Below are 69615 nucleotides of genomic sequence, written 5' to 3'. Positions count from 1 at the left end.
GTGAGATGGGATGGGATTTATGGGATGGATGAGATGGATTGGGATGGGATGGGATGGGATGGGATGGGATGGGATGGGATGGGATGGGATGGATGGATGGGATAGGATGGGATGGGATGGGATTTATGGGATGGATGGGATGGATGAGATGGCTTGGGATGGGATGGGATGGCTTGGGATGGCTTGGGATGGGATGGGATGGGATGGGATGGGATGGGATGGGATGGGATGGGATAGGGTGGGATTTATGGGATGGATGGGATGGATGAGATGGGTTGGGATGGGATGGGATTTACAGGATGGATTTTAAGGTCCGTTCCCACCCAAACCATTCCCATGAAAACACAGAAGTGCCGATGCAGGGAGCTGGAGAGTTTCACCTGCATTTGTGAGCTCCAGGCGCCCTCTGCTCCTCACGCTGTGCTTGAAACCAGCAGCAAGTGAAACCCAGCCCGCTGCGCCAGCTTAACCGTGAAAAACGCCAATCGCTTGTTTTTAAAACGTTAAAAGTTTAATAGTAATAAAATGGTTATAAAAATAGTAATATAATTAGAGTAATAATAATTTGAACAATTGAGATTTAGGACAATATGAGACAATAGAAACAAAGAGTTACAGACAGTCCGGGTACCTTTTCTGGGCAAAATAAGCCCGAAAAAGGACCCACGTTAGCACAGGATTAACCCTTAAAAGCAACAGCCTGTTCCATATTCATACACCTCATCCATGATGCATAAATTCCATTCAAACACAGGATTCTGTCTGGGCAGTGCCAGCTTCTTCCTCTGAATACTGATGGCATCTTCGAGCCTGAGCAAGGCAGGAAGAAGTTAATTTCTTCTGATAATGGAGCAATAAATTCTCTTTCTCTGAAAGATTTAGGTGTCCTGTGGCTGCTGTCTCAGTGCGAGTACCTCATGCCTCTCTCAAAAAAAGTATCTTACATAGCACAGCTTCTATTTTAACATTATGTTATAACCTAAAACTATGTTTAACACACTACTTAAGAGAATTAATACAGCACACTTTTCTAACACAACACATATTCAATTTAATATTTGCAAAAAGCCAATCGTAAAATATGCATTTTTCACATTAACCCTAAACCTGCACCAGGGCCCTTAACCTGGACCTCCCCTCCTCTTAAACCCCCCTTTAACTGGGAACTTTCATTTTCTTCTGTTTTAAAACTTCTCTCAGCTGCAGCCTGTGGGGTCCTGGCCACCCCCAGCTCAATCATGTGTTTAATTGTGATTTAAATAACTTGAATTTGTTATTGATGTGTACAAGGTATATTATTATATTACTATATTATTATATTATTGTTTTCTATTTTAAAATTCTATTTCTTGTTTTTATTTATAATAATCTTTATTTCTTTTAAAATTTAGTTATTATTTAATATTTTCATCTTATTATTTTCTTATTTTTATTTTATTTGTTTATTATTAAGTTTTATTTATTTTTATTTTTCATTTATTATTTTTATTTATTATTTTTTATTTATCATTATTTAATTTATTATTATATTACTATATTATTATTTTATTACTGTATTGTTATATTACTCCATCACTATATTACTATATTATATGGTATATTATATTATATTATATTATATTATATTATATTATATCAATTATTATATATAGTATATCTATACAGTATTTATTTTATAACATCAGTTTATATTATTCAATTATGCTTTCAATAATGCTGCTATAAGTAGCATTTACAGGCTATTTATTTGAAAAAAATTCATATGTTTTATCTGATAAAATATTATTTTTATATTAATTATTTAACATGTACGTGTCATTTAAACCCCAAACTCCGCCAAGGCCTGATACCATCACCATGGCAATGCAGGGTGAGGTTCACAGGGGACACAGGGTGGCTGTCGCTGTCCCCCTGCAGCCTGGCAGGGCCAGACAAGGCTGTGAAAAACAGAAGTCACTGCTTAGAGTTTATAAAAGTTTAAAAATAAAATAAAATAAAATAAAATAAAACAAAATAATTAAAATAACCTTAAAATTTAAGAAAAATAATAAAAAGAAAAATAATAAAATAATAGTGAAAATAAAATAAAATAAAATAAAAAAATTAAAATTAATAAAATAATTAAATAATAAAAATATAAAACTATAAAAATATAAAGATATAAAAATATAATATAATATAATATAAATTTAAAAATTAATAAAAATAAAAAATAAATTAAAAAAAAATAAAATAAAATAAGTAAATAGCAACAACAATTAGAAAGGACAAAATTTCCAGTGCTGGGGTGCTCCAGGCCAACAGCCAAAGAACACCCCGGTGTACACAGACAGTGTTATCTTTATACGGTCACATTGCTGAGGTAAATGCATATTCATGTGTTTCATGCATTATTCAAACATTCTTTTGAACTTTCTGGTGTTTTGGGAACTCCTTTGTTTGACTTCTTCACACTCTGGTTTTTCTGCATGACATCCTGGGTGCCAGGTCGATATATTTTATTTCTTTTATGTCTCCATCCTGCTGTTTCACATCCTCTGATAAAGATTAAGTATTTTCTCCTTAATTTTAGCATGTTATTCTCGAATTGTCCTCCAGTGCTCTAGTTCGTGTCATGGTTATCTTATCACTTGGACAGGTTGGTCAGTGGATGATCTTACACTGGTTTAGTTACACAAAAGCCTTTTTCACATTGTGAAAAACGCCAATCACCTGGTTTTAAAATTTTAAAATAGTAATAAATTTTCATAGTAAAATAGTAACAAATTTTAATAGTAGTACAATGGTTATAAAAAATAGTAATACAATTAGAGTAATAATAATTTGGACTATTTGAATTAGGAAAATATGAGACAATAAAAACAAAGAGTTATGGATGTCTGGGTACCTTTTCTGGACAAAATAAATCCGAAAAAGGACCCACGTTAACAGAGGATTAACCCTTAAAAGCAACAGCCTGTTGCATATTCATACACCTCTTGCATGATGCATAAATTCCATCCAAACACAGGATTCGGTCTGGGCAGTGTCAGCTGCTTCCTCTGGATCCTGACAGCGCCTTCAGGGCTGAGCGAGGCGGGAAGAAGTTCATTTCTCCTGATAATGGAGCAATAAATTCTCTTTCTCTGAAAGATTCAGGTGTCCTGTGGCTGCTATCTCAGTGCGAGTCCTTTCTTGAAAAAAAATATCTTACATAGCACAGTTTCTATTTTAACATTTTGTTATAACCTAAAACAATATTTAACACACTACTTAACAGAATTAATACAGCATTACTTTCTAACACAACACATATAATATTCATTTGAATGTTTGCATAAAGCCAATTATAAAATATGCATTTTTCACAACATCTTATGTTTTGCTAGGGCCTGTAACACAGCACATTCATCACACTGTTATTTCCATAAGTGATATATAAATGTTATATATCTATTATAGATATTATTAATTACACTGCTATTTCTATGAGCAATACAGAGCACAATTAAGCAGATAGATTATATTATACTAACTGAAAGGAGTTAAAATTGATTCTATTTCTAAATAGTTACAATCACTAACAACATGCATAGGCTAATATGTAAATGTGAAAGCCAATATTATCTGGTCGTTTTTCACAGGGTTGTGAAAAATGAGTATTTTATGATTGGCTTTTTGCAAGTATTAAATTGAATATTATATGTGTTGTGTTAGAAAGTGATGCTGTATTAATTCTCTTAAGTAGCGTGTTAAATAGAGTTTTAGGTTATAACAAAATGTTAAGATAGAAACTGTGCTATGTAAGATACTTTTTTTCTAAAGAGAGGACTCGCAGCAAGATAGCAACCACAGCACACTAAAATCTTTCAGAGAAAGAGAATTTATTGCTCCATTATCAGGAGAAATGAACTTCTTCCCGCCTTGCTCAGACTCGAAGGTGCTGTCAGGACTCAGAGGAAGAAGCTGACACTGCCCAGACAGAATCCTGTGTTTGGATGGAATTTATGCATCATGCAAGAGGTGTATGAATATGCAACAGGCTGTTGCTTTAAGGGTTAATCCTCTGTTAACGTGGGTCCTTTTTCGGGCTTATTTTGCCCAGAAAAGGTACCCAGACTGTCCTTAGCTCTTTGTTTTTATTGTCTCGTATTGTCCTAATCTCAATTGTCCAAACTATTACTACTCTAATTATATTGCTATTTTAATAACCATTTTATTCCTATTAAACTTTAAAAATTTTAAAAACAAGCGATTGGCGTTTTTCACAGGGTTCTTTACACAAAATGTCTAAAGTCTGTTCTTTTTCCCCCCAAGGGTCTGTGGCTGCTCTGGTGGCCCTGACCCCTGTCTCTGTTCTTGTCCCTGTCCCCTGCCCCTATCCCTGTCCCTATCCCTGTCCGCCCCTGTCCCCTGTCCCTGTCCCCATCCCCATCCCCATCCTCTGTCCCTGTCCTTATCCCTGTCCCTTGTCCCTGTCCCCTGTCCCTGGTCCCTGTCCCCTGTTCCTATCCCTGTCCCTGTCCCTGTCCCTTGTCCCTTTCCATGTCTCGGAACGTTTCTGCCCCGGAACGTTTCTCTCCGGTTGCGGTTCCCGCCGGGCGCGGGGAGCGGTGCCAAGATGGCGGCGCCCATCAGCCGGGGCGGCCCCGAGCCCGGCGCGGCTCCGTACGGGAACTTCCCGAACTATTCCCGGTTCCACCCGCCCGAGGGCCGCATCAGCCTCCTGCCCCAAGGGCTCCTGCGCAGCCTCTTCCCCGCGGCCACCCGCCCGCTGCTCGGGCTCGATGTGGGCTGCAACTCCGGGGTGAGGGCGCCACACGCAGCCGGGTTTGGGGCACATCGCGGGGAGCGGGGTGGGGGCAGCAGCCCAGTTTGGGGTGTTGGGGACACTGGGACGGACTGGGAAATCATGGCGTGGGGTCCTGGGCTGGTACAGACTGGTGTGGGGTGCTGGGAGGCACTGGTAGGGGCACTGGGGCAGACTGGCAGTTCTCTGGTACTGGAGGCACTGGGATGGCACTGCTGGGGGGCACGAGTTGGCACTGGGACACACTGGGAGGCATTAGAGGCACTGGGACACACTGGGGGGCACTGGGGGCACTGGGACACACTGGGGAGGCACGAGTTGGCACTGGGACAGACGGGGGGTTGTACTGGGGGCACTGGGATGCACTGGGGAGGCACTGCTGGGGGACACAAATTGGCACTGGGACAGGCTGGGGGGCACTGGGGGACAACCCAGTTGATGTGCCAACCCTGAACCTGCACCAGGGTCCTTACCCTGAACCTGCTCTAAACCCCCCTTTCACTGGGAACTTTCATTTTCTTCTGCGTTAAAACCTCTCTGGGCTGCAGCCTGAGGGGTCCTGGGCACCTCCAGGGTAACCATGGGAAAGGCTGGGATGAGGCACTGGTCTGGGGTGGGGCAGACTGGGAACACTGGTGGGGAACGAGGGAGGGCAATGGGACAAACTGGGAATGCAGGGAGAGGCAGGGGGAGATGGGAACGGTGGGGAGGCACTGGTGGGGAGTACTGGGAGCACTGGGAAGGATGGGGAGCACTGGGAGGGATGGGGAGCACTGGTGGGGAATGCTGGGAGCACTGGGAGGGATGGGGAGTACTGGTGGGGAGTGCTGGGAGCACTGGGAGGGATGGGGAGCACTGGTGAGGAGTACTGGGAGGACTGGGAGCACTGGGACACCTCCATGGGATGCTGGGAGGAGTGGGGCAGACTGGGGAGAAACCTCGTCCTGGGTTTGTAGTTCCCTCTGGGAATGGGGGCTCCTCCCCTGCCCAGCCCTTTCCATGAGGAATTTCCCCTAAAATCGAGCCCAAACCTCCCCCGGGCTCTGCCTCCTCTCATTCTCTCCTGGGAGCAGCGGTGACCCCTCCTGCTCCACCTCCTGTCCAGGCTGGAGGGTGAGGAGGTCCCACACGAGACCCCAGCTCCCCTCAGGGATCTCCAACTCTGGTGCTCCTGCCCTTTCCCAGCTCCATTCCCAGCTCCACACACATTCCAGGCCTGCCCTGGATCCAGGTGTGGCCTCACCTGGCCCAGCCAAGGTGAATTATTGATCCCACCCTGCTGGGACAGCCCTGCTGCTCCTGGGGGTTGGAACTCCCTGAGGCATTGCCAAGGGACAATTCCAGATCCCATTCAGGGTGAGCAGGTGGAGCAGGTCAGTGAGAGGCACCTGCCACCAGCAGAGGACATTCCCAGTCCTGTGCCTGCAGCTCCAGGAGCTCCATGGGATCTCCTTTAATTAAGGATTAATTAATTTTCCATCAGTGTACACTATGCAAAGAGATTCCAGGCTGGGGACCTGGACATTCCAGGGGCTTGGAGCCTCCTGCTCTTGTGGAAGATGTCCCATGGCAGGGCTGGAGGGGATGAGCTGGGTTCCTCCAGCCCAGAGCATTCCAGGATTCCCTGGTTTCTGGAGCAGGCCTGTCTCCTGTAATAATAACTGTGATAAGTTACACAGACTCCATGCACTCACAGAAGGTTAAAGATCCATTTCTTTATATATTCATTTCTTTATATATACATTTATTTATATATACATTTATTTATACATTCATTTATTTATATATTCATTTCTTTACCAAGAAACCCATTGCTTCTTTATACCCTACTTCACTACAGGTGGACCTAACTGATCCTCTAATTAAAACACCATCACCATTGGTTAATTAAGAAGCCACCCTTTGGTAAACAAATCTCCACCACAAATTCCACATATTTACAACAGATAAGAATTGTTTCTCATTCTGTTCTCTCAACTTCTCAGACTTTTGTGCCTCTCTCTGTGGCCAGAGCTGATGCCCCATGGGGGATCCACTCTTGATGCTCAGGGCTCCCAGGACAGATCTTGGTCCGATTTTCCTTTGGACACCCACGAGAGGCAGCTCTGGGGAGCTCCCTGAATCCCTGTTTTCCTCCTGCAGGAGCTCAGCGTGGCTCTGTACCAGCACCTGCTGGGGCTCCAGGACAGCAGTTCCAGCCCGGAGCCACCAGGAGCCGACAAGGAGCTGAAGCTGCTGTGCTGTGACATCGACCCCGAGCTGATCCGGAGGGCCCAGCAGAGCAGCCCCTTCCCTGCCTCCATCTCCTTTGCCAGCCTGGACATCATGGACCCGGGGGCCAGGGAGCCCTTCCTGAGCTCCTTCCTGCAGCGCTTCGGCCGCTCCTCCTTCGACATCGGCTTCTGCATGTCCGTGACCATGTGGATCCACCTGAACCACGGCGACCGGGGCCTGCTGGACTTCCTGGCCCTGCTGGCCTCGCTCTGCACCTTCCTGCTGGTGGAGCCCCAGCCCTGGAGGTGCTACCGGGCGGCCGCGCGCCGGCTGCGCAGGCTGGGCCGCGACGACTTCGAGCATTTCAGATCCCTGCAGATCAACGGGGACATGGCCGAGAGCATCACCCGCATCCTGACCCAGGAGTGCGCCATGGAGCTCGTCTGCTCCTTCGGCAGCACCTCCTGGGACAGGAGCCTGCTGCTCTTCAGGTCCACCACTGCCCGTGCCCAGGGCTCTGACTGAGGGACTGTGGGGCAGAGCTGGGAATTCCCAAATCCCTGCTGGGACTGCACCTTGGCTTCCTGTGGGAACCCGGGCCAAGGAATGTCTGGGAAGGATTTTTTGGGACAGTTAATTAAGAAAGCACCCTTTGATAAACAGATCTCCACAACACATTCCACATGGAGCAGCCTGGGAGAGTGGAAGGTGTCCCTGGGGATGGGATGGATTTTAAGGTCCCTTCCCATCCAAACCATTCCACATGTTCACAACAGCAGGTGCAGCGAGTGGAGATAAGAGTTGTTTCTCATTCCTATCTCCTCACAGCCTCTCCCAGAGCCATGCCTGGCAAGGTTGTGCCTCTCTCTGTGGCCACAGAGCTGCTGCCACAGGGGGGATCCACTCCAGGTGCTCAGGGAACACCAATTTTGTGGGGTGGGAGGTTGTTCAAGGAAGTGTTCCTGGAATCCAAGTTCCTACTTGTGCTTTCCAGAATATTCCCTGGAATTCCAGTCCCTCAGAGGCCTGCCCTGGATCCAGGTGTGGCCTCACCTGGCCCAGCCAAGGTGAATTATTGATCCCACCTGAAACCCACCCTGCCAGACAGTGCTGCTGTTCCTGGAATACCAGGGAACATGGCCAAGGAAATGTAAAATGTCCTGACTGGAGCAGCCTCACAAGGATCCTCCAGTCCAGCTCCTGGCCCTGCAGAACACATCCCAAAAAAAATCCCAAAATCCCAATGCCCAAGTTGTCCAGACATTGCCAGACCTCCAGAATCATGGAATATCCAGAGCTGAAGGGGACCTGTGAGGGTAACAAAGTCATGAAACATCCAGAGTTGGAAGGGACCCACCTGGATCATCAACTCAAACTCCTGGCCCCGCACAGGACATCCCAAAATCTCACCCAGTGCCTGAGAGTGTTGTCCAAGCACTCCCTGACCTCCAGAATTATGGAATAATCAGAGTTGAAAGGGACCCACAAGGATCACAGAGTCATGGAGTACCCTGAGTTGGAAGGGACCAACCCAAAAATCCCCCTGATCCCAAAATCCCAGCACCCTGAGCTCTGGTTTCCTGGGGCTGTCACCATCCCCTGGGGGAGCTGTTTCCCTCTGGATGAGGAACCTTTTCCCAAAATGCACCCAAAGCTCCCCCAGGGCTGGGCTGAGGCTCCTGCAGGACAATCCCCAATCCCCTCCCTGGCCCCAGCAGCCCTGGCTGAACTCTCCAGGACAGGGGTTCATCCCTAACAGTGAGTGCTCCTGGGAATGATATCCTGGAATAAAAATCACTGAATTTTGTCCCAAATTCTGTGTTGGGAATGATATCCTGGAATAAAAATCACTGAAATTTATCCCAAATTCTGTGTTGGCGTTTTTAATCCCGTTTTTATTCCCATCCCTTTCAGCACCTGAGGGGTGCCAGGGACCTGAGCTGGTAATTCTGTTGTTATTCCACTTTTCCTTGCTGCAGTGGGAGCGAGGGAAGGCCAGGGCTGTCCTAAGCCTTGTTCCAGGTGAGCTCCATTCCCGAGGGAAGGAGGTGGCACCTCCAGGAGGTGGTGCTCGAGTGTCGCTGCTGCTGCCCAGGTGAGCAGGGGAACACCTGGGTGGATTTGGCCTTGTCCTTACTGGGAATTCCTTGGTTCCTCTGTGGGGAGAGGGAAGGGAAGGGAAGGGAAGGGAAGGGAAGGGAAGGGAAGGGAAGGGAAATGGAAGGGAAATGGAAGGGAAAAGGAAAGGGAAAAGGAAAGGGAAAAGGAAGCCTTGAAGCCCCTGCTGGTGCCTAAAGGGGCCCCAGGAGAGCTGGAGATGAATTGGGGACAAGGGATGGAGGAATAAGACACTGGGAATGGCTTCTCACTGCCAGAGGGCAGGGATGGATGGGAGATTGGGAAGGAATTCCTCTCTGTGAGGGTGAGGAGGCTCTGGGATGGGTTTCCCAGAGCAGCTGGGGCTGCCCCTGGATCCCTGGCAGTGCCCAAGACCAGGCTGGACAGGGCTTGGAGTGGCTTGGGACAGTGGGAGGTGTCCCTGGGATGGGATGGGATTTATGGGATGGGATTGATGGGATGGGATGGGATGGGATTTATGGGATGGATTTTAAGGTCCCTTCCCACCCAAACCATTCCATGATCCTGGGTGTTTTGGGATGCTGAGCAGAGTTGCAGGAAAACTTTGAGGCCCTTCCCATAAATGCAACTTCCCCAGGGATCCTGCAGCTCCTCCAGTGCGTGAATCCCTTTGGGAACTGAGCAGCTCCTGAACTGAGCTCATTCCAGGAGCTGTGGGGAAGCTCTGCTGACTCCAGGCTGTCACTCATGCCCTGTTTTCCTCCCTTTGCTCCTGCTCAGCTGCTCTTTCCCAGCTGGGGGCACTGGAGGATCGTGCATCCCACACCCTTCCCCCCTGGAATGTTTCCCTTCCCTTGTGTCAATATTTGGTGCTGTTTTTCTTTCACCTTTGAAACGTTTCTGAGCTAAGCCCAGCTCTGTCCCTGCTCTTAAAGGGGGAAGAATTTCTGCCTTTCTTTTTCCTTTGGGGATTTTCGTGCTTCCCTGTGAAAAATTCTAGGAAGAGTTGCTCGAAATGTGCCTCCCAACTTGTCCCTACACCTGGCTGGAAGGACCTTCTCCTTCAGAGAGACCCTGGTTCATGTTCCTTATTTCCTTATTTCCTGGGAATCCCCCCAGGATGTGCCCGGGGAATCCTCCTGGGCTGCTCTTTGAGGGAGCAGTGTGGGTTGGAGTGGATAATTCCTATTCCATTTTTATGGAGTTGCTAATTCCTATTTTATTTTTATGGAGTTTGCATTTCCTCTTTTTCCAGCTTTTCCATGCTGTCCATGCCTGGTGTGTCTGTAACTGCAGAGTGGTTCCTTATCTCTCATTCCTGGACTTTGGAATTGCTGATAAGGCTCAGGAGTGGCCCAGCTCCAGAATTTGCTCTGCTTGGCTTTGGCACAGCCAAATCCTTTGGGTTTTCCACAAATACAGCTCAGAATGGTCAAAACAAGAATGATCAAAACGAGTCCCTGTGCTCAGCCTAGAGAAAAGGAGCCTTAGGGGGGACCCTCTCCTTCTCCCCAGAGCCCTGGTGGAGCCAGGGGGAATTTGGGATCTGCTACCAAGAAACAAGGGAAAAACAGCCTCAGGTTGCACCAGGGGATATTTGGGTTGGATATTGAGAAAATTCCTTCCTGGAAAGGGTTGTAAAGCACTGGAAGGGGCTGCCCAGGGCAGTGGGGAGTCCCCATCCCTGGGAATGCCCAAGAAAAGTGTGGATGTGGCACCTGGGGACATGGTCAGGGATGACCAAGGTGGTGCTGTGTTGATGGTTGGACTCAATAATCTCTGAGGGCTTTTCCAACTGAGCAATTCCATGGATCTGTGATCCCAGGATACTGCAGAGCTCAGCATGGAGTCAGTCCTTCAGCAAAGAGGAGGAAAGATCACTTTCATTTTCCTTTCAGCTCCTGCTGTCCAGGGAGGTGTTGGGGCTGGAGAGGTGGGAACAGCTCTGGGATGCAGCCATGGCAGAGCCTGGAGGAGATCCCAGGGATCCCAGCTGCACCAAGGACCTGGAGATTTCTATGTTTAACACTCTGCATTTCCCATATCACTAAAATGTGTTCCCAGTTTTCCTGAGGGTGGGACAGAGAGAAATTCCACTTGGGAGTTTAACCCTCATCTGCCCCTTGGACAGCAGCAAAGCTCTGTGCTGGTTCCTCATGGAGGAGTGGTCATGGGGAGATGGAGGTCCTGGACTTGGGGAAGGCTTTGGCTGGGAAGGGACTCCTGATATTGCCACCCCACCCCTGCCATGGGACACCTCCCCCTGTCCCAGGCTGCTCCCAGCCTGGCCTGGGCACTTCAGGGGTCCAGGGGCAGCCCCAGCTGCTCTGGGGAACCTGACTCGGTTCCCTTGGGCCTCCAGGACACCTGGAGCAGGGCAGGAGAGGGATGTCCCTGGTCCCAGGATGGGCCTGCCAGGGCTGGCTGCTGCTGCTGAGGAGCAGGAGCTTCCCTGGGAGTGCAGAGCTGCCCTGGAGCATCTGCCTGTGCTTGGGAATTGCTTCTGAGCTCCGAGCTCTGGGATTGTTCCTGAGCTCTGAGCTTTGGGATTCTTGCTGAGCTCTGAGCTTTGGGATTGTTCCCAAGCTCTGAGCTTTGGGATGGTTCCTGAGCTTTGGGATTGTTTCTGAGCTTTGAGATTGTTCCTGAGCTTTGGGATTGTTCCCTAGCTCTGAGCTTTGGGATTTTTCCCAAGCTTTGAGATTGTCCCCGAGCTTTGGGATTGTACCTGAGCTCTGGTATTGTACCTGAGCTCTGGGATTGTTCCTGACCTTTGGGATTGTTCCCAAGCTCTGAGCTTTGGGATTGTTTCAGAGCTCTGGGATTGTTCCTGAGCTCTGAGCTTTGGGATGGTTCCCAACCTCCAGGCCAGTTTGCCTCTGTTTTTCCATCCCCAGAATGGGTTTGATTCCCTGATAGGGAATCCTGGCTGTGTGATTGCACAGCACTTTTGAGATGGAGAACCTGAGGAGCTGATCTGGAGCCTGGGCTCAGAGCTGTGCCCTGTTCCCAATAATCTCTGCAGGGATTAATTAGTGCTCTGACAAGTGCTGGGGCTCATTAAGGCTCCCCCTCCCCTTCCTTGCATGGAGGAATCGAGGCAGGGGAGCTGAAGCATCAAAATTCAGATGTTGGAGCTCCCACTTTCCAGCTGCTTCCAGCCCTTGGGGGAAGCAGAATTGGGTTGGAGTCAATGAGATCCTTTTTTATTTTTATTTTGGATTTCTCTTTACTGTCACCCCTATGGCACTCAATGTCACTTCCTCTAAGGGACACTTTGCTGTCTCCCAGATTCCCGTGCTGAGTGAGCACAAAGGACACAATCCCAGGGAAAACTGGAACTCTGGGCCCAGGCAGGAACTGGGGAGTGGCCAGAGGAAACAACCTGAGAGCACCAAATGTCCTGGAGCTGCTCCCTTCCCCATCCAGAACCTCCTGACACAGCTGGAGAGGGATCCCCAGCCCTGGGGGGGATGTCACAGCTGTGTGGATGTGGCACCTGGGGACAGGCCAGGGGTGGCCTTGGCTGTGCTGGGGCCTGGGTTGACTCCATGGTCTCAGAGAGCTTTTCCAACCCAAGCCATTCCATGATTTTGTGACATTGTGCCATTTCCATGGCCGCTTTTCCTGAGCCCTTGGAGCAGAAGGAATTCTTCAGACTCCTCAGCTCCGTTGGGATTCCTTCCCATTCCCAGCCCTGGCCCTGGAAAGGATGAGTCCCCCCAGCAGCCCCTTTCCCGAGCTCATCCAGATTTTCATTCTCTGCTTCCCCAATTTACCGCATTTAGAAGTTTCTGTGACTTCCCCCTTCCTCGAACTGGGCTGGACTTCAGCAACTGGAGTTGCATTTCCTCAAAGGGACTCTCCAAACCAGAGCTGGATCATGTCCATAAAAGGCTTTCTCAGAGTTTGTTCAGCTGTGTTTGGCTTTGGTGCTGAGGCATGGACAGCTCCCACCCCTGGCAATTCCTGGCTGGGAAAATGGAGAATAATTCTGTCAGTGTTAAATCATGGCTGCCTCATCCTGGGAGGTGTTCAGGGCCAAGCTGGACGGGGCTTGGAGAACCTTGGGATTGTGGAAGGTGTCCCTGGGTACATTAAAGTCCACCCTGGGACTGGGGACATGGCAAAAAATGGATTATTTCAGTTTCCAGTTTAATCCAAGCAGCCCAGGAGTGCAGGGACCCAGCCCAGGAGCTGGGAGTTGGCAGCAGGGCCCGGGAACTTGTCCCTGCAGGTCTTAGGGCAGAGCTTTGGGCTCCCTTGGCTCAGCTCAGGGCAGGTTCCTTCTTGCTCCTCCTGTCACTTTGGAATTACAGCAGAAAAGGGAGAAGTGGCAACCTGTGGGCCCCTGGGAATCTGATTGTGGGGAGCTGGGAAAAGAGCAGTCCCAGCCCAAACACACTCTGGGAGTTTGGCTCTTCCCTCCCAGTGTCGCCAGTTCTGGGGCAAAGGTTGGACTGGGGGGGTGAACTGGGAGGGGAGCGGAGCCCTGGTGGGAAAACCAAGCACAGATCCAAGGGTGAGGCTGGGGTCCAACCACAGAGCCAAGGGTGAGGCTGGGGTCCAAGCACAGAGCCAAGGGTGAGGCTGGGGTCACTCTGGGCATTTGCCCAGAGCAGCTGTGGCTGCCCCATGGGGCAGTGGGAGGTGTCCCTGCCATGGCAGGGCTGGCATGGGATGGATTTGAAGGTCCCTTCCCACCCGAACCATTCCAGGATTCCCTGATGTGCTGCAGGCAGGTCCTGCTCCCTTGGGTTACACACAGGGAGAGTTTGGCTGTTCCCTTCCTTGGGCTGTCAGTGTTGGAAGTGCCTTGGCTATGGGCCCTCAGGTTTAAATTCCAGGTGGGAAGGGTTCCTTGGAGTCCCCAAGGCTTTATCCCCACTGGTCCTGGTGGAGAAGCTGCCCCATTGTGGAAGCTTCTCATTGAGCTCCTTCATCCCTCTCTGGGATTTCATTTCAACACCTCAGGTTTCCCATTTTATTCACTTATGGAACAAATTGAGGCAGGTTTGTTTTCCCTCTTGGCACAGAAGTCCCTGGATCATTATGGGCATAATCTTTGCCACCATTTCTTATGGCTCAATTTCCTTGGAATGAGTTAATGTGGGGCATCCTTGTTCCTGTGGAGCTGGGCTCACTGAAAGGGGCTGGAGTCGTGATGCAGGGTGGGGATCTGATTCCAGGGAATATAAAATGCTCTCAGACCTTATCTCTTCTGACCTGACAATCCCAGTTCAATCAAGATCATAAAAGGCTCCTTATCAGCCCCCTGGAATTCCATCCTGATGTTTAACAAAGCTGCTCCGTCCTTGGATCCTCCCCGAGCCAGTTTTATTGGGAGTGAGGAAGTTCTGAGGCCAGAGCTGCCTAAACTCGTGTGGGGACCCTGCTGTGGAGCAGGGGAGCTCAGAGGGATCTGATCCACGTCTCCATGGCAGGACACACACAGGATCATTGATCAAACCCCATCATGTGGATCAGGGATCAGACCCAGCCCTGTGAGGTGGCACCAGCATCCCAGAGTGACCCATTCTGCTGGATTGTTGGGCTGGAACTGCTGGGAAAGACAGGGGAACTGATGCTGAGGGGGTGTCTCTGATGCTGAGGGGTCTCTCTGATGCTGAGGGGTCTCTCTGATGCTGAGGGTGTCTCTGATGCTGAGGGGTCTCTCTGATGCCGAGGGGTCTCTCTGATGCTGAGGGTGTCTCTGATGCCGAGGGGTCTCTCTGATGCTGAGGGTGTCTCTGATGCCGAGGGGTCTCTCTGATGCTGAGGGTGTCTCTGATGCTGAGGGGATCCCTCTGATGCTGAGGGATCTCTCTGATGCCGAGGGGTCTCTCTGATGCCGAGGGGTCTCTCTGATGCTGAGGGGGTGTCTCTGATGCTAAGGGAATCTCTCTGTGTCACTCGGTGTCCCTGCTCTGCCCCAGGGCCTGTCCCAGCCTCTGGAAGCTGCTGAGGTGCAGCTTTGTTCCCGCAGGAATCTGGGAGAGTCGTGCTGGAACAGGCCCTGCTGCCAGGCTGACACATCAAAGCAGCTCCTGGGCTCCTGCATGGATCAAACAGAGGGAACAGGGAGGGAACAGGGAGGCTCCCAAACCTGCCAGCCCCGCGATGGCTCAGCTCTGTCTCTGCATCCCCATTAACTCTGGGAACGTCCCTGCTGGACTCCCCTGCTCCAGGCACTCCCAGCGTGGATTCAAAGGCTGGAGCCCCTCTGGAGCCAGGCTGGGAGAGCTGGGGGTGCTCAGCTGGGGAGGAGAAGGGAAAGGAGACCCTGGAGCCCCTAACAGGGCCTGAAGGGGCTCCAGGAGAGCTGGAGAGGGGCTGGGGACAATGACCTGGAGGGACAGGACGAGTGGGAATTCCTCCCTGTGAGGGTGGGGAGGGGATGGATTTCCCAGAGCAGCTGTGGCTGCCTCTGCATCCTGGCAGTGCCCAAGGCCAGGCTGGACAGGCCTTGGAGCAACCTGTATTTTATACTAAAAACTACGTGAACTTTATTTACAATTATTTTCCAATACCCATCACCTATGTTAGACAGCGTGTTCCTACCCTAAACCACTCCAAAATGCCACCATCCCCCAGAAGATGGAGGCTGGGAAGAAGGAGAAAGAAGGACAAGGCACGCCCACATTCCTCCATCTTGGGACCCCGAGCCCCCATTCTAAAAACCCCTGGGACAGTGGAAGGTGTCCCTGCCACGGCAGGGGTGGCACTTGATGGGTTTTAATGTCCCTTTAATGTCCCTTCCCACCCAAACCATTCCATGGATCTGTGTGAGATGGTGTTGGGAAAAGCTCAGTGAACGGATTGCTGTGAGGGAAGGGATCCTTGCTGGCATTTTGGGCAGAATTCTTGTTCCCTGTGTGAGGAAAACAGGCATGAGGGTGATGAAGATTTTATGGGAAAAACTCTAATCCAGCCAGTCTTGGTGTCCTTCAGAGCAGGTGACACAGCCTGAGCCATGGAATTGTTCAGGTTGGAAAAGCCCTCAGAGATCATTAAGTCCAACCTAGCACCAGCAAGGTTACCCCTGACCGTGCCCCATCCACACATTTCTGGGACACTTTCTGTGATGGGGACTCTGCCCCTGCCCTGGGGCAGCCTTTTAGGGCTGGACAACCCTTCTGTGAAGGATTTCCCCCAAATCTCTAATAAATGTGTGCAAATATGGAATATCTCCTCCAAAGTCCCCAGGAGCTGCTCTGGCTCCGTGTCCTCCTGGAGAAGATCCACCTGGAGAAGATCCATCCCCCCGGGCAGGAACATCCTCTGTAGGTGTCTCCCAGGATGGCCAGTGCATGGACACAGGGGAATGTGGAAGTTGTGGAGGCTCCTCTGGAATGTGTGGTGGCTTCTCTCCAGCGCTCGTGGATCTCCTGGGGATGATCTGAGGGAGTGGCTGCTGTTTTGTCTGGCTGGACGTTCCCAGCCTGACCAGTGCCAGCTCCTGGGGGATAACTGGGGCAGATCCCAGGACCTGCAGCCCATTCCTCAGGTGGGGCTTTGCCTCCACCCCTGCCCCACTGCTGACACAGGTGGGGCTCGGTCCTTTCCTCAGAATTCCCAAAGGATGAACCCCTGGGAGCTGCCTTTGCTTTGCCCCAATCCCATTGTGGATCCCAGCTGTTGGCAGCCTTGTCCGTGGATCCAGCAACCACAGGGACCTGGAAAGGCTCCATTTCCACTCAGTCTCATCCCACCTGGTTGGGCTTCTCCCAGCACAGCTTGTTCAGGGCCCAGGGCAGGTGGGAAAGGTGTCCAGGTTTCCATGGAAAAGCCAGGAGAGAGCACAGGAATGTACAGGGAAGGTCTGAGTGGAAAAGGTGATTAGGGAGAGGGAACAGGGATGCCATGGGATTTGTGAGCCTGGGAGCTGCTTGGCAAAGCAGAGAGGAAAGAAAGGAGAGTGACTGGATGAGAATTGGGAATCAAATTAGACATTCCTGGGATATCTCCTGAGCTCTGAGTGTGGATGAGGATTAGGAATCAGGTATTCCTGTAGTGCCTCCTGGGCCTTGTGTTCAGGAGCTCCATTCTCCTGAAGATCGAGGCTGGACGTGGGAATCTCACCTGAGCTTGGCTAAGCCTGGATGGAATGGAACCAGGAGTTCTTGGGGCTCCTGCTGGCCATGCCCTCCTGAGCTCCTTCTCCTGAGGGGCCTGCTGTGGGTGCTGGGGCTGGGATCTCTCCTGGCCTGGGTAACTCTCAGGGGTCTCTGTGGTCAGGATGACCCCAAGATGTGTCAGAGTCTCTTTCCCAGCCTGGCAACCGAGGAAGGAGTCAGGATTCCTCAGCTGTGGTTTTCAAGGTTGTTTATTTTCTCTTATCTATCACATTCTTTCTCTCCTGCTGAGGTCCATCCAGCAGGTCAGTTTGAGGCACACTGACTGCCCTCAGGGCAGTGTTGTCTTTTTATACGAAAAACTACGTGCACTTTATTTACCATTATTTTCCAATACCTATCACCTATGTTAGACAGTCTGTCTCTACCCTAAACCAATTCAAAAGTGCCAGCATCACACAGAAGATGGAGGCCAAGAAGAAGGAGAAAGGACAAGGCACGCCCAAATCCCTTCATCTTGGCCTCTGAACCCCCATTCTAAAAACCCCAAAATTCTATTTTTCACCCTGTGACAAACTAACTGTCATTCTACTTAAACTTTCAGGGTGTGTAAATCCTCATGTAAGGTTGGTCATTTTTTCCATGGATCAAAATCAAAGGCTTGGAGCCCCTTCCAGGGCCTGAAGGGGCTCCAGGAGAGCTGGAGAGGGACTGGAAACAATAGCCTGGACTGCCAGGATGAGGGAGAATTCCTGGTTGTGAGGGTGGGGAGGGCTCTGGGATGGATTTCCCAGAGCAGCTGTGGCTGCCCCTGCATCCCTGGCAGTGCCCAAGGCCAGGCTGGACAGGCCTTGGAGCAACCTGTATTTTATACTAAAAACTACGTGCACTTTATTTACAATTATTTTCCAATACCCATCACCTATGTTAGACAGTGTGTTCCTACCCTAAACCAATCCAAAAGTGCCAGCATCCCCCAGAAGATGGAGGCTGGGAAGAAGGAGAAAGAAGGACAAGGCACGCCCACATTCCTCCATCTTGGGACCCCGAGCCCCCATTCTAAAAACCCCTGGGACAGTGGAAGGTGTCCCTGCCATGGCAGGGGTGGCACTGGATGGGTTTTAATGTCCCTTTAATGTCCCTTCCCACCCAAACCATTCCATGGATCTGTGTGAGGTGGTGCTGGGCTCGGAGCACCTGGGACAGTGCAAGGTGTCCCTGCCATGGCAGGGGTGGCACTTGATGGGCTTTAACGTCCCTTCCCACCCAAGACAGGGATCTTGGGCTCTGTGCCAGGGTCTCTGAGCCCCCTGGCAGGGGCTGGAGCCAGAGGGATGTCCTGGGTTCCCAGACCTGACCCGGGGGATCCCAAAGGAGCCTGGGCAAGGCTGGGCTGGCTCAGCTTTCCCAGGAGGCTCTGCCATGTCGCAGGCAGGGCGCTGTGCCTGGGGGCGAGGCAGAGCTGCTCCCTGTTCTGTCCTGCTGGGCGTTTCTGGCTGCTGCTGTCACCAGCACATTCCCCGTGCCCCGTGCCAGCCCGGCAGGTCCCGGCCGGTCCCTCCTGGGGATGTGGCTCCGTTTTTCCAGGCCCAGCTCCAGCTGCTTTGTGGGAAGTGCTGACTCGGGCGTTGTGCAGAGCTGACTCACACGGGACAGGCTCGGCCAGGAAAGGCTTTGTAAGGAGTTGGAAGAGCTGGGCTCCGTGGTGGAGCTGGGCTGGTTCCCCTTCGGGCTCCAGAGGAAGAGTTGTAAGGATTTTTTAGGATTTAGAGGGTTGGAAAGTGAAGGAATGTTTTAGTGAGAGTGGAAATGCCCATAAAGCCTCTGATCAGGTGGGCGGTGTGGACACAGGAGCAGAGGATGGGACAGGGCACCTGGAGGTTCCAGAGAGCCCTGGAAGCTTCCAGGCCCCTCCCAATCCAACTCCTTCTGGATTCCATGATTCTCCCCCTGTTCTCCGCGAAATACCCCCAGGATGGCCCCAGTTGGTCGACGCAGAACTTGGTTCCTTTGGGCTCTGATTTTGGGTGCAGGGTGGGCCTGAATCCGCTGGTCCCTGAGGGAACACCTTGTGCAGGAGCATCCCAAAGGTCTGCAAGGCCTGAATCCACTGATCCCTGAGGGAACACCTCATGCAGGAGCATCCCAAGGGTCTGCAAGGCCTGAATCCACTGATCCCTGAGGGAACACCTCATGCAGGAGCATCCCAAGGGTCTGCAAGGCCTGAATCCACTGATCCCTGAGGGAACACCTTGTGCAGGAGCATCCCAAGGGTCTGCAAGGCCTGAATCCACTGATCCCTGAGGGAACACCTCATGCAGGAGCATCCCAAGGGTCTGCAAGGCCTGAATCCACTGATCCCTGAGGGAACACCTCATGCAGGAGCATCCCAAGGGTCTGCAAGGCCTGAATCCACTGATCCCTGAGGGAACACCTCATGCAGGAGCATCCCAAGGGTCTGCAAGGCCTGAATCCACTGATCCCTGAGGGAACACCTCATGCAGGAGCATCCCAAGGGTCTGCAAGGCCTGAATCCACTGATCCCTGAGGGAACACCTCGTGCAGGAGCATCCCAAGGGTCTGCAAGGCCTGAATCCACTGATCCCTGAGGGAACACCTCGTGCAGGAGCATTCCAAGGGTGTCAAGGCCTGAATCCACTGATCCCTGAGGGAACACCTCGTGCAGGAGCATTCCAAGGGTCTCAAGGCTTTGGGAAGCCCAGAGGAGCCATTGTCACTACGGGACACGAAAGAACATGAGCACACATGTGGGAATCTACAGAATCAGAGGGTTTTGAGGAAGTTGCAAAAGGCAGCAATACGCACACACCGCTGCTCTCAAGGTGAAAAAAGGGAAGTTTATTTTCTGACTCTGACATTTCTAGATTTCCAAAAGTGACAGTGGCTTAGAGGGTGAAAGTGCCACCTCTCCCATGACACTGGACAAACAGTCTATAAAATTTATCTTCTTCTATAAAAGAATGCAAAACAATGAAAGTGTGTGAGAAAGTTCGTTACAAGAATGTAAACATCAGAAGGCTTATAAAATCTTAAAAAATCAGGGCGACAAGCCATGGGATCCCATGGAGGGAGGTCCTGCAGAGTGGCTCATCCCAGCCACTCTGTGATGTCCCATCACAGAAATCCAGGTTTGGGTGGTGGCAGAGCAGGGAAGGGTCCCACTCTCCCCATGACAGGAGGATGCTTTCCCTGGGCTCTGAGCCGTGGTTCCAGGGTGGTTCCAGGTGGACTCTGGGGATTGGAGGTGGCTGGGTCAGAGAGGGAAGGGGTGGGAGATCCTGGAATCACAGAATCACCAAGGCTGGAAGAGACCCTCGGGATCATCCAGTCCAGCCCCAGCAGCACCACCAAAGGGACCTTGGGAGGGCCAGAACAGGAGCTCCAGGATCTCCCCCCTTGCCTGGCCTTGGCATTTCCGTGCCAGGCTGGCCGGGCAGGCTCCGCTGCTGCCAATGTGCTGATGCGGGAGCTTTGCAGCGCCGAGATTTGCCTCCTGTGCAAAACCCAGCGAAAGTGGGCTGGGGCTGGAGCCGCGGCGTTCCCAGCCCAGGGCAGGGACGCGGGAGGATCAGAGGGATCGCAGCTCGGGAGGCTCCGGGGACGCGCCCACAGCGGCTCCCGAAGCTGCCCCGGGGCCGGGCGGAGCCGCCCCAGCGCCTTTCCCAGCCGGGTGAGGAAAAACGAGAATCCTCGCTGAAAACAGGGATGTGCACCTCGATTTTCAGGGATACCGCTACGGGGGTGGGATTCAGCCATGCTCCCACAAGGGTGGGATTCAGGGATGCTCCACACGGTGGGATTCAGGGATGCTCCCACATGGTGGGATTCAGGGATGCTCCCCGTCAGTGGGATTCAGGGATGCCTCCACACAGGTGGGATTCAGGAATGCCCCCACACGATGGGATTCAGGGATGCTCCCACACAGGTGGGATTCAGGGATGCTCCCACACGGGTGGGATTCAGAGGTGCTCCCACACGGTGGGATTCAGGGATGCCCCCACACAGGTGGGATTCAGGGATGCCTCCACACAGGTGGGATTCAGAGGTGCCCCCCAGGTGTGTTTACAGATGCAGCTTTCACCCCACATGTTCCATTTCCCCACGCAGGGATCCGTGCGCGTGATCCTGGGGCTGACATCCCTGGGTTCCCCCCTGCTCAGGGCAGGGTTTGCTCTCTGAGTCTGTTTTCTCTCAAATTCCAGTCTCTTGACACTCGGAGCTGAGCACGTCGGGCAGCAGGGAGAGGTGAGAGGAGGGAGCTGGGTGGGATCTGGACGTGATCCAGGACTCCCTGTCAAAACATCCCCACCCCATTCCTGGCATGGTTGGGATGGTTAGTAAAAACCTCCCAGTTCAGAGTAAAACACACAGGAATTGGCACAAAGGGACTGTTAAAGGGGCCCGGCTCCCACAAATTCCACAGGGATTCATCCCATTTGTGCTGGAGCTGGAATCCTGGATTTAAGCTGGCAGAGAAGGCAACTCTGTCAATGCCTCCTTCATTAGTCCTGGATTAGTCCCAGAATCCCAGGATGGTTTGGGTGGGAAGGGACCTTAAAGCCCAAACCATTCCTGACACCTTCCACAGCCCAAGGTGTTCCAAGCCCCAGCCAGCCTGGCCTGGGATGGGGCAGCAGGATTTGGGGATGGGGCAGCAGGATGTTGGGATGGGACAACAGGATTTTGGGGGACTGGGAAGCACCATGAGGATGTCTGAGCTGATCCTGCCTTTTCCATGGGCAGCTGCAGCACCAGGATGGCTGAGCACAGGGAGCAGCTGAGGGGGGTCTGAGTGGAGAATTTGGGGCTCTTTCCTGGTTGGAACAGCTCAGCCCTTTGGGAAGGGGAGGTGGGAATGCTGCCCCTTCCCAGGATGAAGTGAGGAACAGGGTGAGCAGTCCAAAGGCAATTCCCAGTTGTGGACTGGGATTTTATGCAGAGCAGGAGCTGGAGTCACTCGAGGCCTGCTTTATAAAGCCAAATACAAGGCCCTGAGTTGCTCCTTCCTCCACTCAAGGTGGGCTGAGGAGCTTCCAGCAAGGTGGGAATTCCTGTTCCAGGGGGACACTGGGGCAGTTTGTGTTGGAATTCGGTCCCACCAACCCCTGGATCCCCTGCCCTGCTCCAGGGGGGATCCCCTGCCCTGCTACAGGTGTGATCTCCTACTCCTGCCCAAGCTTTCCCCTGCCCTGCTCCAGGTGGAATCCCCTGCTGGGGTCCAGGTGGGATCCTGAGCCCTGCTCCAGGTGGGATCCCAGTCCTGCTTCAGGTGGGATGCCCTGCCCTGGCCAGGTGGGATCCCCTGCTCCAGGTGGGATCCCTTGGCCAGGTGGGATCCCCCGTTGTGTCCAGGTGGGACCCCTGCCCTGCCCTGCCCCAGCTCTCCCTGCCTTGTGTAAGCGCAGAGCTGCTGCCAGCGCCGGGCGTGGGCCCATCCCCATCCCAGCTCAGGTCAGAGCGTGTCCCGTGGGTGTGGGCCATGGCAGGAGCTGCTGCTGGGAGCTGCCAGGAGCAGGGATGGAGGGAATCCAGCCCCCCATCCAGAGCTCCACCGGTGCTCCCCAAAAGCAGCTGGGGGAGCTCAGACAGGGCTGATCCCGTGGGGGCTCTGAAGAGGGGAAACGTCTCAGCCTCCTGAATTTCAGATTCCCCATGGAAAATGCAAGGCTAGGTGAACTCTGGGGTTTTTTGAGTGTCTTGTGATCCAGATATTTGGATTTATTCCCCCTGGTTTAGTCTGGATTTGGGGCCTCAGTTTTTGAGGGTTTTCTGTTGTTGGTTTGAACCAGGAGAGCAGCTGGGATTCCATGGGGTCCTCACTTCAGAACTGGGATTAAACTGGGATTAAACTGGTGTCACCGCTGGGAATGCTGGGGATGAACTGGTGCAGATCCCTCATTCTGGGGAATTAGCCAGGGAATGCTGGATTTACCCATTGTGGACGACAGGGGGTTTAAATCCAGAGTGGAGCTGGGGCTGTTTCACTCCTCTCCTTGCAATTCCAAACGCCCAGAGCTCCAAGTGCTTCCCAGTCTCCCCAAATCCTGCTGTCCCATCCCAGGCCAGGAAGGTCGGAGCTTGGAACACCTTGGGCTGTGGAAGGTGTCAGGAATGGTTTGGGCTTTAAGGTCCCTTCCCACCCAAACCATCCTGGGATTCTGGGACTAATCCAGGAGCTCAGTGCTGGGGTCCTCATCCCTAATTGCCTCCTCTTGCCCAGAAAAAGTGACAGATCCCTTTGGCTGCATGATGACGCCCTGTAAGCACGGGAAACAAAGCTTCAGGTGTTTTACATTCCCTTTTTTCAAGGGTGAATTGCCTCTCTTGGTGCTGCACTGGGGTTTCACCAGCCTGAGAAGTGCTGAGATGGAGGAGATTTGGGGACCCTTGGAGCTGGTTCTGAGCCAGATGAAGGTGGGTGTTAGATTGGGAGGTGCTTGGAGCAGCTTTGCTGCAGCTGAAAACATCCCATGAGCTCTGGGATGTTCCAAACCTCCCTGGGCCCCCCGGATCCCTCCCGGGGCTGCCCGACCCTGTCCCCCCATCCCCAGCCCTGTTTGCTTCCTGCGTCAGGGCTGACTCACCCTGGGATTCCTCAGCTCTGAAGTGGTTCCTGCCGGCCCTGCCCCTCCCCTGCCCAGGTGCTGAGGGTTTTTTTCCGAAGCTCTGACTCTCTGGGTGTGCCCGAGCCTCGGCAGGTCCCGGCAGGAGCGGCTCCGCTCCGCTCCCACCGCGCGTTCCTGGCGGGGCTCCAGGGGCTGGGCAGGAGCGGCCCCGGCAGCTCCTTGCCCTGCTGAGCTGGGGCTTTTCTGCTCCTGCTGGGTCCGTCTGTGGACACAGGGACAGCACTGCAGCCCCCGGAGCCCAATGGGTGCTCCAGACCCTTCCGTGGGCACAGGGCACTGTCCCAGATCCCTGTAGCTCCTCCAAACTCCTCTATGAACATAGGGCATTGTCCCAGATCCCCAGAGCCCTCTGGCTCCTCCATAGACATAGAGCACTGTCCCAGAGCCCTGTGGCTCCTCCAGACCTTTCCATGGACACAGGGCACTGTCCCAGATCCCTCTGGCTCCTCCATGGACACAGACCACTGTCCCAAATCCCTGTGGCTGCTTCAGACCCTCCCGTGGGCACAGGGCACTGTCCCAGATCCCCCAGAGCCCTCTGGCTCCTCCAAACTCCTCCATGGACACAGGGCACTCTCCCAGATCCCTCTGGCTCCTCCAGATTCCTCCATGGACACAGGGCACTGTCCCAGATCCTCCAAATCCCTGTGGCTCCTCCATGGACACAGAGCACTCTCCCAAATCCCTGTGGCTGTTCCAAATTCCTCCATGGACACAGGGCACTCTCCCAGATCCCTCTGGCTGCTCCAGACCCCTACATGGACTCAGGGCACTGTCCTAAATCCCGGTGGCTGTTCCAAACTCCTCCATGGACACAGGGCACTGTCCCAGATCCCCCAGAGCCCTCTGTGGATCCCAGTTCCCTGAGGTTTGGAGAGTTTCTGGTGAATTCGTGCTCAGAGAGATCCGTGGGGCTGGGAGGGAGCGGACTGGGAGAAGGGAAGGCTCTGGAGACACCTTGGAGCCTTTTCCAGTGTCCAAAGGAGCTCCAGGAGAGCTGGAGAGGGACTGGGGGCAAGGCCTGGAGTGCCAGGACACAGGGAATGGCTTCCACTGCCAGAGGGAGGGATGGATGGATGGGACATTGGGAAGGAATTCCTCCCTGTGAAGGTGGGCAGGCCCTGGGATGGATTTCCCAGAGGATTCCCCATCCCTGGCAGTGCCCAAGGCCAGGTTGGAGCAGCCTGGGAGAGTGGAAGGTGTCCCTGGCCATGGCTGGGGTTTGGGATGGGCTGAGCTTTGAGATCCCTCACCCCAGAGTATTCCATGATCCCTCACCCCAGCCCATTCCATGATCCCTCACCCCATTCCATGATCCCTCACCTCAGAGCATTCCATGATCCCTCACCCCATTCCATGATCCCTCACCTCAGAACATTCCATGATCCCTCACCCCAAACCATTCCATGATCCCTCAGCCCACCCCATTTCCTGGCTCCAGGGTGTCCAGGCCCAGCTGTGTCCCGCAGGGAGCTCGTGCTGTGCTTGGGGCTCCTTCCACCTCCTCCAGCCCCGTGGTCTCCAGCTGATCCTGGGCAGGAAGTTCTGGGATGGTGCTCAGTGCCTGAAGGGAGCGGGCAGGATGAGCTGCAGACCCAGGATCCATCTCTGGTCGCTGCTGTCCACAAACCATGGAATTGCTCAGGTTGGAGAAGCCCTCAGAGAGCATCAGGTCCAACCCAGCACCACCCAGCCACCCCCTGACCGTGTCCCCAGGAGCCACAGCCACACATTTCTGGACACTTCCAGGGATGGGCACTCTGCCCCTGCCCTGGGCGGCCCTTCCAGTGCTTCACAACGCTTTCAGTGAGGAATTGTTCCTAAATCCAATTTAAATCACCCCTGGTGCACCTTGGGGCCATTCTCACTCAGCAGATGCCGACCCCACCCTCGTGCCAGGGGTTGTGAGAGGGAGAAGGTCCCCCTGAGCCTCCTCTTCCCCAGGGAGCAGGTCTGGGTCAGGGGGAAGGGAAGGCCCTGCGGCAGGAGCTCAGCCAGGGCCGAGGGGGAGCTGGAAATGGCTCCTGGAGTGTTAAAATCTCTTTTTTTTCCCAGCCAGGGGGTTGAAGAAGGAGCCAGGATTCCTCAGCTGTGGTTTCAAGGTTGTTTATTGTTTCTTATCTGTCACATTCTTTCTCTGACCTGCTGAGGTCCATCCAGCAGCTCAGTCAGAGGCACTCTGCCCACCCTTGGGCTGCTGTCAACATTTTATACTACAAACCACGTGTACTTTATTTTCAGTTATTTTCCAATACCTATCACCTACGTTAGACAGTGTGTTCCTACCCTAAACCAATCCAAAAGTGCCAGCATCACCCAGAAGATGGAGGCTGGGAAGAAGGAGAAAGAAGGACAAGGCACGCCCACATTCCTCCATCTTGGTTTCTGAACCCTTATTCAAAAAAAGCCAAAAACCCTAAACCCCCCCCCCAAAAACCCTAAAAAGCCCCAACCCCTCCCAAAAAAAACCTAAAAACTCCCCCCAAAAAACCCTAAAATCCCCAGAATTCTACTTTTCACCCTGTGACAAACTAACTATCATTCTACTTAAACTCTCTTGACTTGTAATTCTTCATACAAAGGTGGTAATTTTTTCCATGGGTCAAAATCAAAGGCACAGGGGTCTTGGGCTCTGTGCCAAGGTCTCTGAGCCCCTGGCAGGGGCTGGAGCCACCCAGGGCAGCCAGAGATGTCCTGGGTTCTGACATTGGAGGCGTCCCAGGCCAGGCTGCTCCCCCCTTGTGGGATCTGCTCAGGTGTAAAATCAGACAAACCCCAAACTCCCCGTGTGCCCCAGGCAGGGCTGGTGCTCCCCTGGCTGGAACTGGGGCAGGAATTGGGGCAGGAATTGGGGCAGGGCGGGGCTGCAGCTGCTGCTCTGCAGTGCCCGGCCTGGGGGTGGCACAGGGGGCACTCCCAGCCCCGGGGCTGGGCTGGCCGGGGCAGCACAGCCAGGCAGCTCCTCGGGTTCCTGGGGTTCCCATTTGGGGTATTAGAAAGTCTCTCTTTTTTTTTTTTTTTTTTTTTTTTCCCCAGAAGAAGTCGAGATTCGTTGGTTTTGCTCTTCAGGGTTGTTTATTTTCTCTTATCTGGTACATTCTTTCTCTGACCTGCTGAGGTCTGTCCAGCAGGTTGGGTTGTGGCACAGCCACTGCCCTTGGGGTGGTGTTAACTTTTTCTACTAAAAAGTTTATATATATACCTTATTTACAATAATTTTCTAATACCTATCACCTATATTAGACAGTCTGTCTCTAAACTAACTAAAAAGTGTCACCATCTTAGCAGAAGATGGAGGACAAGAAGAAGGACAGGACACAGATTCTTCTATCTTGCTTCTTGAACCCTCATTCTAAAACCTTAAAATTCTACTTTTTCACATTGTGACAAATTCACTATCATTCCACTCAAACTTTTGTGGCTTGTAAATCTTCACAGAAAGTTGGTCATTGTTTCTATGGACTAAAATGGAAGACCCGGGTGTTTTTGACTCCGTGCTAAGCTCTCTGAGCTCTTTGCCGGGGTCTCGAATCACTCAGGGCAGCCAGAGGAATGTCTTGGGTCCCGACAGCAACTCTGCTTTTCCCAAATTCCAGGGCTGGCAGGGACAGGGACAGGGACAGACACAGGGACAGTGCCCAGCTGTGCCAGCACCCTGGGGTCCCTCCCGTGTCCCCCTGACCTGGTGGCACCTCAGGGCTGGGATCCAGGTGATGTTCCCGGATCCCAGAACACCTGGGGTTGGCAGGGACCTGTGGAGGTCACCTGGGCCAATCCCCCTGCCCAGACAGGGCCCCCAGACCCCAGTGCCATGGCTGGAGCCCCAGGGCTGGTGCTGACATATCCTGGGGCTGGCACATCCATCCCAGGGCTGCTGCAATTCCTGGTCCCGGAGCTCCCAGATCCTGCTGGGATCAGAGAGCAGGGCTGGGGACACCGGGGAGGGGAATCCTGGTCCTGGATGGGCTCAGGGGGTGAATCCTGGTCCTGGATGGGCTCAGGGGGTGAATCCCGGTCCTGGCCAGGTACTGGGGGTGAATCCTGGTCCCAGGCAGGTTTAGGGGGATGAATACCAAACCCTGGTGGGCACAGAGAGGGTGAATCCCAATCCCAGCCAAATTTAGAGGGGTGAATCCCAATCCCAGGCGGGTTTAGGGGAATGAATCCCAATCCCAGCCGGGTTTAGAGGGGTGAATCCCAATCCCAGGCGGGTTTAGGGGAATGAATCCCGATTTTAGCCGGGCACAGAGAGGGTGAATTGTGATCCCAGCCAGACACAGGGGGTGCATCTCGGTCCCAGCCACATTTAGAGGGGTGAATCCCAATCCCAGCCGGGTTTAGGGGAATGAATCCCAATCCCAGCCGGATTTAGAGGGGTGAATCCCAATCCCAGGTGGGTTTAGGGGGCTGAATCGTGATCCCAGCCGGGCTCAGGGGGGACACAGGGAGAACCGTTCCACCTCCCGTGTGGGGAATGGCTGGCAATGGGGGAGGGAACGGTGCCACCCTGCCTTAAACTGAGGCGGTGCGGCCACCCTGGGGCCTCGGGGCCACCGTTCCCATTGTTCCCAGGGCGGAATTCCCAGCGGACCCAGCTGGGCAGGCAGGGAGGGGCTGCAGCTCGGCTCACCTGGGCGGGCTCGGCTCCCCGGGGCGGGGCCGGGCTCAGGTGTTCCCCATTCCTGCCCGGATTGGGCCGGGAGAGCCCAACCTGGCCTTATACGGGCACAGAGCAGCGCCAGCCGCTCCCCGGGATGGGCCGATGGGGCCGGGCTCCCTCCTCCTCCTCCCCTCCGTGCGCACAATGCAGGGATTTGTTTGCTGCTGGCCCGGGCATCTGGGGCTCCCGGAGGGGTTTGGGCACCCGGGGTGGGGCTGGTGATCCCCTCGAGCCTGGGGACAGGGACAAATCCCTGCTGAGCCCTTCCCTGCTCGCTGAACTCCCTGCTCTGTCCTGGAGCGTTTCATTAGGAAAACAAAATTATCCCCCCCCCCCCCCCCCCCGGCCCCCCAAATCCCATAATCCCATCCTCCCCGAGGATGGTGCAGGAAAGGGAAATCCACCCCTGTCTTTTCCCCAGAGTGGGGAAGCTCCTTTTCCCAATGGCTGATTTCCTGGGGAGAGCCACTTCCATCCCTGCAAACAGCTGTGCCAGGCCAGGGGAGGGCCTGGAGCATCCATCTCCCTCCTCCTGTGCCACTGGAGTCACGCCAGGGGTTGGCTGGAACTGGGGGAGCAGCTGTGGGAGAACTGGGATGGGTGGATTAAATCACGTTTGGAGCTGCAGTGAGAGCCCCAGGCCATCAGTTCCCCGTGCCAGGACATTTCCAGCTCCCTTCCCACACATTTAACCCCATGGCACATGTTAGGGGGGTTTGGCTCCCCTCTGGGGCTGAGCAGGACTCAGCTGGTGCTGGGTTTCTCCAGGCCCTGGGAAGGACTGGGACAAGGCCTGGCTGCTCCCAGACTGAGGGTGCCTCCCTAAACCCACTGGGGAAGGGAGGAGAGGTGGAAGAAAACCAGGAATGCTCCCCCCTGGAGCTGTTTCCTGGGGAGCAGAGGGGCTGTGAGCTGGGATTCCAGATGGGAAAAGGGGTTTTTCCCTGATAAAGATGTTTTGGGTGTGTTCCTGGAGGATTTGGCCCTTAGAGGACAAAAAAGTGGAGTTAGAAAGGATCTGGGGATGTTTCAGCACAGCCAGAGACGGGTGGTACCCCAGCCCAGAGAGGGAAGGTGACAGATCCAGGTGGGATCAGATGCAGGGATGAGTTCCTCACCTTGGGAGCTGTTTCACCTTCCCAGAGTGATTCCAGGAGTGTGGGAGCAATGGAACAGCCAGGCTGGATCCCAGGAGTCATTCCCAGCTGGATCCCAGGAGCCATTCCCACCTGGATGGGAGCTCCTGGTGGATGAGAAATGCCCTTTTGGATCACAGAACCAGGGAATGGTTCAGGGGGAAGAGACCCTAAAGCAGTGGGCAGGGACAGGTCCCACCATCCCAGGGTGCTCCAAGCCCCGTCCAGCCCAGCCAGGGATGGGGCAGCCACAGCTGCTCTGGGCAGTGGGGTCCCCTGTAGGATTCCCTGTAAGATCCCATGTAGGATTTCCTGTAGGGTCCCGTGTAGGATTCCCTGTGTAGATTCCCTGTAGAGTCCCCTGTAGGATCTCCTGTAGGATTCCCATGTGGATTCCCTGTAGGATTCCTTGTAGGGTCCCCTCTAGGGTCCCATGTAGGATCCCCTGTAGGATTCTGTGTGGATTCCCTGCAGGATTGCCTGTAAGGTCTCCTTTAGATTCCGTGTAGGATTCCTTGTATGATTCCCTGTGGGGTCTCCTTTAGGATCCCCTGTTCCTCGCTCCTCGGGAGCCGTGTCCCTTTCTCTGCAGGCCGGACCTGTGGAAGGCGGCCGGGAATTTTTGGGGATTTGGGGAGGCGCTGCAGCGGCGTCACCTGCCCGGCAGAGGGAGCCCGGAGCTCGCTGCAGGTGTGCAGATCCCGGGATGTTCACCAAGAGCCCGGAGCTCGCTCCAGGTGCGCGGATCCCGGGATGGGCTCCCGGAGCCCGGAGCTCGCTCCTGACCCGCTCCAGGTGCGCCCATCCCGGGATGCGCTCCCGGAGCCGCTTCCCCCCCGTGCTCCGGCCTCCGGGGCTCATTCCCTGCTGCTCTTCCCGACATCCCCGCAGCCCAGGATTCGCCCCTGGGATGTCTCACGTCCGAGACCTCCAGGACATCTGACGTGTCCGGTCCTGCAGAGGCTCCAGGCGGGGATGGGATCACCCTTGGGAGCGGCTGGAGCTGATACGGCACGGCCTTGAGGGGGCTGGGCCGTGGATTCCTGAGGGGCCTGGCAGATAAGAGGGATAATTATCCCTGATCCCACAGATGCCCTCAGCAGCTCCCAAATCCCCGTAGGGAATGTGCCCTGGCACCACAGGGGTGAGTGATTAAAGGGGATCACCGGAACTGGCCATAAAACACCACTATTGAGCCATAAAGGGGGGAATGCTGTTAATTATCCCATTTATTAGTTAATTACAATCCCTAACTCTGTTTTACCAGCAATCCTCAGGCCCTGATCCATTTTTTACATGGATCTGAGAAGGTGAGCAATGCCTCCACCCCCCCAAGCACCCTCTAACCATCACACAAGCATCCCTTTTTCCAGAAAACCTGAGCTTTTCCATCAACTTCCCCCACCACCCCCCAACCAAATTCAGGATCCTTTCAGTCCTTGGGAAATTTTAGGAAGCAGCCAGGTGGGATTTTGTGGTATTTTGAGCCAAAACCAGGGACATGACAATGCTGGGGCTGCCCTTCATCACTGCATCCTTCTCTGTTCCCCTTTTTTTCACATTCTATCTCTGAATAAAGGTAAATCCAGTGTGTATTATTCTGGATTGACCGCACTGATCTGGACAACACAGGGGTGCAGCCAGGACCTTTTTTGAAGGCTGGGATGGGGATTTTTTGGGGGGTCCTGAGCTGATGGTGCTGCCTGGAGCCTGCAGCAATTCCCTGTGGAATTTACAGCTGGAACTGGGGCTGGTTGTGACTCTGGGATGAGAGCAGCCACGGGAATTTGCCCTGAGGAAGAGGCTGGGTCCCAGGGAGGGGGGATGGTGGAGGGGCAGGATGGGCCTCCCAAAGTCAAGGATCATCCCAGGCAGAGCTCAGCTCAGCTCCCCTTGATGGAGGGCAGGGATTCTGCTGCATGGAGCCATTCCCTGGTGCCCTCTGAGGGAGCTGGGGCTGGGAGCAGTGGCACAGGGCAATGCTGGGTTGGGTCTGTCCCAGAACGGGGACCTGAGCCCAGGAGTGCGGCCAAAATCCCAAATCTCCAACCAACCCTTTAATCCCCTGCTGTGGCCTCGGGGATTTCTCCCAATCCCGTGGGTGGAGAAGGCTCAGAAACAGCAAAAAGATCCCCAAATTCCAAGGTCAGGGAGGAAAAGCAGCATTAAAGTCTCAGCTGAGCCCCAGCCCTCCCTGGGTTCTCCCAGCTGGGGTGTCCCAGGTTCCCATTCCAGCCTCATCCCAGACAGCCCCAGCCCTGTCCCTGCTGCTGTCCTGGCAATGGGGCTGCTCTGAGCCCCATTTTTGTTCCTCTGCCTGGGAAGGGCTCTTCCCCAAGGGCTCTTCCCAAGGGCTTTTCCCAAGGGCTCTGCAGGTTCCTGGCTCCAGAGGCAGCCCTGCACCAACCCTGCCCAACTGGGAGTTACTGCAAACTGCTCAGAGCCCCCCAATTCCCCATCCTACCAGGCTGGGAAACTGCATTGAACTCTTTCCTGTGCTCTGGAATGTCCTTCCCATCCTCTGCCTCCCATCCCCTGCCCTGGACCTGGAAAGCAGCTCCCAAATTTGGGTTCTCTGGCACCTTGGGGGCCCTTTGGATCTCCCAGGGAAGTCCCCCAGGGGAACAGGGAGCACCTGTGATCCAAAAGGGCACCTCTGGAATGCAGGGCTGCAGGAAAATGTGGGTGCCCAGGACGGACCTGCCCAGGTGTGCAGGAATCCCCCTTTGGAGAGGGGCAGGAGGAGTTTGGGAAGGGGAAGCTGAGCAGTGCTGTGTGTGTTCCCCTCATTCCCAAATTTGGTCCCAAGGCCTTGGATCCCACCCCGTGTCTGCCCCTCTGGCCCCCTGCCCTTGAATGATGATTTACCACTTTCTAACTTTGTCTAGAGGGTCTTTGTCCATGATTTTGGGTTTTAAGGATTCATCCTCCTCCCGGGTCTGTGCCATTCAGCATTCCAATCCTCAGGAGGTGATTCCAGCCTCACCTGGCTGCCAGGACCCAGCCAGGTGAGTCCTGCTGGGAGGGAGCTGCTGCTCCAGAGGCTGAGAGAAAACCAAGGACAGGACAGATTCTGAGTGGCAGAACTTTATTGTGACAGCCAAACCCCGTGAGCCAGAGCTGTGCTTCCTATCCTACGGGAACGTGGGAATGGGGACCCAGAATCTGGGAATTCGGGGGGGCTTAGTGGCAGTGGCTGGGGCCAGGAAGGAAAATACTGCAGGATTGTGGGTGAGGTTGGGAAGAGGCCACAGCATCCCCCACCTGTGGCCACCTGGCCCTTCCAGGGCTGGCTCTGGGAGCTCTGGAGCATCGGGATTGGGATTGGCCCATGGGGGCAGCGGGGTCAGGTACAAGCTGAGGTCAATAAATATGAAGGCAAGGGAGTTTTCCAGCTCCGGGCTGAAAGAGGGAGGATTTGGATTCGATTTTAGGAAGGAAATTCTTCCCTAGGAGGATAGTGAGGCCCTGGAATGGATTTTCCAGAGCAGCTGTGGCTGTCCCTGGATCCCTGGCAGTGCCCAAGGCCAGGCTGGATGGAGCTTGGAGCAACCTGGGACAGTGGAAAGTGTCACTGCCCATGGCAGGGGTGGGATGGGATGAGCTTTGAGGTCCCTCCCAACCCCAACCAGCCTGTTCCCAGTGCAGTTTAATAGGAACCAACTTAAATACCCCAACTTTAGGAGCTGGAACTGCTGTGTGGAGCCTGGAGAGAGGGAGGGATTATGGGAATCAAGAGTTTTGAGGCATTTTAGCTTTGCTGAAGGAATGAGGGGCTCTCTGAAGCCAGGGAATGCCCTGAGGTGGCCAAGGGTGCCCCAGGGTGTCACCAGATCTGTCAATCCTGGTGACAAATCCATCCCTGGGGTTGTTTTCCTCCCTCTGCCTCAGTGTGGAATTTGGATGGTGCTTTCCTTAGAATCCCTGTCAGAGCAAGGAAAGGGTTTGGCAACAGCAGTAAAGGGACCAATGGCAGCTGCTAAAGCTGGGGTAGGGACACTTCCCTCCTGCTGGGCACATTCCAAGGGGTGACTGCAAATCCCCAGGGAAGGGGGCCCTGGAGAGGAAGGAGAAGGGAATGGGAGAGTCCCTAAAGTGCTGGGGTGGTTCCTGCTGTAACTGGGAATGGAGCTGTGAACTGGGATGGTGGAAAGCCAAGGGACGGCCTGGACAGGACCCCCATCCTTCATCCCTTGCAGGGGGCTGGAGTTGAGGAGGAGGAGCTTCCCAGGTGCTTGGGCTCCGCGTCCATCCATCTCCTAGGAGCACTCCCCGGGGGCCCCGGCGCCGAGCTTGGGCCGGGTCCCGGTGTCCGCAGCCCCCGCAGCGTCCGGGTCCCTCCCGGGGCCGCCCCCGCTGGGCTCCCCCGAGCCCCGCGCAAAGAGCCGCGAGTTCCGCAGGGTGCTGGCAGAAACTGACACAAGGGGAGAGGTTAAAACCCTCCCATGCATTCGCCCGTTCCCTGGAGCAGGGGGATCAGAGCACTTACGAGGCCTGGGCCGGGAGTGGACGGCGCTGATGATGGTGGGGATGGGCTGCTCCATGCTGGGAAGGGAAGGACACAGAGTGAGGACAGGGCTGGAGCTCTCCCAGAGGGGTGGGAAGGGCTGGGGTTTGGCCTGGGGGACTTGGGATGGTGGTAGGACCAGGATGGGCTTCAGCAGCCCCTGGGAAAACTCCTGGAGAGGGTCTGGACCCTCAGCCTGGGGAGTCTGAGGAAGACTCGGGAGCAAGAAATGAGATTGAACTGCTGGGAGCCACCATGATTTGCCCCTTCTTTGACCAAACCTTCAGCACCCGCCTCAGAACTTGGGATTTGGGCAAGCTGGGCTTTGGGACGAGTCCCTGCCCATGGGAGGTGTCCCTGCCCATGGCAGGGGTGGGACTGGCTTCCAAAGCATTCCATGATTTCATGATGTCTCCATCCCCCCAGGTGTCCTGGTGCATCCCCTCCCCACCTGAGGCAGAGGAATCGTGGCTCACCTGTTCTCCTCCCCTTCCACAAGCTTCCTGTAGGTGAGGATCTCCACGTCCAGGGCCAGTTTGATGTTCATGAGCTCCTGGTACTCGCGGACCAGGTGAGCCATGTGCTCCCTGCTGCGCTGCAGGGCCTCCTCCAGCCCGGCCACCTTGGCCTTGGCGTCCCTCAGGGTCCCCTCCCCCTGCTCGCCAGCCTCGCGGATGTGCTCCTCCAGGTACAGGCACTGGGGAGGGGGAGAGGGAGTGAGGGGGCTTGGGACAGGGAATTCCACCATGTCCTGTTATCCCACCCGGCACACACCTGTCCCGTTATCCCAGCACACCCCTCTCCTGTTATCCCACCCTAGGACACACCTGTCCCTTTATCCACCCAGCAGACACCTGTCCCTTTATCCCACCTTAGGACACCCCTGTCCCGTTATCCCACCCAGGTCACACCTGTCCCGTTATTCCCACCCCAGCACACACCTGTCCTGTTATCCCATCCCAACACACACCTGTCCCTTTATCCCCCCCTGGACTCACCTGTCCCGTTATCCCATCCCAGAAGACACCTGTCCCATTATCCCAGCACAAACCTGTCCCCTTATTCCCCCTCCAGGTCACACCTGTCCCATTATTCCCACCCCAGCACACACCTGTGCCATTATCCCATGACACACCTGTCCCGTTATCCCCCCAGCACACACTTGTCCTGTTATCCCACCCAGGACACACATGTCCCCTTATCCCCCCCAGCACACACCTGTGCCGTTATCCCCCCCAGCACACACCTGTCTGGTTGTTTCCCCCAGCACACACCTGGCCCATTATCCCCCCCAGGTCACACCTGTCCCATTATCCCAGCACACACCTGTCCTGTTATCCCACCCCACACCTGTTCCATTATCCCACCCAGCACACACCTGTCCCATTATTTCTACCCCAGCATACACCTGTCCTGTTATCCCAGGTCACACCTGTCCTGTTATCCCACCCAGGTCACACCTGTCCCATTATTTCCATCCCACACCTGTCCCATTATCCCACCCCACACATGTCCCATTATCCCCCCCAGGACTCACCTGTCCCATTATCCCAGGTCACACCTGTCCTTTTATCCCCCGCAGCACTCACCTGGCTCTTCTGGGACACGATGCAGGAGCGCAGTTTCTGGATGCGGATGTTCAGATCCGCGATTTCCCTCCGGCTGTCCAGGAGGTGCCCCCCGAAGGAGCCGGGCTGGGAGCTGCTGTCAGTGAGCTGTGGAGAGAGGGACAGGTGTCCTGGCATCACCTGAGTTACCTGGGCAACGCTCTGGGGCTCGTTCCCATCCTCTCTGGCTGTGGCCCTGGCATCACCTGGATTACCTGGGCTAAGATCTGAGGCTCATTCCTGTCCTCTCTGGCTGTGGTCTGGATCTGGTGCCCTGGCATCACTGGATTACTGGGGAAAGGTCTGGGGCTTGTTCCCATCCTCTCTGGCTGTGCCAGGCTCACCTGGCTCTGGGACCAGTCACATTCCTGCTCCTTGGAGAGCTGGAAGGACATTTCCATCTCCACTGGGAGATGTGCTGGGTTCCTCCAGTGTGGAAAGCCCAGAGTAACAAAACTCCGGATTTACTGTCTGGACAGTGATCACAGATAGTGCCTTGTCCCTCCCTCCATTCCCAGCCCATCCCTGCCATCCCAGCTGTCTCCAGGCCAATCCCTCCTGTCCTCTCCCGGCACAGAGCAGGGATCTGGTACCTTCCTCCGGGTGAGTGCCTCGGCCTCCTCCCAGCTGCGCAGGGCCAGAGCCTCGTACTGGGCCCTGACGTCCTCCACGATCCTGCCCAGGTCCGGCCGGGAGCAGCTGTCGATCCCCAGCACCACGGAGATGTCCTTGATTTCCGTCAGCAACTCCTCCAGCTCCTGCAGAGCCACAGGGCAACAGGGGAGAGAACACGGAGCTGGAGATTCATGGAATAGTTTGGGTGGGAAGAACAGCAAAGCCCATCCCAGCCCTGCCATGGCAGGGACACCTCCCACTGTCCCAGGCTGCTCCAGCCCCGTCCAGCCTGGCCTGGGACACTGCCAGGGATGGAGCAGCCACAGCTTCCCTGGGGAATCCATTCCAAGGCCTCCCCACCCTCACAGGGAAGAACTTCTTCCCAGGATCTGGTCATATCCAAGATTCCCAGCAGTCAGAGAGAGCTCCAGGTGGGTTGTGCTTGGCAGAACAGCTTCCATGTGGAGAGGGGGACAATTCCCAAGTTTTCACTCTCTGGAGTTGGGAACCTGGTATTATTTGCTCCACAAAATCCATACTCAGCTTAAGTTGGGGTTTGGGATCTTTGGATACAAACTGGTAAAATCTGACAAAACAGTGCCTTTGGACTAGTCCAGGAGCAGGGAGGATCCTGGGATCCTTAAGGCTGGAAAAGACCTGTAGGATCACTGGATTCCACCTGTTCCTCAGCAGTGCCAAGGCCACCCCGGACCGTGTCCCCAAGTGCCACATCCACACATTCCTTGGGCACTTCCAGGGATGGGCACTTCACCCCAGCTATGCCAGGGCTGGACAGCCCTTTCCAGGAAGGAATTTTCCCCAATATCCAACCTAAACTTCCCCTGGCATTTCCTCTTGTCCAGTTGGTCGTTCCCCAGGAGCAGGGCTGGAGCTGACGATCATGGATCAATACCCACTGATATCCAGGCCAAATGGGAGAGTTTTGGGAAAACAAAGGCAGTGTGGAGTGCCACAGCCTGGGGAGGCTGGAAAATGCCCTCTCCAAGCTCTGCTGTGGGATCCAGCAGGGCTGGGGCTGCTCCTTGTGATGCCAGAGCCTGATTTAGGGCTCCTCAGGGAACCAGGAGCCTTCCCTGTGCACAGCCAGGCTGCTCCACTCCTCTGTCCTGGGAATGGCAGTGTGGAGGGAGGCAGGAGCACCCCTGGGATTACAGCCCACCAGGATATCTGCTCTGGGGAAAATACAGCTGCAAATTCCCCTCCCTGAGCCTGGAAGGGCCCCTGGACCCAGCTTTGGACCCAGGCTTGTTGCTCCCTTATCTCAGGCCCAGCTCCTGCTTTGCACCAGGAATTCCTTCCCCTCTCCCTCTCCTTTGTTCTTCCCTTTGTGCTCAGGTCCCTTTGGAGCAGGAATTGTGTTCCTTGATCCCTTCCCTTCCCTGGCTGGGCTCACAAAGGGCTCTGTGGCTGAGGGATAACACAGACGCACCCCAAAAACCAGGATGATTGGGAGATTTTATCCCACTGCTGTTTAATCCCTGAGTTTCTTTGTTAATCTTGGAGCAGGTGAGAAAATTTGTGTTTATTTGGAATATCAGATCATTTGGTGAATAAAACCCCCAAACTAGTCATTTATTAATGAGAATTAATAAATTACTTTCTCTTGATCCATCCCAACAAGGAAAGTTTACTTCATTTTCTCTCCCCCTGGGAATGTGCCTGTACCTGATGTCATCGAATCCACAGAGAAGGTGAGACAGGATAGGTTGGGGATGAGATTTTTACATTAATTAGGGGTTAAAAAATGCAGCTTTTTATGGGACCCATGGGAAATCCGGTGGAGACCCTGGAGCAGGGCCTGATTTCCAAAAAAACTGGGCTAAAATTGCCTTGCATGAGGAATAATCTCATTTTAGAGCAGATCAGGCTCCCTGGGCAGTTTTGCTGGGAGGCAGCACCAGCCTCTCCGTGCCTCAGTTTCCCACATGGAATGTTCATACTCCTCCACCAGGCACCGTAATTGTTTGGATTGCTGGAATTTAGATAAATCCTGAGTGTTCCCACACTGTTGATCCTGCTGGATGACATTTTCCAGGCCTGAGTCAGTGTTCTGAAGGAGGCCCTTCCCCCTGGCTGCAGTCATTCCTGGCTGGGGACCCCTGGTTTTCCTGGGATAGGAGGAGGCTGGAATGTGTTTCAGAGCACCCAGGTTCTCCAGGTGCCCTGGGGCTTGGGTTCTTCCTGGAGTCTGAACATTTGGCTCACCTGGGCCGAGCTCTGGGACAAACCCCATCCATTCCAACCTCATCCTCATCTGGGGCAAACCCCATTGGAATTCCAGCCTCATCCTAAACAGCCACTTTGGGATGAGGTTGGAATTCCAGGCCCCTGCAGAGGCTCTGGGGCAGAAGCAATGTTCTGGTCCCATTCCAATGTTGTTTTTAGGGGAGGGGTCAACTCCTCATGTCCTGCCTGAGCACTGGGATGGCTGTGACACCCTGGCCAGCCCCCATGCGGGTGGAAATCCAGGCTCTGTCCCCAAAATGCCATTTCCCATATTGTGTGTGCTCCCACCTGCTCATAGATGGTTTTCTTCAGCTCCAGCAGCTCCTGGAGCCCTTTGAGCTTCACCTCCAGCTCCGTGCGGTGCAAGGTGCTCACATCCAAATCCTGCAGGGATGGAAAGGGATTCACCAGGGATGGAAAGGGATTCATCAGTCCACACCTGGATTTACAGCCAGTCATTCCCACTGCTCCCCATCCCAGGGAGTTCAGACATGCTGGACAGGGCTTGGAGCACTGTGGACAGGGAAGGAGTCTCTGCCCATGGGATGAGCTCCTTCCCTCCCAACCCATGCCCAGATTTATTAACAGGGATGTCTGGAGCTGCTCTCCAGCTGGGGAGGCTCCTTTGAGAACCTCTTGCCTTTGTTTTGTGGGACTTGGTGGAAGGGCCAGGCAGGGCTGGGCCATCGCCTCCCAACTTTTGTTCCCCACAAAAGGCTCCACTTATTGCAAACTTGGGAGCCACCCATGGAAGTGTCTGGGAATGCCCTTTCTGGTGAGTTTGCAAAGGAAAACACAGAATTAGCCAGGATGGATATTTGTGGGAACATTCCCTCTCTCCAACACCCTTATCCTGCCCCCAAATTGGGGGTTTTGATATAAAATCCCAATTCCAGCTGATTCCCACTGGCTCCTGCTGGAGTGGGAGCTTTGCCCGGTGTTTGCCCAGGGCGTGGCCCCTCCGCAGGGAACAAAGGAAATCCTTTAAATCCTTTATCAGTTCCAGCCTTTCCCAACCCTAATGCACCCGGAGGGAACATGGGGAGGAGGGGGCAGCCGGGGAAGGGCTTGGAACCCTCAGGCCAGGGAAACCCCAGGATGCAGGGAGGGGCACAGTGACCCGGAAACCCCAGGATAGGGGATGGGGATGCTCTGACCTGGAAATCCCAGGAGCAGGGATGAGGACAGTGACTCGGAAATCCCAGGATAGGGGACGGGGACAGTGACCAGGAAATCCCAGGGTGCAGGGATGGGGATGCTCTGATCCCCAGGTGTGCCAGGGGATTTTCAGGAGCCCCTCCAGACTCACCCTCCTGTGGAATTGGGACTCATCCCCTCCCTGTCCTCCTCCAGACCTTGTTATCCCAAACCAGCTGAGCCTGGATCACCTCCAGGCCCTCCCCTGGCTGTGCAGGGCTGGGCAGAGCCAATCCAGTGGGAAATTGCCCTTCCCCTCCTGCTGACCTTTTTGAGCTCCATGAAGGTGAATTCCATCCCGCTGCAGAGGCGAATTTCATCCTCGTACCTGCAGAGCACCCACAGCATGGCATCAACCACAGGGAAACTGAGAGTTGTCTTCAGACCCCCAAAGTATCCCAACTTTCTGCTTTTCCTGCTTGTCCCCCCTCCTTGAGGCATTGAGTGAGAAGAAGCTGCCCCATTCCAGCTGCCCTGGAACACCAGGAGCACTTTGGGGATGAAGAATCCCAGAGCAGAGAGGAGGGAGCTTTAACTGGGATTTCACCTGGGGGCTGGGCAGCCTCAGGTTCTTCACAAAGGGATGAGGGACAGGGGTGGGGATGGGGCTCAGCCCAAACTCCTCAATTTCAGCCCAAACCTTTTCCATGAGCAGAACAGAAAATGTTTGGGGTGAAATTGAGGACTTCCTGTGTCGGAGTCTTCCCAAGGGAGAAAACTTTGGCTTGTGGCAATTCTGAGAATTCTGGACTGGTGTCATAACTCAGCCCAGGTGATTTGTGAAGGCACACAGGCAAAGGAATTAATGGAAAACTGCCCATGGAGTGGAAGGAAATCAAACCAGGAATGGGGGGGAGTCCTGGGTGTCCCTGTGTTTGAGTCCAGGTGGGACAGGGCAGGGCCAGGAGCAAAGCCTCAGTCCAGGGGCAAATGGATATGAGTGGGAATCGGGGAATGCTCCAACCCTTGCTGGCTCCTGGGACAGGGGTGTGGTGTTCCCAAACCCCAGGAAAGGCACAGGGTCCATTTTGGGCCCAGCAGAGCTGGGTCAGAGCAGAGCCATGGGAGGGGTGGGTGTCTCCCCCAGCAGCTGGACAGGGGTGGGAGCGCTGGGAGTGATGGATCAGAGCAGGCTGAGCTCTCAGGGAGCTCCAGGCTCCCCTGCTCTTCCCTCAGGCTCCTCAGCCTAAGGGGCACATGACATTCCATGGAATCACTAAGATTGGAAAAGCCCTTGGAGAGCATCGAGTCCAACTGATCCCCCGGCACCACCAGGGCCAGCCCTGACCATGTCCCCAAGTGCCACACAGCTCTGGTGGCTGCACCCCTGCCCTGAGCGGCTGTGCCAGTGCCTGGACACCTTTCCAGTGAGGAATTTCCCCCAATATCCAACTAAACCTCCCCTGGCACAGCCTGAGGCCACTTCCCTTGTCCTGCTGTTCCCTGGGAACACAGCCCGAGCCCCCTGGCTGTCCCCTCCTGTCAGAAGGTGTGCAGAGCCACCAGGTCCCCCCGAGCCTTCTTTGCTCCAGGCTGAGCCCCCCAGGGCCCTCAGGAGCTCTTCAGCCCTTCCCCAGCTCCATCCATCCCCAGCTCTGGTCACACTGCAGCCCCTCGGGGTCCCTCTTGGTGGAAGAGGCCCCAAAGTGCCCCCCATTTCCAGCTGTGAGCTCAGACTTTCAGTGCTGCTGGGACACCAGCAAATGAACCTAATGCCAGTCACCAAATGGGCCTAAGGGGAGCTGAGAGCTTTGGGAACGAGATAAAACGGGAAAATGGGGTCTCCCAAGAGACTGAGGAGAGGAACATCAGGAATGCAGCCCTGTGCTGCTGTTTGGGGTCTGAAGCATCCAGTCAAGGGTTCTCAGGAGCCCAGAAGGTTTTTGGGAGCCTTCCCTGCCATGTACAGAGTGTGGGAATGGGGAGCAGATGCTGGGAAAGGGGGGAAGCCGTGCTCAGGAGCTGAGCTGGGATTATCCAGAGCAGCTCCCTCACAAGGGGACAGTGAGGGATGGGGTGTGTGACAGTCACGGCTTTGGGCACTCCTGGGGCTCCTCCTGAGTCCTCCTCGGTGCTGAACTCGCCCTCTCCTTCCCTGCCTTTCCAAGGCTGGGCAGCAGGGGCTGATGGGATTTACCTGTCTGGGCTGTGCTCCTCACCTGGGATGTGAGCCTGGAATGCTGGAATGGCCAAGCTCAGTGTCTGTCTGCAGCCCCCTGTGCCAGGCCAAGCTCAGTGCCTGTCTGCAGCCCCTCTGTGCCAAGCTCAGTGTCTGTCTGCAGCCCCCCTTCCGCCTCCTCACACTCAGCTCAGGCCCAGTATACCCCACTCTGTCACAGTCTCTCCCAATCTCTCTCAGGCTGTCCCAGTGTGTCCCGGTGTATCCCAGTATGCCCCAAGCTGTCCCAGTGTATCCCAATGTGTCCCAATCTGTCCCAGTGTGCCCCAGTCTCTCCCACTCTGCCCCAGTGTGCTCCAGTCTGTCCCAGTGCATCCCAGTGTGCCCTGGTCTGTCCCAGGCTGTCCCAATGTATCCCAGTGTGCCCCAGTCTCTCCTGATGTTTCCCAGTCTCTCCTACTCTGTCCCAGTGTGCCCCAGAGTGTCCCAGTCTCTTCCAGTGCATCCCACTCTGTACCAGTCTCTCCCAATGTTTCCCAGTCTCTCCCACTCTGTCCCAGCGCACCCCAGTCTCTCCCAGTCTATCCAAGTCCCTCCCAGTGTGCCCCAGTCTGTCCCAGTCTCTCCCACTCTGTCCCAGTCTCTCCCCACCCCAGGCCCTGGCAGAACCCCACTCCCAGCAGAGCAGAGCTGCCCCAGAGCCGCCCCAGCCGGCCCAACGCGCTCCTGCCACGCTCCAGGCCCGTGACTCACCCCAGGCTGGGGCTGGAGCATTCCACAGGCACATCCCAGCCTTCATCTGCGGGAGGTGATCCCGGGGCACTGCGGGAGGGCAAACCCAGCCCTTGCTGCACTTGGCACACTTGAGACGGCGTCTGCTGGCCCCGGGCTCCTTCCATGGAGCAGAATCCAGGGAAGCAGCTCTCAGGCAGGCTGTACTCCCTCCTGGATGTGCCTGTCCCCTCTCCATCCATCCATCCATCCATCCATCCATCCATCCATCACAGACATCTTTTATGAAAAATCCTTTCCTTAGGATTTTCCTCCTGAGAAGCTGAGAGGCCTTAGAAACAATATGTAAACATTGATTATCTGCTGCTGTGGAATGCAACAGGTGGATCTGTGATTGGTCTCATGTGGTTGTTTCTAATTAATGGCCAATCACAGCCCAGCTGGCTTGGACTCTCTGTCTGAGACAGAGCCTTTGTTATCATTCTTTGCTTTTCTATTCTTAGCTTGCCTTCTGATGAAATCCTTTCTTCTATTCTTTTAGTACAGTTTTAATATAATATATATCATAAAATAATAAATCAAGCCTTCTGAAACATGGAGTCAAATCCTCATCTCTTCCCTCATCCTTAGACTCCTGTGAACACGGTCACAATCCATCCATCCATCCCTCTCTCTGTCCATCCCTCTGGAATTGCTGCTCCATGGCAGACTCCTTTGAGGAGAAGGTGGGAGTTTTCCAGGGGGTCCCATCCAGGTGGGTTTGGAAAGCAGTCCCTGACTCAGGGTGAATTCAGGGCCTCATGGGGGGACTCCCCCAGGCACATTTCCCATCCTGGAGGATTTGGGGTGTTCCATCCAGAATGCCACAGCCTGGCTGAGGGCACAACTCCAGTGGGAAATCCAACTGGTTCTTTGTTTTTCCTCCCCCAGAATTCCCTGGGGAAAAGAAACCTCCTGGATTTGCCTGGTTTGTGCAGAGATTTGCTCCAGAAATGCCCCTGGGCTGGGCCAGGGCTGGATGGGGCCTGGGAATTCTCTCCCTGTGAATCAGTTCTGAGGGATGAAGCACCCCAATTGTGTCCTATCCCATTGTCCAAGTCACTGGGAAAGTCACAAGAAATCCAACGGGGAGAACCCTTGGGCAGCACCTTCATCCCTAAGAAATCGGGTTGGAAAACCCTGGAGTGTCAGGAGCTGGGAATTCCTGCCGCAATTCCTGAGCGCAGATCTGAGCACAGACTAGGGCTGCCCCATCCCTGAAGTGTCCTAGGGCTGGGGACACCCTGGGAGAGTGGAAGTGTCCCTGTCTGTGTCAGGGTCCCTTCCCACCCAAAATCCCAAAAATCCCATCCCAGTCTGGGATTCTGCTTCCTCGGGGAAGGGCCAGGTGCTCCCTGCAGGGATGGCAGCTCCTGACCTTTGCATTCCCTAAATGAACAGCAGGCAGGCACCTCCCATGAGGAATTTAGGATTTTTAGGCAATTCAGGGCGTCATTTGAAGACCTCCTGGGAGGATGATTTCAGTGTAAGGTGAAGAATCAAACTCCTGTCAAATTCCTCACAACACTCCCTGTCCTTGGCACTGCTGAGGCTCCTGGAGTCCTGGGCTTTGGGTACCTCACAAGAAAGACCCTGAGGGTCTGGAGAGAGTCCAGGGATGGGAATGGAGCTGGGGAAGGGCTGGAGCACCAGGGAAGGGTCTGGAGAGCTCCTGAGGGACCTGGGAGGGCTGAGCCTGGAGCAAAGGAGGCTCAGGGGGGACCTTGTGGCTCTGCACAACTCCTGACAGGAGGGGACAGCCAGGTGGGATTCAGGATCCACTCCCAGGGAACAAGGGAAAAGCAGCTTCAAATTCCATCAGAGGAGGTTTAAGTTGGATATTTGGAAAAATTTCCATGGAAAGGGTTGTGCAGGCCTGGCACAGCTGCCCAGGGAGTCCCCACCTTGTGAAGTGTCCAATACCCTGTGGAGGTGACACCTGGGGACATGGGGTCGGTAGTGACTGCAGTGGTAGGGGGTTGATGGATGGACCTGGTGATCTCCAAGGGCTTTTCCAAGATGAGTGATCCCATGATTCCGACCTGCTCTGAGCTGATTAAGGCATTTCACTGCTGTGTCTGTGTTAGAAGGAGCTGACAGCCCTTCCCTAAATTGCAGCCACCTGGAGCAGGGCTTAAGGAGCTGGAGAATCCTTGGACTGAACATCTTGGGGAGTTTGTGCCTCACCTCAGGAGTGGGTTTGGATCCCAGCAGGGATTTCTGCCCCCCCCCCAGTCCCTGGGCACCACTTTGGGTTGGACAGTCCCTGCACAGCCCAGATCCCCATGGGAGCCTCCAGAGCTCCAGGAAGGTGCTGGGTGCCAGTGGGAGGGAAAGGAGCTCATTTGGGATTCTCCTGTGGGATGCAAATGAGCCCCATAATGAGGGAGGCATTGTCTGCTCCCCTGTGACCGGGCATGGCCCAGCTGCTCTGTCTTATCTGCTCATCTCCAGAGATAAGAGGAGCTCCCCAGAGATAAGAGGCAGCTGCAGCTCCCCGACCTTTGGCTGCCTCCCTGTTCTTGGTCAGGACCATTTGGGGCACAATTTTGACCTTTTGGTCAAAGCAGAGTTTGGCAGAAGGGGGAAAGGAGGAGATCCCACAGTCATGGAATAGAATATTGCTTCTTTACAAAGGAATCCCTCCCTGTGAGGGTGGGGAGGCCCTGGAATGGATTTCCCTGTGGCTGCCCCTGGATCCCTGGAAGTGCCCAAGGCTGGACAGGGCTTTGAGTGGAAGGTGTCCCTGCCCATGGCAAGGGTGGCATTGGGTGATTCTAAAGGTCCCTCCTAACCCATTATGTGAGGATGAATATCCTGAGCTGGAAGACACCACAGGGATCATCAAATCCAACTCCTGGCCCTGCCCAGAACACCCCAAAATTCCCACCATGTAGCCAGGAGCATTGTTTTTGTACAGAGTAGGCTGGTCCAGAAATCACTTTGAGGACAAAGTTCTGGCTTGTGCTAATTTTGTGGAGAATAAACATTCTCTGGTTTCATGGCTGTCACTCCAGCAATGCCGTTCCCCGAGTTGTTCTCTGGCAGAGGCTCCTCTCAGACCCCGCTCTCCTTGGAATTTCCCTATTCCAGCTTTCCTTTCACCTCTCATTACCAGCTGTGACCCTAAATTCCCAAATCCATCCTTGTGTGCACACCAAAGCAGGAATATGTTCCTGGGCATCTCAGGCTGGCTGAGTTAACTCAATCCCACAGGGCTGCTCCCAGCTGAATCCCCCTGGCTATGGACAGACAGAGGGACAGGGACACCTACTTGCTCCGGAAGGCGTCCATGGTGCTCAGCACCTTCGCCAGCTCTGACTCCAGGTTCTCCTGCTCGAAGTTGAGCGCCTTCATCTCCTGGTTCATTTTGCTCACATACTGCTCATAGATGGCCTTGATGTCCGAGTCAGAGTGGGAATTGTCCTGGTCCTTCAGGAAGTTCCACCTGGTTGTCAGGATCTTGTTCTGCTGCTCCAAGCTCTGGACCTACGGGAGAGGTTTCAGAGGCGTCAGTGACACTGAGGGCCACAATCAAAGCATGGCAGGGCAGGAGATGTTGGAGACCTTCAGAACCAGCAGATTTCCAGGGAAGAATGAGAAATGTCTTCAAACTAGGCCTGAGGATGGAGGGTTATGGAATCATGGAATGGTTTGGGTTTGGAAGGGATTTAAAGATCACCCAGGTCCATCCCTTGCCATAGGCAGGGACACCTTCCTCTTTTAGGGGACTTCTAGGTGTTTTACACATTACCCACTAATTATTTCTCAATAGAACACGATGACCTCAAAATAAACACAGTGACATTGGAATAAACATAGTGACATCAAAATACAGGAGCCACTGACCATAGGAATGGTCAGTTCTGTCCCTTCTGTGTGTCACAATGGGCTACTGGAAAAACCTCCAGCATCACCAGATCAGGTGTTGAGTCCAGCTTGGTGAAGCCAAGGCTGCAGATCCACCCCAGGTCACGCAGGGATGTCCAGGGTCAGGGAAGGGCAGATTTCCTACCCCAGAGAGCACAAAGAGAGGGAACCCTCTGAACTGCCAGGGATTACAGCATGGAGAGGTTCAGGGAAATGAATCAGGTTTATTGCAGAGCAGCTCAGACAAAGCTCTGGAGAACATCCCAGGTAATTACAGACTCCAGGTGAGCTCCCTGTGCTGGCTCTGAGAGGACAACGCTGCCCTTCCACCGCCCGCCTTTGAGGAACCTGCTCCTCTTTCCCAATATTCCCAATCTCACCAGTAACACTCCAAGTTTAACAGTTCTCATCTTCAAAGGTCTTGGCCAACTCCAATTAATTGGCTAATTGCTACCTCTGGGAGCAGCCCCAGTCACGTTTTGGCTGGAGATGCCAGAGTTGCCTCCAAGTTTCCTGTGTTGCATTCCGGGATGACTCAGGGCCAATGCCATACTGGGAGCACTGGCAGCAGGAGCCATCAGACCTCCAGCCTTGGCCTGGGGTCCAAAGAAGAGGCAGAATTCCAGCTGCTGACCCAGATGTGGCACCATCTTTCTCCAAATGCTTCCTGTCTGAACAGAGAGAGCAGCCAAGCAAAGCAGAACCATTCCAGTGCTTGGGAGCTTCCAGCAGAAGGGACGGGAGTGTTGGGATGTTCCAGGTCTCACTCTTGGAGACTTCATCCTTCCCCCCTGGGATGAGAATGGGTTGTGTTGGCTGTTGCTCCAGGTCCATCTTCGACCTTTAATTAATTCCTGACCTCCTTCCTAATCCTCAGCTGTTCCTTTTATCTCTCACATTCCTGTTAGCAAACCATCCCTGCGCTCAACTCGTTCCATCTTGGCTTCCAACATCTGCTTGGAACTGGATGATCCTAAAGGTTCCTCCTGACCCAAACCATTCCATGATTCTGTGACTCCTGCAATGTCTCCCTCAGTGGAAATCCCCCCTTGCAGAGCCTTTGCAGGAGCTTTGCAGAGGGATCACCCAGATTTGGCCTCATTCCCTGGAATTCCATGCCTGAACACACAAGTGGCCAAAGTTTGGTCCCCACAGACCCTCCCCTCTGGGGCTCAAACAGGGGCTCCAGGGCTTGGCTTTTCCCTGTCTTCTTTTCCATCTGTCTGGAAAATAAAAACCAGCAGATCTGTAACAGCTGGAAAAACTCCAGCACCAAACTCCTGTAGCTGTGTGGTCAATTATCCTCAGAATCACCTGCTGGGGATTGAGAACATCTGAATCCCTGATTACAAAGCCAGGTTCTCTTTGACAAGGAAGTGCCATTCCCTTCCTCTGGAATGAGGGCCTGGGGCAGGTGCCTGAAGCTGCCACTTGATGCAGCTCTTGAAGCCCTGATGCAGCTCTTGAAGTCTTCAAAGGAGCTCAGGAGCTGCAGTCAGAGACCTGGGCCCAAGGGGTGTTTGTGTCCCTGAGCCCCTGGCCCAGGGGGTGTCCCTATGCCAGGATCCACACGGATCAGGATCAGGAGGCCGCTGGGTTGGGTTTGTTGGGAAACCTGGAACTCTCAGCTCTTCCCTCCCTGGTGCCAGGGAACAGGCCTGGCTCAGGCACGTGGGGTTTTGTGCCTTTCCCTTCCTCCCATCCCTGCTCTGAGGGCCCAGCAAACCCAAACCTCTCCACCCGGACAGTCCAAATTCCAGCCTCTACAGGCTGGGTGCTTCCCAATGCTCTCCAAATTCCCAATGCCACAGGCTTGGACAGGCTCACAGGAGGAGGCTGTGCCCATCCACCAGAGCCAGGCTGGGCCCTGCTGACCGTGCCAGGTGTGACTGGCCACAGCTGTCCTTTTTGGAGAGATCCACTGCAGATGTTCCCATGGCCTTCTGTGTGAATTCAGGTCCTCGCAGTGCTGAAATGAATCAATCCCGGGCTGCTGGAGGCTGGCAGGGAGAGCTGCATGAAGCAATCCCAGAGATTACATCTGTTTACGGAGCAGGGCTCTGCAGGAACCTGCCTGCTCTGGGAGTTGTTTTCCTTGGAGAAACTTCTGCTTCTCCCAGCTCCGCAGAGATGAAAGCAGCTCTTTCTTGGCCTCTCTCCTCAGAAGCTCTGAGGCAGTGGCTGGGGGGTCCCCCGGCTCCCCACACGGCCCAGGTGGAGGTGGGGATGAGTTTGCAGGGATGAGTTCCCAGCTCTCTTCAGCAGCTAGAATTGGAGCTGCCGCCATACTCAGCGTCACTGCCCGTGGCTGTTTGGCCACTCCGGGAGCCAAGGCCTCCTGCCCATGGTGTCTCCTGACCACGGTGCCCCCAGGACCCTGCCGGGGCTGCTCTGGGGGTGCCCAGGAGCTGTCCGGGGTGACAGCACAGCCCCGGCCGCGCCTCCCCCAGGGATGCTCCCTAACCCCCATCAGACAGAGAGCTCGGAAGGAATAACTAATTGGGCTAATAACTAATTAGCCGGATGTGCCAGCCTCGCCGGGGTGGTCCCCGAGCCCCTCCCCACCCCAGTCCCTACCTTCTCGATGAGGGTCACGAACTGGTTGTTGAGCACTTTGATGTCCTCCTTCTCCTGCTGCCGCACGGCCTGGAACTCGGTGTCGATGTCCAGGCGCACGGGGGGCGGCAGCCGGCCCAGGCCGGGGAAGGGCGAGCAGCGCAGGCTGCCCGGGGAGCCGCTGCCAAGCGAGCCGGGCCCGTCGCTGCCCAGCGAGCCGGGCCCGTCGCTGGTGCCGCCGTCGGGGCTGCGGCGCTCCGGGCTCGGGCTCCCGGCGGCCCGGCCCCGGCTCATCCTCGCCGCCGCCTCCCCGGAGCACAGAGAGCCGCTGGAGAAGGCAGAGCTGGGGTTGGTCATGGCCGGGCTGGCTCCGGGGGAGGGAGAGGCGGGGAAGTGCTGAAGGTTTGCGGCTGCTGCTGCCTCCGAGAGAGGAGCGGCGGGGCCGGCGCGGTTCCGTCTGCTGCGCTTGTGGCTGCTAATGAATTCCAAGCACCTGTTCTGCGATGTTCATTAAACGGAGGAGGGTGGAACCCTTGATGGAAATCCAGATCAACCTGTTGGCTTTTTTTTTTTCTTCTTTCTATGTTGTTTTTTTTTCTTCTTCTTATTCCCTCCTCTGTCTGCTCCCTCTTTTCTTCAGGAGCTTGTTTGTGTGAGGAAGACTCAGGCCCTGACAGCAAAAACAAACCCTCCCAGGTAATGCCAGCCCCCAGCAGCTGCCTCCCTCATCCTTAAAAGGTGAGGAAAGGAATTGGAGGTGCCAGGCTTGGGAAGGACTGCTCCAGGCACAGCTCTGCACAGAGACTTGGCACACGGAGCCGGCATCAGCCCCTGGCTGCTTTCCAGCCCAAATTTTCAGAAAGGAGCAGTGATACTTTCTTCCTCTTTTCTTTTCTTTTCTTTTCTTTTCTTTTCTTTTCTTTTCTTTTCTTTTCTTTTCTTTTCAGGAGTGTTTAAAACCATAAAGAGTCTGAATTGGCTAAAGAAAGACTTGGGAAATGCATCCCAAGCTTGGTGTGGCTGGAGCTCCACATGGGCACAGCAGGGAAGAGCCTGGTGCTTGGGTGTTTTACAGAGGATAGGTCTGGTTTTAAGGATATCAGGTCTAGTTTATGGATAACAGGTCTGGTTTTAGGGATGTCAGGTCTAGTTTATGGATAATAGTTCTGGTTTCAGGGATGCTAGGTCTAGTTTATGGATAATAGTTCTGGTTTTAGGGATGTCAGGTCTAGTTTATGGATAATAGATCTGGGTTCGGGGATGATAAATCTGTTTTTAGAAATGGTAGGTCTGGCTTTAGGGAAGATAGGTCTGGTTTAGGGAGGATAGGCCTGGGTTTGAGACCCCTGGGAGTGGGCCAAGAGTGCTGAGGTTATTAATTCATCTGCTCTGGCAGCACCAGAGACCCTCTAAACCTCTGGACCCAAGGCAGATCTCAGGTGCCCAAGTCCATCTTTGACTTTCCCACTGCCCAAAAGCCCTATAAAAGCTGGATACAAAACCCCTCTGAATTTCAATGAGCTCTGGTGTCCCACCCTTAAATCCCTGTTTGGTGCAAACCCTGGATGTGGTTTCCTGCTTTGGCTCTGTTTCTCCTGCAAAGCCTGGGAAAGAAGAACTCCCATCTGTGCCTTGCTTTGTGGCATCCTTGGGAAGGGGGACGGGGATGTTCTTCTCTGGCCATCCCAATTTCCATTCTGTGGGAAAGCTGCTGCTCCACGCTGGAGTTTCCCTTCCAAGGGAGGTGAGGGAAGGAGAGGTTGAATCTGTGCTCTGACAAGAACCATCTGCTGAGGAGCAGCTCTAGTTTGGGAAGGATTCCCAGCGAAGGGGCTGGCCTTTCCTTCAGGTGGAATTGCAATATATTGCCAGGAATGGGGTGTTTTCCCCTGTCCACCTTCCCCAAACATCCTCTCCAGGGAAAATGCACTTGAACACCAGGTCACTCACTCAGTGGGTCCTTGGCAGAACTTCTCACAGTAATCCTGATGGTTTATTTTAATGATTAAGCCCAAATTCCTGGCTGGAAGCAGCCATAGCTTGTGGCTCCTGCTCTGTGGGTGACATGATCCCTTCCTGGTGGGTTTCTCTGGTGGCTCTGTGGCTGCAGGCATGGATGGGACCCCAACGGGCACCAGGTCAGGGTCACCTTGGCCCTGGGGCTGCTGGAGGTGCTGAAGGCACTCAGGGCAGCCCTGGGAAGGCTCAGTCCCTCTAAGGGAAGCAGGGGCAGGTGGAGTGAGGGCACTTTGGTGCAGCAGAGCCTGGGAGCAGTGTCTGCTCTGACCCTGGTGGGATCTTTCATGGTCCCAGCTCATCCCACCTGTCTGAGCACCAATCCCTGCTCCTTTCTCCTCCAAGGATCAGTTCTTTCCCTCCTTTTTCTTCCATGAAATGAAGTTTCCAAGCCTAGGTCCAGCCCATGGGAACAAGTTTGGCTCCAAGAGCATCTCCCAGTGCACAGTGGCCCAGGAAGCCTCTCCAGGTGATGGGATCCAAATGGATCTGGATGATTCCTGCACAGCATCATGTCCGGTGTCCCACATCCTCCCCATCCCTGGAAGTGTCCAAGGATAGGGCTTAGAGCACCATGAATAGTGGAAGGGTGTGGAATGGGATGAGCTTTGAGGTCCCTTCCCAGCCAAACCCTTCCATAATTCCATGATTAGATGCCGGAGATGGGCCCAAACTCCCTCTGCCACAGAAAGGTGCAGCAGGATGATGGTTCAGGATGAAAACTGCCTTTCATTCTTGGGACAAGCAGCATGGAACACTATTTTTCACTGGGATCACTGGAGCCACTCTGCTCTGAGATGGATGAGGGTTTTCCAAGTGCTGTGTCCTTCCAGCAGGATGGGTTTGACTTGCAGGCGACACGGGATGTGTCGGAAGAGGATTCAGCCTCTCCTTTCAAGGCTGAAGCTGCCGTTGGCCCACGGGGTGAGCAGAGGGCCCAGGTGGGAGGGGGACACTCTGGGGGACCCTGGTTTCAGTGCCCGTGGTGCTGCTCCTGGGCATTCTGGGGTTTGTAGGGAAGGATCCTGTGGCTCCCGAAGAAGGGAGGACCTGTCCCCAGCTCAGCATCTGCCCCTCATTCCTGCCCCTGCCCCAGGAGAGGCTGAGCTGACTCAGGCAGGTCCTGCCCTTCCTGATGTTCTCGGTGCTCCTCCTTGGCCAGGTATTTGGTTCCGTTTGGGATGGGCTGCTCCCCAAACCAGGGAGCCTTCCTGGCTGCACAGAAATCCTGCTGGAAAGGTGTCGGAATTCAGCACATCCCTCTGAGTGTCCAGAGTTGCCAGGACCCCTCCACAGGGCTCAGAGACCCTGGCACACAGCCCAGAGCACCTGGGGATTTGATTTTGACCCCTGGAGCAAGTTACCAGCTTTGTATGAGGACCTGAAAGTCACAGAGGTTTCAATAGTATAATAATAAAATGATCACAGGGTGAAAATGTAGATTTTAGGATTTTTGGTATGAAGGTTGTGGGGACAAGATGGAGGAATCTGGGTGTGTCCAGCCTTTCTTCTTCTTCTTCTTGGTCTCCATTTTCTGCAGTGATGTTGGCACTTTGGGACAGGTTTAGAGTAGAAGCTCACTGTCTAACATAGGTGATAGGTATTGGGCATTAAGTGTAAATATTGTACACGTAGCTTTTAGTATAAAAAACTAACACCACCCCAAGGGCTGGAAACAATCGCCAGCTTTGTGTGAGGAGTTACAAGCCACAAGAGTTTGAGTAGAATGGTAGTGAATTAATCACAGGGTGAAAATGTAGAATTTTGGGGTTTTTAGAATGGGGGTTCAGGAGGCATGATGGAGGAATGTGGGCATGTGCTGTCCTTCTTCTCCTCCTCCTTCTTGTTCTCCATTTTCTGCAGTGATGTTGTCATTTTGGGATTGGTTTAGAGTAGAAGTGCACTGTCTAACATAGGTGATAGGTATTGGGCATTAAGTGTAAATATGTTATTCTGTAATATTGTAAATATGTAGTTTGTAGTATAAAAGGACAACACCACCCTAAGGGTGGTCAGAGTGCCTGTGGCTGCCCTGCTGAGCAGATCTCGACTGGGCAGAAAGAAAATTTTATAGATAAGAATTAATAAACAACCTCAAGACCGAAAAGTGAAGAGTCCAGACTCGTTCTTCAGTTCTCACACAGAGACATCCTGCACATCTCGGGGCAGCAATTACCCAAGAGAAAGGGACAGGGACAAAGGAAGGTGGGGAGAAGGGGATGAAGAGTCTGGTCCTATCCAGCTGAGCTGCTCTGTGCCCCCTGTGCCATTGGGAGTGCTCACAGCCTGGTGGGTGAATCCTGAATCCTGCTGGGGCTGGGTGCAGAGTGAGCCCAGGATCTCCCATCCAGATGTGTCCAGATGTGGGACACATTTTGGGGAGCTGAGGCTCGGGGCTGGGCACAGGGAGATTTAAACCATCACAGGGAGCCCTGAAGGTGCTTCAACCCCCTTGGACAAAACTGGGAAATCTGCAACCCTTCCCTGGACACTGCTGGGGGTTATTGCCAGCACCTGGAGGTCCCAGGGTTATTGGCTCAATGCGTTCAGGCAGAGTGGAATAATTTCTTAATCAAGGCTCCCCAAGTAATTGGTGTTTATTAATGAGGAGTAAACTGGGAATCAGCCCCAAGGGATCTGCGTGAGGAGGGAAAGCAGAACTGAAGGAGCTCTGGAGGGAATGAGAAGGTGAGAGGGAGCCAGGTAAGGGAGCTGCCCCTGGAGTGGGAATTGCCCCTGGAGTGGGACTGGGTCGGGCTCGTCACACAGGGCTGGGAATGGTTCAGTGCTGTGGGACAGGGAATGGCCAGTGCTGTGGCCAGAACAAGAATGGTCAGTGCTGTGGCCATGGCTGGGACAGGGAATGGTCAGTGCTGTGGCCAGAACAAGAATGGTCAGTGCTGTGGCCACAATGGGACAGGGAATGGTCAGTGCTGTGGCCAGAACAGGAATGGTCAATGCTGTGGGAAAGGAATGGTCAGTGCTGTGGCCACAATGGGACAGGGAATGGTCAGTGCTGTGGCCAGAACAGGAATGGTCAGTGCTGTGGCCACAATGGGACAGGGAATGGTCAGAGCTGTGGCCAGAACAGGACAGGGCAGAGCAGCTCCTGGTTCTGCTGCTGGAGCCTCCCCGAGGTCAGCTCAGGTTTAAAGAAACAGAAGGAGGAGAGGATTTATTTTGTGAAATGTGTGGTTTGGTTTGTTTTATTCAGTTTGGCTGGGCAGGGCAGGTGTTTCCTGTTCTGCCAGAGGCTGGGCTTGGAGGTTCCAGTTTGGGACTGGGCACTGCCCAGTTTGGGCTGGGGGCTTTGAGAGCCCCTTCCTCCAGCTCTGCTCTGTTCCCTCTGTGCAAGTCCCTCTGGGGAAGGGCAGGGGCCAGGCTGGGGACATGTCCAGGCCATGCCAGGGTGGGACAGAGGGGCTGAGGGAGCTCCATGGCCCTCGAAGGACAGGGACCAACCCCAGGTGGGCACAGATGGGGAACACTGCAGGGACAGGGGTGGGCACGGAGGGGACACTGCAGGGACAGGGGTGGGCACGGAGGGGACACTGCAGGGACAGGGGTGGGGGACACTGCAGGGACAGGAGGTGGGCACGGAGGGGACACTGCAGGGACAGGGGTGGGGGACACTGCAGGGACAGGGGTGGGCATGGAGGGGACACTGCAGGGACAGGGGTGGGGGACACTGCAGGGACAGGGGTGGGCATGGAGGGGACACTGCAGGGACAGGGGTGGGGGACACTGCAGGGACAGGGGTGGGCATGGAGGGGACACTGCAGGGACAGGGGTGGGCACGGCGGGGACACTGCAGGGACAGGGGTGGGCACAGAGGGACACTGCAGGGACAGGGGTGGGCACGGAGGGGACACTGCAGGGACACTGCAGGGACAGGGGTGGGCACAGAGGGACACTGCAGCCCTGCCTCCCCGTCTCCCCCACCCCGTGCTGGGATCGGGCTCTGAGGCTGGGAAGGGGAGAATTCGATGCCAGACTGGGGGTATTTGTGCACCCTGGTTTGGGGGATGCCTGGGGGAGCTCTGCCACCTTCCCAGGCTCCTTTCCATCCCTGCTCCTTCTCTCGCTTCGTTACTCCTTCTGTTACCTTCACTCCTCCCTTCTCCTCTCCCTTCCCGTGTCCCATTCCCACTCCCACCTCCCCTTTTCCTTGCTTTCTGCACCAGCCTAGAGCCGTCCACATCTCTTCCCTGCCTTCCCCTGGAATACCAAGCCCAGCTCTTTCTGATTTCTGGGTGAAACCGAGCCCCAAGCAGGCGTCAGAGCGCAGGAATGTCCCCGGGGGCCGGGCCGGGCCGGCCGGGACCTGCCCAGGGCAGCAGCAGCAGCAGCGTTTGGTTCCTCTCAGCCGAGCTCCGGCTCACGGGGCTTCCAGGAAATGTCAGGGATTGAAAGAAAAATCACTGAACAGGGCTAAAGGCGGGGTGTGACATCCCCCGTTCCTGCTGGATGCTGTTTTGGGTGGTCGTGGCTGTGCTGTGGGGTGGGGAGTGGATCCAGCTCTGGGTGCTGGAAGTGCCCCAGCAGCGTCTCCTGATGGGATCAAACAGTGGAGTCCTGGGATAGGAAGGGACATTAAAGGCCACCCAGTGCCACCCCTGCCCTGGGAGCAGCTCTGCAGGCGGGGCCTCGCCTGAGCAGCAGGGGCAGAACCCCCCTCCACTGCTGCTGGGGGTGCCGAGGGGGCTCTGCTTCATCTCCAAACCCTGAAATGACCCCAAAGTCCAGGAATGGTCTTCCCAGAGCAGCTGGGGCTGCCCCTGGATCCCTGGCAGTGCCCAAGGCCAGGCTGGACAGGGCTTGGAGCAGGCTGGGACAGTGGGACGTGTCCCTGGCATGGCAGGGGTGGCACTGGATGAGCTTTAATGTCCCTTCCCACCCAAACCATTCCATGAATCTCCAGCTCTTTCTGGTGCCCATCCTCTTCACTCTGGGCTGTGCTGGGAGCCTGGAGGTTCCCAGTTCCCCCTGCAACAACCAGTCCTGTTACTTTGGCAAATGGCTTCTCCTTTCCCAAGATCCCGCTAATAAAACAGCAGGAATGCGAGGCACAGGGAGCATTTCCAGCTCGGTGTTTCCCAATCCCCACCGGAGTCAATGACTTCATTCCCTTCAACAGCAGCCAGATCCAGCCCCCGTCTCGACGGGCTCTTGTGTCACCTTAATGAGGCTTTTGTTTGCTCTGGGTGTCACTCCCAGGTGCTGCAGCACAAAGAAGGAGCAGCTGCTGTGGCTTCTGGCTCCTCTGGAGCTGTGGGAGGTTTAGGAGCCAGCTCCCTGTTTTGCAACAGGTTCTGTGCATTAAATACACTGTGATCAGGTGTTTGTGTGGGATTAAAAAGGGCCTGTGACATCCCAGTGACAGCTAGAGGAGGATGTTTGTAGCTGGGATTGCAGGAACATCCTTTTGCCCCAGTTTGGGGATTTGTGGTCAGAGAAATCCCAGCCTGCAGCGGCTCATCTCCCAAAATCTGTGTAGCAGCAGGAACTTTAGGGGTGGGATATCTCTGGGTATGTTTTTATTTTTCCCCTGTGAGGATTTGGGCTCACCCACAAGCTGGGATGGTGGGAGTGGGAGAGGGGATGGTGCCACTGCTGGAGACAGGAGCTGTGTGGGGACAAACTGAGGGACAATTTCTGGTGAGCTCATGGTGGCAGCACCTCAGATGCAGAACCAGGGCCTTGTGCCTGCAGTTTCCAGGGCCACATGCCCAAATAACCAGCAAAAAAGTCTATTTTTTCCAATTTTTTCCTGGCCACTTATGGGAATTGGATCCATCTCCCACTTTTCCCCTTTCTGGTTGTGTAAACCGGGTGTGTGGCCATGGCCAAACCTCACCACAGCATCCCTGCCTTGTCCTGCTTCCTAAATCATGGACTCATGGAATTGTTGTGGTTGGAAAGATCAGCCTTGGACCCAGAGCCCACAAACTGTGTCCCCAAGTGCCACATCGCCTCTCTCTTTGAATAGTGCCCAGGATGGGGCCTCCCCCACTGCCCTGGGCAGCTGTGCCAGGCATGGAGAGCTTCTCCATGGAGACATTTCCCCAAATCTCCAGTGCTGTGGTGCAGAGCAGAGAGAGGCTGTGCTAGGGTGATGTTGTATCCCCAGTTTTTGTTCTGTTTATACTGGATATCATGTTCTGTGCCTTCAGGACTGGCTCTGAAGAGCGAATGGTTTGTTTTGGTTTTGCTCTCAGCCGCTCCCCCGCAGCTGGCAGGACACAGAGACAGGGCAGTACACGGTGCTGCTTTTGCTTTTTGCTCTTGCTCCTGCTTTGCTCTTGCTTTTGCTCATTAGTTAGTTTAGCTAGGTAGTCCAAATTTTCCCTCGACTGTTTTTCCTTCCCTTTCTTGGAACCACTCGAGCCTGCTCCAGACTGGGACCTGGGAAACACCAAGAGTTTGCGCTTTGTGGCCTAGTGGGGCCTGCTCTGGGCCGCAGCCTTTCCCAGTGCCTGAGGGATTGATAACAGAGTGAGCATCCACAGGAGAGACTTTCTGAATTTGTTGTCTTTTTCAGAGCGGTGACAGAGTGGTGTCACCTGGTATTGTTCATTTTGTCTGCTGGGGGGTGTTTTGCCTGTTAAATAAACAGGTTCTTTCCACTTGTGTCCAAGGAATCCTTCCCAAACTGGTTGAGGGGAGTGGCCGTGTGGGTTTGCTTGCTGGAGGGGCCCATTTTCTCCCAAATTTGCCCAGAACCCGGATGTCACAGACGTCTTTTGTGAAAAATCCTTTCTTTAGGATTTTTCTTCTTGAGAAGCTGAGAGGCTTCAAGAAAAAAATGCAAACATTGATTATCTGCTGCTGTAGAATGCAGCAGGTGGATCTTTGATTGGCCCATGTTGGTTGTTTCTAATTAATGGCCAATCACAGTGAGCTGGCTCAGACAGAGAGTCTGAGACAGCTGCCTTTGTTATCATTCTTTCTTTTTCTTTTCTTAGCTAGCCTTCTGATGAAATCCTTTCTTCTATTCTTGTAGTATAGTTTGAATATAATATATATAATAAAATAATAAATCAAGCCTTCTGAAACATGGAGTCAGATCCTTGTCTCTTCCCTCACCCTCAGACCCCTGTGAACACCATCACACCAGGACAGGGGCTGAGCCCCAGCTCTGGGATCCAGGCAGAGGGGCACTCGTGGGGCTGGGGGATTCCTGGAGCTGCCACCCATCCCAGAGGGGAATGTGGCGCTGATCTGTGCCCTCAGTGGGCACCAGACGCAGAGGCAGGAGCCTCCTCTGCTCCTGGCCCAGAGCTGGGCTGACGTGGCCCCGGGCCTGTGGCTGTCCCCACGTGTGTGACGTGTGCCAGGGCCACCCTGTAATCCCTGTAAAGTCAGAGACCAGCGCTGAGTCACCCTGAGTTTTCACTCCTGGGCTCAGATTCTGAGGAGCTGAGTCACAGCCAGAGCACTCAGGGAGCTCGTCCTGCCTTGGAGGGGCTGTTTTGCCTCGGGTTTTGGGTGGCAGGAGCTCTTCCCTGCACTGAGGAGCTCTGGAGCCCACGGAGTGCAGGAAGGAAACATGCTCAGTGGGAAAAATGCATGTATTTTATGATTGGCTTTTTGCAAATATTAAAATTAATATTATATGTGTTGTGTAATGCTGGATTAATTATCTTAAGTACTGTGTTAAATATAGTTTTAGGTTATAAAAATTGTTAAAATAGAAACTATGCTATGTAGGATACTTTTTTTAAAGAAAGGGCTTGCAGCGAGATAGCAGCCACAGGACACTTGAATCTTTAAGAGAAAAATAATTTATTGCCCTCTTATCAGAAGAAAGGAACTTCTTCCCACCTCGAAGGTGCTGTTAGGATTCAGAGGAAGAAGCTGGCACTGCCCAGACAGAATCATGTGTTTGAATGGAATTTATGCATCATGTATGAGGTGTATGAATATGCAACAGGCTGTTGCTTTTAAGGGTTAATCCTTTGTTAACGTGGGTCCTTTTTCAGGCTCGTGCTGCCCAGAAAAAGGTACCCGGACGTCCGTAACTCTTTGAATTTGTTGTCTCATATTGTCTTAATTCAAATTGTCCAAATTGTTATTACTCTAATTGTATTACTATTTTTATAACCATTTTATTACTATTAAACTTTATAAATTTAAAAAAAAAGTGATTGGCGTTTTTCACACTGAGCATGGAATTATGGAGAGGTTCAGGTGGGAAGAACACTAAAGTGTTATAGTAACCTCCATGTATTATAATAACCTCCTCAAGCCAAATTTAATAAACTCTGAAAAGCCTATAACACACCCAAAATAGCTCAACTACCTTTAAAGACATAAAAATCAACAAAAGAGCTTCCGTTACAGTGTTAGAAACAAAAAAGTTTAATAAAAAAACAAAATAACAAACAAAAACCCAAGCTAAGTGCTAAACATTCTTACTCCTAATAAAAACACTTTACAAAAACAATGATTTTTTTTGTTTTCTTCTTTTTCTACTAAATTGCCCAAACAAAACTTTTTAACTTCTGTCCAATTAACTATCCTTAAATTTAAAGTTCTTTAAAACCTATAAAATATCTTTTCACTTAATCAAAAAAAGAAAACCAACTTCTAAACTTCTTTCCTTTTAAAGAGATAAAAAATAATTTTGTCACTCCATCAACAAGAAACACACTCCTACACTAACGTCCACCCAGTGCCACCTGTGCCATGGCAGGGACATCTCCCACTGTCCCAGGCTGCTCCAAGCCCTGTCCAGCCTGGCCTGGGCACTGCCAGGGATCCAGGGGCATCATGGAGAGCTGTTCTTTTTCCTGGCACTTTTTCCTGTCTCCTTTTCCCTGTTCTTTTTCCCTGTCTCCTTTTTCCTGTTCTTTTTCCTGGCGCCATTTTCCCTTGTCTCCTTTTTCCTGGCACCGTTTTCCCTGTCTCCTTTTCCCTGTTCTTTTTCCTGGCACCGTTTTTCCCTGTCTCCTTTTCCCTGTTCTTTTCCTGCCACTTTTGCCCTGTCTCCTTTTCCCTGTTCTTTTTCCATGTTCGTTTTCCTGTCACCGTTTTCCCCTGTCTCCTTTCCCAGTTCTTATTCCTGGCACCGTTTTTGCCTGTCTCCTTTTTCCTGGCACTTTTTCCCTGTCTCCTTTTCCCTGTTCTTTTGCCCTCTTCTCTTTCCTAGCACTCTTTTTCCCCATCTCCTTTCCCAGTTCTTTTTTCCTGGCACCGTTTTTCCCTGTCTCCTTTTTCCTGGCACTTTTTCCCTGTCTCCTTTTCCCTGTTTCCTTTTCCCTGTTCTTTTTCCTGGCACCGTTTTCCCCTGTCTCCTTTTTCCTGGCACTTTTTCCCTGTCTCCTTTTCCCTGTTTCCTTTTCCCTGTTCTTTTTCCTGGCACCGTTTTCCCCTGTCTCCTTTTCCCTGTCTCCTTTTTCCTGGCACTTTTTCCCTGTCTCCTTTTCCCTGTTTCCTTTTCCCTGTTCTTTTTTCTGGCACCGTTTTCCCCTGTCTCCTTTTCCTGCTGATCCTCTCTCCTCCCGTGGAGGTGGGAAGTGCCGCAGGTGGAGCTGCAGGCTGGGGCTGGCTTTGGGGTGCAGGTGGCTGTGGGTGTGAGGGGCTGGGGCTGGAGGAGGGTTCCAGGTGTGGCTCCATGGAATGCCGGACCTGCTCATCCCTCCCCTCCCAGGGCGGCATCGATGTCCTCGGCAGCGTGGGCGGCTCCAGGACAATTATCGTTGCAATTATAATTGTAATTATTGTTGTCAGCGCTGAGTGCATTGATTAGGAGGGGCCTGAGACAGACAGACAGACAGACAGACGGGCCCCACCCTCTGCTCCATCAGCGCCAGGGCTGGGCTGCAGCAGCCCCAAGGCTGCAATCCTGCCCTTTGCTCCCACTGTCCTCCCTGCTCCCAGGGCTCCACCCCGGAGAAGACCAGAGCAGAGGAGGGAATGGCACCTTCCTTCTGGAAGCTTCTGACTGTCATCTCTTCTGGGGTGCATGGGTGTTAATTGCTGCCCCGAGATGTGCAGGATGTCTCTGTGTGAGAACTGAAGAACGAGTCTGGACTCTTCACTTTTCGGTCTTGAGGTTGTTTATTAATTCTTATCTATAAAATTTTCTTTCTGCCCAGCCGAGATCTGCTCAGCAGGGCAGCCACAGGCACTCTGACCACCCCTGATGTGGTGTTGTCCTTTTATACTACAAACTATGTAAAACATATTTACACTTAATGCCCAATACCTATCACCTATGTTAGACAGTGCACTTCTACTCTAAACCAATCCCAAAGTGCCAACATCACTGCAGAAAATGGAGAACAAGAAGGAGGAGGAGAAGAAGGACAGCACATGCCCACATTCCTCCATCTTGCCTCCTGAACCCCCATTCTAAAAACCCCAAAATTCTACATTTTCACCCTGTGATTAATTCACTACCATTCTACTCAAACTCTTGTGGCTTGTAACTCCTCACACAAAGCTGGTGATTGTTTCCAGCCCTTGGGGTGGTGTTAGTTTTTTATACTAAAATCTACATGTACAATATTTACACTTAATTCCCAATACCTATCACCTATGTTAGACAGTGAACATGTATTTTAAACCAATCCCAAAGTGCCAGCATCACTGCAGAAAATGGAGACCAAGAAGAAGAAGAAGAAAGGCTGGACATGCCCAAGTTCCTCCATCTTGTCCCCATAACCCCCATACCAAAAATCCTAAAATCTACATTTTCACCCTGTGATCATTTTATTATTATACTATTCAACCCTCTATGACTTTCAGGTCCTCATACAAAGCTGATAACTTGCTCCAGGGGCCACAATCAACCCCGCAGGTGCCCTGGGCTGTGTGCCAGGGTCTCTGAGCGCCCCAACTCTGGACACCCGGAGGGATGTGCTGAATTCCGACAATCTCTGGGCTCAATCTGGCCCTGGAGCAGCTCCTGCTGCTGAGATTAAAATGCTGAGATAAAATCCCTGACTGGGGTGACAGGTGGCAAGGCCAAAATCCCAGATTTGGGAGCTCAGTTCTCCCTAGCTGGGAGAACCCCCTGCGAGCTGGGTTGGCCCCTCGGAGGCAGGGATAACTGAGGGGTTACAGCAGCTGTAAAACCCTTGTAAAATGTTCTTTGTTTGCTCTGTCCCATCCCTCCAGTGCAGCCAGTGACTCACGGGGTGGAGGCGTCGCTCCTTCCTTCAGCCCCTCTGTCCTCCTGCTCCTTCTCCTGCCCCAAAGTGGGCTCTGGGTTCTCAGCTTGGGGCGGCTTTGGGAAGGTCCTTCAGCCTCCCATTGTGACCAGTCAAATCTCCTAAATTCCTGAGGTACTTAAGAAATACATAGAAATACATGGAAAACATCTGAGGTGAACAAACCCTTGGTGATCCCTCATCCTTATGGATATGGGGGTGCCACCTCTGGAATTCTGGCTGATCCTGTCCACCCTCTGGAGCAGGAGGACAGTTTGCCCTGAAAATGATGGAGTTTTTCCAAGATTCCAAGGAATTTTCAGAGCCACGTGTTGGACACATGTCCCTTGGTGTTTGGGGAGTGAGGGAGATGACACCAGTTCTACTCCTGCCTTTCCCATGTCCTTCCTGCAGCACAGTTTATCTCTGAGTTCCTTTTCCACAGGCAACAAGACCCGTTTCATTTTGCCAAAGACCCTGGAATTCCCTCCTGGTGGCAGAGGGGGAGGAGCAGCTCCATCCATGGCACTGGAGTCTGTGGGAGATGTTGAGACCCCAGGTCCTTGCCCCCATCCCCCTTGCCAAGGGCTGCACAAAGGGAATTGGGATGGTTGCTGATGGGAACTGAGCGATCTGGGGGCAGTGAGACCCTTCCAGGATCCTTCCTGGATTCAGAAATGGGATCTGCTGGTGGAAAGTGGCTTTGTGTGATTGACTCTGCCCAAGGAGAGGAAAGAGGGCTTTGATAAGAGTGTTTTCTGTTTCTTGGACCATCCCCTCCGACCTGGGCATGACTCAGGCCCCAGACACCTGCAATAACCCTGAGCTCTGTCATGCTGGCTTTATTCCAGCTCCCATGAGCTGTGTTCCCTCAGAGTGACCTCACAGTTCCATCTGCTCAGGAAAGGCCCCCTGAGCTTGGAGCAAACGGGAGCAGGGACATGGGAGGAGCTGCTGGGGCCATTTGGGATCCCAGGAGGGGCAAATCCAGCCAGGGATCCCCACTGGGGACGTGGGACCATCAGCGGTGCTCCAGGAGCATCCTCACCTTGGGAAGGTTACCTGGGGAAATGTGGATGGAGAAAGGAGAATTTCCTAATGATTCTGTGGTTTGGGGAAGATCAGCCTGGATTGTGTCGCTTCACAAAGACCCTGAGGGGCTGGGGTGAATTCAGAGGGGGGAACAGGGCTGGGGTGAATTCAGAGGGGGGAACAGGGCTGAGGAAGGGCTGGGCAGCAGGGAAGTGTCTGGAGAACCCCTGAGAGGGACCTGGGGGGCTCAGCCTGGAGAAGAGGAGGCTCAAGGGGGACCCTGTGGCTCTGCACAGCTCCTGCCAGGAAGGGACAGCCGGGGCAGTGTCAGGCTCTGCTCGCAGGGACAGGGACAGGAGCAGAGGGAACGGCCTCAGGCTGGGCCAGGGCAGCTCAGGGTGGACATCAGGAGGGGTTTCCCCATGGGAAGGGTGGTTGGCCATTGTCAGGGACGGTTGGGGCGCCCATCCCTGGAGGTGCCCAAGGAAGGACTGGATGTGGCGCTCAGGGCTCTGGGCTGGGGACAAGGTGGGGATTGGGCACAGCTGGGACTCGATGGGCTGGGAGGGCTTTTCCCACATCAGGGATTCTGTGCTTGGAGCTCAGGGGGTCTGGAATCTGCTCTGTCCCTGGGAGGATTCACAGTTTCCACCAGATCAGCCCCTGCAACCTGAGCAGACCAGTGAGGAGAGAACAGGAGTTTTCCCTCCTTTCCTGAGATGTGTGTTTTCCAGAAAAACCAAGCCCAGCATTCCCAGCGCTGGCAGTTTCACCCAGCACTGAGAATTGAAGTTTTAATTTGTTTGTTTGTTTTTCCTTAAGGCTTTGGCTGTGGGAGGGACTCTCAACTTTCATGTCAAAATTATCCAGGTGATGATGATTATCCATAATTATAACTATATTTATCCGTATTCGTTCAGGTTTTCTTGTAATCACAAGGTCTTGTTATTTGGGGGAAAGGGAGAAAAACAGCTTTTGGCTCTTGTCCAGTGAGCTGGAGAGGGGGAAAGTGCATAGCTGGGATATTGGTGTTGTTGGCTAGGGGTCTGTGTACAAATCACAAACAGGACGGGATTGCTGAGGAAAGCATCTCCATCTGGTTTTTATTTTTATTTTTTTCATCAGTCTCATTACATGGTGATGGCAATGGAAAGATGCCAGCAGCTCACATCCCCAGCAATGAACTCAGTGTTACAACTCACTTTAAAAGTTTTTTGACCAATCACACAAAGCAAAAGCACATTGACAGCAGTTCTATCCAATCACTATAAGCACACGTACCTTTGGTTAAAACAATGCTTGCTTATTTCAAATACAATACCTAATTGTAAGCATTAAAATACAATGCACAGAGCTCCATTATTAAGCTGAGAACTTCCTAATATCTCGCTAGATAAACTTTTCTGTAGCTTGGGGAGTTATTCTAGACAAGGGTTAATACACAGACCATTGTTCTATTTCTCCTTACTTTTCTAATTCTTATATAATTTTTCTGTGGACAAATCTCATGGCTACTGCTTAGCTCTAATCACAGTTGTGCTGTCTCTGAGCCTGCCTGTTGGGAGAGTAGCTAAGAATTGGAAAAGTATGAGGCTGTGGCTAATTTTAAGTCTTGCACTTGCAAGATAGTGTGTTTTTGAGCTTAGCTGTAATATGATAACAAATAGTGAAAGAGACATGAGAAAAGAGAGATGTAACTCCTAAAGAATAGGGAAGAGCTGATGTTGTGGTGTGATTAATAGACAGTATAAATTACAGAATATTCATAAGCTTATTACTTACTGTATAAGTGTCTGATGCTCTCTTTAATAAACAGAGCTTGCTGATCTCATATTGAGAGTTTTAAGTTTTTTTTGCACTTGACAAATGGCTCATCCGAGACAAATAACTCATTCTGCAACACCTGCCTTTTGCAGCTTCCCCAAACCCCTCTGATTTTAAGGATTCCCACACCTGGGACACCTTCCCCATGTGTCAGGCCAGGCTCCCTGTCCCTGGGAGGGATCCCAGTCTGGGCTGGGTTCCCTGGGGTGTCCAGGAGCTCCTGGCAGTGGGCAGAGCCATGTGGGTGGAAAAGCTCCTCTGTCACAGACATCTTTTGTGAAAAATTCTTTCTTGGGGTTTTTCTCCTTTCTGAGAAGCTGCAGCCTCAGCAACAAAGTGTAAACAATGGTTATCTGCTGCTGTGGAATGCAACAGGTGGATCCATGATTGGTCTCCTGTGGATGTTTGGATTTACTGACCACTCATGGCAGAGCTGGCTCTCGCTCTCTGCTGAGACACAGATCTTTGTTATTCATTCTATTCTATTCTATTCTATTCTATTCTATTCTATTCTATTCTATTCTATTCTATTCTATTCTATTCTTAATTTAGCTAGACTTCTGAGAACTTTTCCTTCTCTTTTTAGTATAGTCATAATGTAATATATATCATAAAATAATAAATCAAGCCTTCTGAACACAGAATCAACATTCTCATCTCTCTCTTCATCCTGCAACCCTTGTGACCACTGTCACACTCCTCTGCAAAGAGGGCAGGAGGAATGTGGGGCTCCATCCATGGGGAAAGGCAGCCCCATGGCTCACTGAGCACCTGGAAGGGGCTGGAGGGAGGAACTCCTTGGGGAGGGGTCCAAGTTGTTCATAGAATCATGGAAAAACCGGAGATAGAAGAGACCCATGAGGATCATAGATTCCAACTCCTGGCTCTGCACAGGACACCCCAAAACCCCCCCCGGTCCCAAAATCCCAATCCTGAGCACGCTGTCCAAAGGCTCCTGGAGCTCTGGCAGCCTCGGGGCCGTGGCCATTCCTGGGGAGCCTGGGCAGTGCCAGCCCCTCTGGGTGAGGAACCTTCCCCAATACCCAACCTGGCCCTCCTTGGCACAGCTCCAGCTGCTCCCTGGGTCCTGTCCCTGGTCCCAGTTCATGGTGGTGCTGGTGACTGATTTTGTGCTGTATCCAAACATTTAGGATTGTGGCTGATAGCCCTTTTGGGTTGCAGCAAACAGGACAAGCGTGGGCAACTCTGAGCTCCAAGAGCTGTTTTCCAGGGATGGATTTCATGGCCAGCAGCTTCCAGGAGTGGCCAAGAGCCGAGCCAAGAACCTCCCAGCCTCAGCAGGGTGGGTAGAGCCAGAGGAGAGGCGAAATGCAGCTCCTAGAGGGATTCAGGAGCTTGTGGGAAGCCTTGGGAACACAGAGCTGGATCTGTCCCCCTGGGCAAGCTGAGACATTGCCCTGGGCACCCTGAGGGGCCTTGGGGCTCATGGAGAATGATGATTTAGGAAGATTTCCTCCCTATGGGGGTGGAGAGGCCTTGGAATGGATTTCCCAAAGCAGCTGTGGCTGTTCATGGATCCCTGGCAGTGCCCAAGGCCAGGCTGGACAGGACTTGGAGCAGCTTGGGACAGTGGGAGGTGTCCCTGCCATGGCAGGGCTGGCACTGGATGAGCTTTAAGGACCCTTCCAACCTGAACCATTCTATGATTCCACAATCCCATGATTCTGTTCCTCCTGGTCCCTGTGATAATTCATATTTGAGTTTTGCTGTGTTGCAGTGGGAGGAATGCCTGGATGAGTTCCTGGATGAGGAATGCCTGGATGAGGTGTTCCTGGATGAGGAGCTCCTGGATGAGGAATGCCTGGATGAGGAGTTCCTGGATGAGGAGCTCCTGGATGAGGAATGCCTGGATGAGGAGTTCCTGGATGAGGAGCTCCTGGAAGCCTTGGAGCTGTTTGGGTGAGCCCCGACCTGGCCACCTCTGGGAGAGCCCTGATTCCTGTCCCGGTGCAGGGCTGGAAAAGTGGGGAGGAAAATGCATTCTCCATGTGCAAATCCATGTGAAGTTGCAGCCTGAACAATCCACTGGCCTCTGCCAAAGGCTCTGGAGCAGGGAGAGGCCATGGCAGGGAATTGGGGTCCTTGGAAAAGCCACTTCACGGAATGTGAGGGTTTTGGCCCATTCCATGTGTGTGGGATAAAGCTGGATGGAGGCTGTGAGTGGGATGGTGGAAGGTGTCCCTGTCCAAGCCAGGGGATTGCACTGGATAAACCCTGGGGACCTTTCCAACCCAAACCATTCCCTGATTCCCATCAATGGGGGAATCCCATCGGGCTCACAGGAATCCCTGCAGTTCTTGGGCAGGGGCAGAAAGTGAAAGCAGTCAGCGTTTGAGGGACATCCAATGGGACACAGGGCCCAAATGCTGCCGGGAGGGAGGCACCAACCTTTGGAACAGACCATCCCTGTGGATCAGCAGCTCTTGCTGGAAAGGGCACTCCCTGTCACCGGGCTCTGCGCTGGAGCTGCGTCATTCCATTGATTTTATGGCCCAGTGACACAGGAAATGGGCCTGGAATCCATAAAATCCTGATAAACCTGATGAACCTCATCCTGATAATCCTCCAGTTGTGCCATATCCTGAGCTGGATCCCCAGGATCATCGAGGCCAAATCCTGCCTGGTGACATCCAACACCTGCCTTTGGGATGCAGGAGAACAAGTTCCCTCTGACCAGTCTCTGCTCACAGGAATTATGATCAGCTGGAAATTTTGGTTAATGAGGCTGCTTTGATCCTGGAAGGGGATCTGGGTTCGCAGTGTGGGGAGATCTTCAGGATCTTGGGAAAGGTGCTGTTGTGCTCCCATTGATTTTGGGTGGGCTTAGCAGGAATAGGAGCTTGGCAGTGCCACTGGACGTCAGGAGAATTTCTTGGGACGTCATGAGGAATTTTTCCAGGGAGAGGCTGGTCAGGCACTCCTGTGGTGCAGTTCCCATCCCTCAAGGTACCCAAAGAACGTGGCACTCAGGGCTCTGGTGGGGATTGGTCACAGCTTGGACTCCGTGATCTCGGAGGGCATTTCCAGCCTCAGTGATCCTGGGATTCTGACAGCCCCATCCTGGAGGTTTCCATCCCCCAGAGCCTCCGGCTCCCTGAGCCTGGAGATTGATCCCAATATCCCAAATCCATCTCCAGCCACGAGCCCACGCAGGCACTGGGAGGTGCTGGAGCAATAGATGTGGGATCCGGGGCCAGAGCCCTTTGGATCAGGAACCACCAGCAGAGCCCATGCAACAGAACCTATGGATGCTCCTGCTCCCCAGATTTTTCAATCCAAACACAGAAATCCAGGCAGGCAGCAGGAGGGATCCCCTGGGATAACACAGGAGGTGAACCCACCAGAACACACTCTCAACACATTATGTCACTCACCTGCAAAGGTTTCCCTCTTCCATTACAATATTTGAGTTTGGTTTTTTGATTTTTTGGGGGGGGGGGGGGGGGGGGGTTGGGGTTTTTTTTGGATTTTTTTGGCACTTTCCAGCTGGAATTGCAGCCTGGCTTGTTTTCCCAAGGGTTCATGGAGGGGTTGGTTGTTGTGGGGGTTTTGCTGCTCTAGGAGTGTCAGAGCCAGCCCTAGGTGTGCAGGGCCAGGGTGAATGTGACTCCCAGCATGACAGGCAGGGAAATCGTTTCCCCAAAAAGGCAAAAGTGAGCTCGGTGTCGCCAAACCGCAGTCCCTGGGGTCACTCACCGGGGCTGCAGGAATTTACCGGTCGGAGCAGTTGTGGAACAGCCCCGGGTTGCCATGGAACAGCAACACAACAAACCCTGGGACACCTCTGGTGGCCACGTGGCTTCAACCTGGCTCAGACGGGGAATATCGACCTGGCAGGGGGGGAGGGAGCAAACCTGGGCACAGCAAGCAGGGATGAGGCTCCTGCTCCCACCTGGACTGCTCGTGGTGCAGGGAGCGAGGGTGGGAGCTGGGTTGAAGATGGGCTCACCCTCACCCAAACCCAGGGTGAAGTCCAGCTCCCCGGTGCCAAACTGGGATTCCTGGAGGCCGCTGGGAGCAGCTCTGCCTTTGTGGCCAAAGGTTGGGATTCACCTGCCTGGGTTGCTCCTCCTGTGCCGCTCCTGTTGTGTAGAAGTCCCTGTGTGGTGATCCAGGCAGGAATCCAGCCTGCTAACAGCCAGAGCCGGGTGGGAATTGCTGCCTGCCTGTCAGTCCCACACTCAGCTTCCAGCCCTGCCCTCTCAGGACATGCCAGCACTGTCCCAGCCTGGCTGTGTCAGGCTGGCACTGCCCTGCTCCCAGCTGTGCATGGATGGGTGCACGGAGGGATCCCTGTCCTGTGCTCCAGCCCCAGGGGAGCTGCAGGGCATGTCTGTTACACTCCACTTCGTTCACACACAATGGATTTTTTTTTTATAATCCCAGAATCAATTAGGCTGGAAAAGACCTCTGAGATCATCGAGTCCAACCTGTGATGGTGGGAGCCCAGCCAGGTGCAGGGCTGGCAGGAATCCTG

General features: G+C 53.7%; 2 protein-coding genes across 2 annotated transcripts; one reads left to right on the top strand and one right to left on the bottom strand.

Moving 5' to 3' along the window:
* The first annotated feature begins 4591 nt into the window (after nt 1-4591).
* BCDIN3D (BCDIN3 domain containing RNA methyltransferase) lies at nt 4592-7555 on the top strand. Its single transcript, XM_054295222.1, has 2 exons — nt 4592-4786; nt 6932-7555. The coding sequence occupies exons 1-2, from the start codon at nt 4601-4603 to the stop codon at nt 7526-7528; spliced, it is 783 nt and encodes a 260-aa protein (XP_054151197.1). The 5' UTR covers nt 4592-4600; the 3' UTR covers nt 7529-7555.
* A 26304-nt stretch (nt 7556-33859) lies between these two features.
* KRT80 (keratin 80) lies at nt 33860-49446 on the bottom strand. The gene is made up of 9 exons (XM_054295196.1): nt 49111-49446; nt 45938-46152; nt 40041-40101; nt 38865-38960; nt 36308-36472; nt 35697-35822; nt 34584-34804; nt 34090-34145; nt 33860-34014 (listed from the first exon to the last, which is right to left on the bottom strand). The coding sequence occupies exons 1-9, from the start codon at nt 49444-49446 to the stop codon at nt 33860-33862; spliced, it is 1431 nt and encodes a 476-aa protein (XP_054151171.1).
* Between the last annotated feature and the right edge of the window lie 20169 nt (nt 49447-69615).

Source organism: Melozone crissalis, unplaced genomic scaffold (assembly GCF_028551555.1).
Source record: "Melozone crissalis strain CALT ecotype California unplaced genomic scaffold, PUWL_Pcris_2 ptg000537l_1, whole genome shotgun sequence".
NCBI lineage: Eukaryota > Metazoa > Chordata > Aves > Passeriformes > Passerellidae > Melozone > Melozone crissalis.
The sequence above is the reverse complement of the archived record's forward strand: the minus strand, read 5'-3'. Positions and strand labels throughout refer to the sequence as shown.

Excerpts from the sequence above, each read along its gene's own strand:
- BCDIN3D (XM_054295222.1), top strand. The coding sequence starts at position 4,601 with ATGGCGGCGCCCATCAGCCGGGGCGGCCCCGAGCCCGGCGCGGCTCCG. Across the intron at positions 4,787-6,931 it reads ATGTGGGCTGCAACTCCGGG|GAGCTCAGCGTGGCTCTGTA; the intron begins GTGAGGGCGCCA and ends TTCCTCCTGCAG.
- KRT80 (XM_054295196.1), bottom strand. The coding sequence starts at position 49,446 with ATGACCAACCCCAGCTCTGCCTTCTCCAGCGGCTCTCTGTGCTCCGGG. Across the intron at positions 46,153-49,110 it reads TCGTGACCCTCATCGAGAAG|GTCCAGAGCTTGGAGCAGCA; the intron begins GTAGGGACTGGG and ends CCTCTCCCGTAG. Across the intron at positions 36,473-38,864 it reads AGAAAACCATCTATGAGCAG|GAGCTGGAGGAGTTGCTGAC; the intron begins GTGGGAGCACAC and ends GTGGCTCTGCAG.